The sequence below is a fragment of the Larimichthys crocea genome, chromosome XXII (genome assembly GCF_000972845.2).
Source record: "Larimichthys crocea isolate SSNF chromosome XXII, L_crocea_2.0, whole genome shotgun sequence".
In the NCBI taxonomy this organism is placed as follows: Eukaryota; Metazoa; Chordata; class Actinopteri; family Sciaenidae; genus Larimichthys; species Larimichthys crocea.
Genome location: NC_040032.1, coordinates 4,301,380 through 4,373,468, shown reverse-complemented (window position 1 = coordinate 4,373,468; position 72,089 = coordinate 4,301,380). Strand labels below are relative to the sequence as shown.

Genomic DNA, 72,089 nt, shown 5'->3' with positions numbered 1-72,089 from the left:
GGACAGGCTGGTCGCGTTATGTCCACAGTCAGGTTGTGTTAGCTTCATCAAAGATGGAGGCTCTGTTTGGCTGTGACGACGGTGCTTCAGGTGTGCTGCGTGGGGTCAAAACAGGTAATGGACGAGCCCAAAACACTAACGTTACACCACACACTTTATTAGACTATAACCACCAACATATCATTGTTTTAATCTTGTCAGTCGGGAAGGAGAACATATGAATTACTAAAGGACAGGTGAAGTTCAACAGAGGCCCGCATACCTGGGTTACATTCGAAATCTCGCGAGAATATGAAATATCGCTCAATGTACCGCAACAAAACAACTTTGACTCTCTAATCACGGCAGTTATTATTATTATTATTATTATTATTAGTAGTAGTAGTAGTAGTAGTAGTAGTAGTAGTCTGTTTTGGGTATAGTTACTTTGGAAAGTAGTTAATTAGGTTACAACTTAAAAGTAAAAGTAACGCGTTAGAGTACTCATGCGTTACCAAAAATGAGAAGCGGTCTGCAGCGCCTCGCACATGCTGCAACTTAACTGACACAGACACACAGCCTGCTTTAAATGCACCGAGACGTCCTGATAATTAATAACGTCAGTCATCCAACCAAACTAACTCTGCAGGATAACAACAACAGGAAAGATTGGATACAAGATGTTTTTTAAAATTGGAAGTGGAACTTTTTTGCGGGCGATTTGAAAATAATGTGCGTACTTCCACAATTCAAAAGCTGTCCTCTCTCTCACTCACACACACAGGTAACGTAGGTCAGCAGGGCACAGACGCATCATCACAGCTGCGCCTCCGCTGACACATCCGCAGGTGGCACAGATGACAAAAAGCTGCAAAGCAACTGAAAAAAAAAAAAAAGAAATAATGAAGTTACTGATTGCTTAACGCACGAAACTAACGCGTTACGTTACATGTCAAACGAAAAAAGTAATTAGAGTACCCACAACACTGGTAGTAGTATTGTTGTTTTTGTTAAACACTAACATGAGCTGGTGGATTGAGGTGAACTTCATCTAAGATGTGGCACTGAAACTTGATTAACTGAATTATAAAATAATTGTAACTCACTAATGTCACCATCATTTGTTCAGACGTGTTATGGTAATATTTCCAGTATGATGACCCTAGAAATATTAAATATATTACATTGGTGTCTAGAATACAAAGGGAGAAATGCTCACCAACAGTATATTTTCAGGCTGCTGTTGAAACAATAGTGGATGCATTTGCCCGGCCCTACCTCCAGGGCTATTAAAGCAAAAGATGATACTTGTTAAGGTCATCCTTGTTGCTTTGTTTTCATGGCAACCTCTCAACATGCCCTGCTTGTTGATTGGCCAAGCTCACATTAATGACATCAGAGGTCAAGGTGCAGCAATTGGTCACCAGATACCATCGGATTCTTCCAACAATGTGTGCATCATGAGCCAAGATTGTGGCAAAAAAGTTACCTCATACTGTCTATCTTCCTTATCAGAAACAAGTCGAAGCTGCAACCCTCGAGTTGGAACACAGTGGCTGTTGGTTTCTTCTTAGCTGGAAATAAGATAAAGGAGGGCCAAGGTCTGTGAGCACTGTAATTAATGTGGCATTATTCACGTTTGGAATGAGCAGCAGCCAGTTTGGTCTCAGTCAGGCTCTCAGGGTCACTTAGACAATGAAGGCTCTTATCTCCCAACAAAGGCTCCTTGGTCAGTGAAGTAGGTGAACACGCTAACACACCCAGCTAAGAGGCACTTAGAGGGGAAATGCCTGTAAGTACTCAATTTAATAAAGAAATAATGATAAAAACAGCCTTCAACTCACCAGTGCCTTTGAATGAAATTAACAGACATTTATCCCAAAACGAAACTAATTAATGTACCTTGTCAAAACACTGTTTTATAATGTAATTTACTTTTTAAATGTTTTGACAATGAAGCCTCAGAGCTTTGCAACCCATTATAACTTTTTATGGCCATTAACCCGACTGAATAGTAAATGAAAGAAATGGTCAAGTAAGCATTCATGTCAATATAGAACACAATAGGTCCAGTGTAGCCAGAAAGAGAATTACTTTGATGCATGAACAGATCCTGCCGGAATGTATCCTGTCATTGGGATTTCAGATTAACAAGCTAGTGAGTGAATTCACATCCTAAATGGTGTTGTGGTGCAGGAGAGGAATGAGACATTATGTAGTTCAGTAGGCCAAATGGGATAATCCTTTGCACAAGCCCACACAGGCTGGAAAAAGCATGCACACAGAAAAACATGCATGCACAAATGCACATACTTGAACATATGCATGACATGTTCATGTAAACGAATAGAAACACATGTATGCAGAAACACAGAGAGAACATGCTCTCTTTCATGCAGTCACTCTGTCACCCACGCACACAAAACTGCCCATGGAAACCATGGAAATACCAAGCAAACAAGTGCTCTCATCTGGCAAGCAGGCGGCTGACTGGCTTCCGTTTTTGGGAACTACTGTACCAAGCTGCTGTGTCAGATGGATGATGTGATACCATACAGGTCTGAGTCAACCATTAAACTACAGTAAGGGCGATGAGGTAACTGACAAGGATGTTTGCTCCAGATTTACTTACTTTATGTAGTTATTTGAAAAGGATTAATGCAGCAAATTACAGACAGCAGCCGTGTGTGTTTTGATTCATAAAACTGTTGTCATAGCTTACTTTCATGTGAGCTGCGGTGGTAAGCTGTTTTGGTCATGATAAGCCAATACAGTGGTTCCTCGTTTATCGCGGGGGATACGTTCTAAAAATAACCCGCAATAAACAAAAACCGTGAAGTAAGTTTTACAATTATTATACATGTTTTAAGGCCGTAAAACCCCTAACCACACACTTTTATACACCTTTTTACACGCATTATGTACAGTACTCCCTTAGTTAATCAGGATGCAGAACACATGTGGTTCTCCCTTAGCCAATTTAGGACGCAGAACACAATGTGCGTTCATACTGTACAGTACGCTGTAAAAAAAAAAAGCATGCAAAATTACACTAAAAAATCTGCGAAACAGCGAGTCCGCGAAAAGTGAACCGCGTTATAGCGAGGGACAACTGTAAATAAAGCCAAGTAGAATTTAAAGACTAACTTGGAGGACCATCATTGTCATTTTCTAGAAGCCATTAAATATACGGACTGGTGATGTTACATGGGAATTCCTGGGCTTAGCATTAAAGGCTAGTAAAATTTGTTCTGTTTTGGATGGATCTTCATCGCTGAAATCCACACACCACTGCATTGCCTTTAACAGCCTAAGGCTTTATATTGTGTTGTTTAACTTTAGCTAACTGTGCACTACATAATAGCAGAGAATACGATACTTTATTTGAAACATTTTTCTGCCCCATTATGGGCCTCAAGTTAATCCGATTGTTTGGTTTTGACTGTGGAAAATGTTATGCTTTTTGATAGCCAAACCAACACAGAGGACTGTTTTTATCTTCTAGTTTGACTTTCTCATAGTTGAGGCAGCTTAGCTTGATGACTGGGGATGAACAATTTGATGGTAAAACAATTACACTCTAATTTTCAGAAATAGAGCCAATATCAGTGGCTTTTAGTAAACTGCATGGCCTCACAGACAGTCTCAAGTTTGTTGCTTTTTGTACTTCTTTTGATTTGATGACCTTATGGCTATATATATGGAAATGAGGTTTCCATATATAGTGCCTTGGGGGAACTTAAAGCAATCAAGTCAAGTCCACACCTTTTTACATTCAGTAAAAGCCTCTTTTTTTAAGAACAAGTTTACATTTTTATTCTATACGCAGCTGACTATAAATGAGATATTTTCAAATATACCCCAAGAAGCATTCACTGGGTTTATTGAGGGGGGTTTCATTGTGGTAAGGCAGATGAATCTGTAAGAAACTGTTTATATTTTAACTATGAAACAGGACTATAATACTGTATTGGTTTTATACGGAATTGCAGTCTGCACATTAAAGTCCATAAATTTCACCCGAAAGTGTATGTTTGAGAATAGAGAGGAAGCAAGAGAGATGAATTGCTGTAATGTTACTGCTTTGTCAGCTTTCACATTCAGCTTTTTAAGTTTTGCAATTCAGATGTCTTGCAACACTACTCATCGACTAGCCTGGTCCCAGATCATTTGTCTTGTTCTGCTTGTTTAATGGATAATTCAGCTGATAAATTAATTTAAGAGATCCCATGCATATGATCTTCCCTTTGGTATTGTAAAATGCTGTAGTCCATCAATAAATCATCTTTTGAAGTAAATATGACTTCAGGGAAAAACAAAGGAATACACTCTGTTCTTCTTCTCCGGGGTATCAATCAGCAGCAGAGTGAGTCTGTGCATCTGGACCACAGATCCCACTCCCATTTATCTACAGTTTTTGCCAAGGATCTGACTAGCTAGCTGAGATTGAAAGTAAGTTCACACCAGTATGATGTGCATATTGTGTAAATATGTAAATATTATCATGTAAATTGTTTCAGTATGTCCATTGCACTACAGCTGAAACGAATGCAGAATCCTGAACTCTTGTCTTATCTTGTCTTTTGTCTATTGTTTTTGCAGTCTCTGCCCCTGCAAGGTTTGTTTTGTGTTTACATTTCTTGTAAGGTATTTCACATAAGGATAATGAAGATAACGCTGCATCGACTACTGATCACGTTACATGTGAGTTCTTGTCGCTGCACCTTAGTTAATACCTAACCTGTTGTACTGTTTTTTTAAAATATATCTGATCCTTCATCTTAGCCAAGTTTCGACATGACCTACAGTTTGACATTTGAAGTCATTTCTTATCATTAAGAACCCCTCTAAGCCTGATTTTAACTTTGAGTACATCAGTGCCTTTGAGAGATTTTACCAGAGAAACTAGAGACAACATTAAAATCAAATTTCAAGTGCTGCGCTTCCTTCCAGATATTATTCTTGGTGGGGTGGAGTGGCCTCTGAAATAACATTTATATGAGGTAACATTAAACCTCTGGCCTGAAAACAATCAGTATTAATGAAATTCTGTTGGCTGGGTGGCTGCCAGCTCCTCAGGGCAGGACCCACTGTGGCAACTCAATGATTGGTTGAAAAATTGGTGAGCTTTAGTGTTTCCCTCAGAAAACCTGTGGTTCTTTACCTAAAGGTAGAACACATACGTCAGCAACAATGTGGAAATAGCTCTTTGTATTTCTTTTAGATTATAACAGGATGAGAATGCTCATTAAAGATAATTTGAGACACTTGTGATATGTGTGATATTATCCGGGCCTTCATGGTGCAGTGAGCCTCACCTTGTTTTTACTCCAAGTAGGTTAACAGAACAGAAAAATGGCAACTGAATGTGTTGAACTGGAGGAAGAACATGACATCTTCACTCTTGTCTGCACATGAATCAGCGTTTAGGCTCCAAGTTTGAGTCATAAGTCTGAATGTGGAGATGAACTCATGTTTGCAAGTGACATCGTGTACATAACTGGTTTTATCTGGGCGGTCTGTAGAAAACCCCTACACATCTGTGGCTTAACTGAACATTATGTCATATTAACACAACTATAATTACACAATCCCTGTCATTTACACAGGGGTGGATTACTATAAACTCACTATGTGTGTGAGTGGATAGTTTCGATGTTCTCACTTTTATGAACTGTTCACACTGTGGTGTATTACTTTGCTGTTTATAAGGTTTTAAGTACTTATCTTGCACCTCTGCTGTAAATCCATCTGGAGAGGTCAGTTAAACTTTGTGAAGACAACACCAACTTATCATTTTTTAAGTTGTTATTGTGAACTTGTTAACAAAATACAAACTACCATCCCGCAGTTGCAAAATATTATCATTTCTTTAGAGCCATGCTTCAGGCTGTCTTATAAATGTGAGTCCACTCTATTTTAGCCATTTTTGGCCTTTACTGACTCCTAAGAAAAATATCTGTCTCTTTACCTGCTAAATGTTCCACTGTGGTCATCAAATATTTGCTAACTTTGCCTGTCTGCCATTTGGTGCTAGAAGGTAGCATACAGTGTTTTTTTTCCCCATTGAAAACAGCTGCCTAGCTGAAACTCACTATAAAGCTTTGTAAAGCAGAGCATGAAGATTCAGGTTTGTCACCACCTTTCACATTGTCACAATGGTATAATTTTGGGAAGCAACCTTTTTTTTAAGATTATTTTTTTGGCATTTATGCCTTTATTGATAGTACAGCTGAAGATGGACAGGAAGCAGAGAGAGAGGGAGTGACACACAGTAAATTAGCCGTCCGATGCGGGATTCGAACCGGGGCCAGCTGCAGCAAGGACTATAGCCTCTTACACACGGGGTGGCCGCTTAACCCACTACGCTACCGACCGCCCCAGGAAGCAACCTTTGAATTAAAAAAACAGAAAACACATCCTTTTGCATATAACAACAGATTAAAAAAACAGAAAACACATCCTTTTGCATATAACAACAGCAAAAATCTATTCGACAAATCGACATTTCACATTATTTAGTATCTGAATATGAAATAGAGGAGTTGATGCTTCTATTTTACTGTGTTGTAAGGGTAATTTAAAAGTAGAGTGAATGTAGAACCTCTGTGAGCCGGGCTAGATTATCATCCATCTACAATAGATAATGTTATATTTAGTTTAAATAAGACAGATCATGCTCTGAAATTATCTAAATATACATGATCCTCTCTTGATTTTGTATTCTTTCTAGTTTAATAATGGCTGTTCCTGTTTACATTGGCCTCTTTTTGACAGCAGTAGTCCAGCTCTCCAAAAGGGACTCTAAATCTTTGAGGTTGTCAACAGTGGTGTTACATTTTGTGAAGAAAAAAATATGACACATAAATTATGTGTTTATATGAAGGTCTGGTTTTGTGTTTGTTAGAAAACTTCTTCCACCCACTGAGTGTCTGGTCTTGAAATTTTAAGGTGGAACCAAAAAATACACATAACTGCCTCTGAAGCCTCAGGGAAAACTAAAGTAAAATGATAATGAACAAAACCATAAGATGTAGAGAAGACAGAAAAAAAAAGCCAAAGTACTACATGAGAAGTTTCAGTTATATTTAATGTGACACAGAACATTTGTTTTGATTTTGGCAGCATGTTATTTGGATACACTAATCCATAACCCAGTGGTCTCAGGCTTCTGGCTGCCCTAATGTTCTGACCTCTTACTGAAATCTGTTTATGTTTTTGTGCCCCTGAGGGACATGGAAGTGATCGAAATGTAGAAAACAGTTCCCTAAAGAACAATTAAGTAGGAGTTTTACTATTTGTTACTTTTAATTGTTCAAGTTAATAGATGAGCACTGTCCTAGCTGTCAGAATTTGTGTGATTCATGCTGTAGCCCAAGACAGCATTAGAAATAACCCCAGTAGACAGGCTGGACCCACCTCGCTGTCTCTCTGTTAGAATTATGACTCTCTTTGCTCTTTACTTAGACCCTTGGACAAATGTATCTCCATTCTGTCTGCTGCACGCTGTCCAGAATGAGTCATTTAGGGAAATAAAGGCCTTTTTTCACTCAGTTAAAGATGTCTGGGAAGGATGAAAGACACAAAGAGGAGAGAGAAAGGGACATAAAGAAAAAGCGAGAGAGAGCTGGCACTTGTACCTTGCAGTGTTTGTCCTATAGTGCCAACCGCTGTGGAACCTTTCATACTGTCACTATGGTATCTGCAGAAACACGTAGCTACTTCTTGTTAGGGTACTGAGAGAAGGGTATGTAAAGAAACAGTGTGTGGGAATGGGTGTGCTTCAGTTGTGTCATTAAAAAGAGCCTTAAAATGTGCAGACAGGAAGACAAAAAGAGAAGAAAAGCAAGTATGAAGGAGAATGTCCAATAGGTTGGGTGAAAGAGAAAAGACAGGCAGGGAAACAGTAGAAAGACAAGAGATTTCTTTAAAGTTGACGACATCTCTTTAGACTGTTTTGGTTGGCTCGTTGTGATTGGTTTCTTTTACAGTTTCCTGTCCTCTAACTTTGCCTAAATGCCCTAAATTAGGAGCCAGCACTGTGTTTCTTCTATTTGTCTTTGACTCACTGGAGGCATGCAGAGGCTAAGCTCATCCATAATTTAATTTGAGATACTGTTGAAGGTTTAAATCCCCACTATATTTGCAGTTTAGTATTTTATAATATTTATTGAAAAACTGCTAAGAAAATAGGTGTTGGGAAAGAGCAGCAGCTGTGCAGGTCAATTAGTGGAAACGGTGTAAAAGTTATCCATCGCCACCATGCATGGTAACAGTGTTGACTCCTCTGAGAGTATTGAGTTCTGATGCCTTTTAAATGTTTTCTCATCAAAGTAAAGCTGATGTTTTATTCAAATAAAACCAGCTACACAAGCAAAGTCTCCTTTGTGGAAGAAATGCTAATACTATCCATCCATTGCTTCAATCTGTCACCACTTTTGGTTTAATTTACCTCATCCAGAGCCAGAGCTTTTGAGAGAGCAGACATGCGTATAGAACACGAGTCATCTGTTTGGTTTTTAGATCCACTTTGACTTAAACAGACTTGAGAGGGCAGAGATGCGTTGCATATGTCTGAAAACCAAAAGATACCGTAGCAAGCTCTTCTTGGTGATTGGATGAGTGCCTATTATCCATTTATATTCTTTAGAGTAAACTTCCTTCCCTCTTTGGATTACATATAATGTATGTTCTCAACAGCTCTTCCAATGCCATCACAAATAAATCTTGACTGTAAAAACAGACTTTGCAACTCTCTTCCAACACAAAGTCATTTGTTGCTCGTACATCCTTAGGGGAATAGATTCCGTCACGGTTTGATCAAATTGGCATGAACTTTGAAACACAGATGACATGTTGTCGACATCATTTCCAAACACATTATATTTCTTCACAGCATAATGGGTTTGCCATTTTGTACTGTTTTCATGTTAAACTGTTAGCTCATAGTTCAGTGGTAGCACTTAAGTTCAGGATGAGGCAGCTAACCTAAAGTACTCAGAGTGCATACATATGTCAAGGCAGCACAAATAATATAATAATATGAAATATTTTGATGTTTAATCTAAGCATCAAAACAGTGATAGATGTGCCAGATTGTTTTTCCTTCAAGTTTGCTCATGAGAGAAAGTGAATTACTTGTTCTTTGGCTCATGGTCTCACATTCCACCACATTCTTTTATTGAAATATGTCAGCACAATTTGAAGATATCCTACTAAATCAGACAAACAATCAAGACTGAAAACACAACCTCCCCAGTGGACAGAAACAGCTAAAGTAACATCAGGTTCCACTTCATTTAAAAGAAAAACTGAATTACATAGTCACAGTTTGTTGGCATTGGGTGAAAAATCAGTAGGGATCACTTTTGAATAACCCTAAGCACAATAAAACCCTCATAATGGTGCATCAGTGGCATTTTCTTCTTTTTCTTCAACCAGTTCAGGAACACCCGATTTTCCTTACAAAACTCTACCTCAAAAATGTATTGCTCTTCTGAGAGCTGAGCATCTCTGAGATCGTCCAGTGGGTGTCCCAAGATCAGTGACTGTCTCTTTCTAAATCCCCTTTTAATGAGAATCAAAGCAGAACTGAGTCAAAGCTTCATGCCATCAACAGGCCAACCAAAACATTATGAGGACCAAGAGGCTTCCAGTGATACTGTATACACAAAAAACCTTGCAAACAAACCACGAGTGTACTATGTACATAAACTGTACATCTTCCATCATTCATGTGTACATCGTGTCTCTATTTAAGAAATACATGAATACACACGTGCATCCATGCCAATTTTTCAATGAAAGGATACTTTTTCTGCAAGTCTCTCTTGTAATCGGCCTATTTGTAATATAAGAGTAAAATCAGCTATATTCCATCAACCTCACAAGACTGTTAGCCATGTGCAATCATGCATACAGTCTGTGTCTTGTCATAGTTGGGGGTAAGATTCAGGCGGAGTCAGTGAGGGGAAAACAGTGCTTTACTGGAAAGCTGGAACTGCTTGGAATGTGTGCACTCACATAGTAATGTTAACAAGGTGTCATGTCTTACAAATGACACTACATTCAAAAATTAAACAGAATGAGATCAAATTGTTGTTCACATCTCATAAAAAATGGACAAATGATAAACTATATGAACTATAAACTGCCTATTTAAACTCTGGTAGGATACACTATACAGTTTCTATAGATATGATTTAATAAACTTGCACAAACATCATGCATAAACTCCATGCACATTTTCAAGACTAATGTAAAAAACAATAAAAGTCCTGGTGCGCCCTGGTAGTTCACCCTTTTTCACATGGAATAGATGTGACATTTTGTGGGCATTACCATAAATACCAATTGTATCGATGAGGGACAAGGGCATTAAGTTTTCAGTGCTTCATTTTCATCAAAAATAATGAATAACATATTTTTTGAAGCAGAATATTTTACTCTGGAAACTTCTGCAGGCTACACAAACACTGGTTAAAATGAAAAAAAACAAACATATTACCCCCTTTTACTAAATAACGTGCACATTGTTGTGAAAAAGTTGAATGTTACACACTCCATAGAGGAGCTCCTGAGAGAAGCTAACTCACAGGCCATACATGGTTCAAAACATACAGCTAGGTAATCATTCCACTCATATTTATAACTTTTTATAACATGTGAGGTCATAGAAACAAAATTGCTTGCATTAGTGCTCCAGTTTCAGCACAGCCATTAGAATGGAACTTGATTACAAAGCTGTCAGCCCTTTAATATACACTAAACTGCCGGTGTTATTATAAAGCAAAGCAGAAGATTATCTCCAGACTCTTTCATCACCGACCAAACACTCCTCCAACCGAGCTCCATAATATACCCTCTAAGAACCTACACTGTAGTTTTGTGTGTTGCTTATATACCACGTGTCTTTTGAGTTATGGTCTTCCATTTATATCTGAGGAGGAATGGCTAGAATGCTGCTCTGTTATATGTAAAGTCAGTATAGCTGGCGCTCATCCAGTAACAAATCATGGCTGTCACGGATAGCAGGTTGGTACCATACGAGCCCACAGATCAGGAATGATAGTACAAAGATAGGAGGTACACAGAAAACAGGGAGAAAACAGACAAATCAGGTATTGCTCAAATTAAACACAAAAGTATTTAGGTGTAATTGTATTGTTTTTGTTTTGATTGTGACATAAATTCATCGTTAAATGTGCTGAAAGGAAGTGGGGCAGGGGGCAGGAGTTGACAGATCAAAAAAAGTGGGAGAGAAGGCGATGAGAATGAAAACTTGGTGTACACAGCAGATCCCACATGATGGTTAGTTATATCAGTAGAAAAGAGCTGTCAGACATCCAAATCCAGTCCTGGAGCAGCAAACACAGTGTCAGCATTCTTACCAAAGAGAATGTAGAAAGAACCACAGCCTGTGCTGTCAGGTTGGGAACTTTCGTCTTACAGGCTTTTAAGATTGAAGCAGAACTCCACATGAAGACTGCAATAGTATAAAGTTAAATTGGATGAATCTGTCCTAATTAAATAAAGGGGAGAGCTAGTTCAGCTATTTTTACATAATATAAAGCCAGTGTCTGATCTAATATGTCTACAAACGTACATATCTGCATATTTATCGTGTTCTTTTAAATCCACTCTTTTAACTGGCAACTTCTAAGATCACACATGCATGAGAGATGTGGTTGTGTGTGTGTGTGTGTGTGTGTGTGTGTGTGTGTGTGTGGAGATAAGTCATAGACAGAGAAGGTGGTAACAGTTAACCTATTGATTTCTCCATACAGGCCAATGTGAAGAATTTGACCCTGCATAGCTTTGTTGTAGGTTGGGGGAAATTGCTTAGTTGGTGCTCAGAGATGTGATGGACACGTCACTGCAGTCTGCAGAGCAGAGCAGGCTCTAATGTTAATCAGTGTTTATCTTGACAGTGGACTCTTTCCATGTGGCTGTTTTACTTAGATGTCACTGAGTCAAAACCTTCCACAACAAAGTTTAGGGCATTTCAAATTTATTTCACAAACGTTCAACTGAAGTACAATGTGCCTCTTTCCCTTCTGTACGTAGACTGTAAATGAATCACTGATGTTACACAAATAAACCCATTTTTTAATCGTGATTAAACTTAATTCAGCTAATAAATGGATTTCTGGATTTTGCCTCTAGCATATAAATAAAGACATACAACCGCTGTACATCACGTTAAGTTTGGGCACTGAGCAAATAAAGGTGTCGTGCATATGGGAAACATTAGCAAATGTGAGTGATGCTGATTACACAACATACTTCAGAGGGGTAACTGTCGGACTGAACAGCAGCACTTTGTTTACTTCTCCCTCTCTCTTGCCCTCTTCTCTCGAGGCCCGTCTGAATCTCTCAGAGCTCGCTTAAAATCTGCACGCATTCACCGTGGCTGTTGAATGAGTTATTACTGAAGGTGCAAAGTCATTTAATGGGCTATGAGGTAGCCTGTTGCCTCCTGGTTTTGGTTACAAGAATTCCTTTGAATCCGTGCCATGCACTACAACTGTGTGGATTATAATATTTGACATTCTGCTCCGGTGCTGATGCACACACAGCAATAAGAGAAACCACAAAAGTGATGAAAATCAACACATTTACAATGCCATAAAGCATAACTACAAAGTGTGAGAATATTTTAGCACCATTGGACCATTTCCCAGACGGGCATTAAACTTACTTCTTGGTCAAAGTGCCCCTTTAAACCAGATACGCTAAAACTGAGCCTTATATGAATGAATGAATGAATGAATGAATGAACCAATTGACTGAAGAACAACTAGAGTTACAACAGGACTAAATGAGAGTTTATAAAACCTTCAATGATGCAGGTTTAACTTCAGATTAATTGTCTTAATAATTTAGATTAGAACTTATCTGTATGTTTTTTTTTACACATTGCCAGATCACTACAAGGATTTTCATGTTCTGCTCGTAAACATTCTCTTAATTCCACTTGTACTGTTTTGTCTGTTTTCACTCGTCTGATTCAATCATATCTTGGGCTTTTTATGATGACATCCAGATTTTCAGAGCTTCATTAGCTTCATTTATGCTCTCACAAAGTAGGACTAAAATAGATGGCTGAAAACAGTTTAATTTAACTGAGGCAAGAAGTCTCTTAAAACAATGTAACACATGTTCCTGAAAGCCACTTTTAAAACGAGGATTAACTAGATTAAGGTTTACTGGTTTGTTTTATATTCTATCCAGACACAGGCCCTGCTAGTTCTAGTTTAATGAACAGAGACAGACTTTGTGTGTATTACCTCACACCCTGAACTGTTGCTGCTGATAAAAAACGTAGGCAATAAAGCTGTATGAAAACATGAGACCAGGTTTCACGTCCCGACAATTTTATGTTCAGATTTAAAGCCTCTGTGAGGTGGATGTCTCAGGATTTAAGTCGCAAGACACGCATATTCCATCGTGGTGGTCTTACAGAAAAACGTCCACGTCAGAGCCGGGGTGTAAAACTAAGACAAATGAAATCCCTTGTGTTTTTCACAGTCCTGCTCTTGAAATTTTTATGGGAAATCCCGCAGTTAAGACCAGTGAAGAATGTGAACAATCATTTCATGGTAATGCATTTCTCATTTTATTGAGATCCTTGAAAAAAAAAAAAAAAAGCAAATAAGAAGCTCCAGAACAAAAACGTGAACAATAAGTTAAACAGAAGAAGAAGGATTTGTGTCAAAGAAATCACTTACAGACACGGAGTATGCAAAGGCACGTGAGTGACATGTTATACGCTGTATGCTGAATCCCGATAAAACAAATATGTACAATACCAAAGACACAATGTTGTAGCAATATAATTTCACATAATTTACAAGAAAACTAGTATAGATGGCATACCAGCAGCTACACATCACTGTTGATATCTAGAAAAAAAAAAAGACGGCTATCAGCTCTGCAATATTCATTTTCTTGTTTCAAATTTTTAAAAAAAGTAGTTTTGTTAGAAACATTTGTAAAACTAAGAATAAGAACACTCCTCTCCGTGCAGTTTACTTTACTATTCACAATAAGCCAACACAGATGGCCACATATTGCAGTCATTGACTATTTCTTCTTGCAGAAAGAATTACTGTCAAGAAAAGAGAATACATGCTGTCCTCTCGTTTCTTATTCCCATCTCCTCCCCTTTCGGTTTGCCCTCTCTCAGAGGAAATATTGAAGTATATTTAATTTGCTTCATGGATTTGGCTGTGACCAGAAATTTGAGTTCATAGTAGGAAGGGAATACAACTATGCATACTTCCAACTTCTGTCTTTTTCTCTTTTCCAAAGAGGAACTGTAGCATATCTGTGTTGTGGGTCCAAAAAACTAAACAAAGTGAATATTACTCCCACATGTTGGAGGCTGTGGAGTCCCAGTTTATGAGTTTCTAACAGTTTTTTGTGGTCCGTGTCTTCTAGTCTCAAATGCACATGACCATTTTTTAAAAAGTTGTCATGAGAGGCAGAGCATTTTGGTGTTTTTAATAAACAGACCCATTGAACTCCGTGCTCTTGTTTTTATGAACTGGAATTCTTTGGTGTTAACATGAGTGAGAGCTGAAATTCCTCTCCCAGTCAGGTGCTTGAGAGCGCTTTAGTTACAATCTTCTGTTCAAAATGTCATCATTGCATGCACGCAATGCCTCATGCTAAGCTACTCCATCATTAAAGTCACATTTCTTGCAATTTGTTGTTTATAAACTGAGTTTGTTGCTATCGCATCTGGGAGAAATTCATTTAAATGATTCTCACCAAGTTCGATAGTTTCTCACAGAAGTCTGAGGATGTCTCCTGCAGGATTTTTTGTTGTTTGCATTTCAGAAAGTGGTGCTTGCTTGGAGGCATTTACTACAGGTTATAGTTCGGTAAACCCATTCACCACCACACATTCCGGACAGTCACAATTGTTAGAGGTCGGCTTATAATGAAATATTGTGTACTGTGAGCGACCATCAAACAGAGATGTTTGCAACACAGAAAGTTTGAAAAGTAAACTGCATAGATGTAAATTACAAAATGGAAAAAGTCCAACCGCGACAGGAGTATAATGTGTAACATAGTTAAAACGACAATGAAACCTTCCACCCCCTTAACCAAAGCTTAAACAAAATATTATAACACCTTAAATGACTGCGAAACATAGACTGATATTTTCTAGTGTTCCGTGCTGCATGGGAAACCATCGCTATAAAGCTAAATGCAAAATTAGTCCAAAGGCAGAAAAAGCACCAACTCCTCCACACAGCCTATCACAGCCAGACACACCATACCACTAAAACTCTTTTGTGATAACCCACATCAAACACACACACTAGTGTTTTAAAAGTATTTTAAGGCTTGAGTGAGGGTTGTCGTGAGACTGAATATTTTGCTGCTGATAAACCTGTGCTGATAGAAAAGCAGATAGCTGAAGTTTACTGGTGTAGTGAATTCAAACTGCATAAACGTCTCGTTCTGTGCAGTTTCTTTCTTTTTATTACGTGGAATATTCTTGCAATATGTTGTGCTCGTGATGTGGATATGAACACCTTAACTGGTTCAGTATTTTCCTTGGATCTAGAATTCAATGTAAACACACTGATTGAGAGATGAAGGCTGTCAGGCTGGGATTTTTTTTTTTTTTTTTTTTAAACGGGTTTTGGAATTTTGGGGATACTCATCAGATCTCAGATCTCAGACTAGCTCAACCTTGGAGTTGGGGTAAACGGCAACGACGTCATAGCCCTCTGGGGGCTGGACGCGTGCCTTGGCGTGGGTCTCACAGTAAAGATTGTCCTCGATGAAGAAGTAACCTTTCTGCTTGAGGTTGACGCCACAGTCGTCGCACATGAAGCACTCTGGGTGGTAGAGTTTGTCTCTGGCCTTCACAATAGTGCCACTGGAGGAAGAGATGAAGAGAAAGAGAGACAGTTAGACACATTTAGAAAACACGGACATACTTAAAATGGCGCTTCATGCCTTATATGACGTTTAAGTGATGCTAAGCTGTCTTTTATGAAAACTGTATAATAGTTTCACTTGAAATTAATTCATTTTAAGCCACACAGGGTTTTCATTCATCCTTTTAAGACTCATTGTGAGATTTCCCGTCCTTAATGCCTTTCCTAAGAACACTGTACGAGCATAGTGATGACAGATTTCTATTTCTTCTTATTTATCTTGTGGTTTTTGGTAAGTTCTCTACTGCGTGCTGAGTCTGACTATGAATCCTATTTCTCTTAACAGTTTACAGGAGGAGCACAGCCTTATATGCAGGGTAAGAGAAAAGTGGAATAAAGCCTTTCATTGGAACATAACAGATGCTCCTTAAATGGCACTGCGGGATGATTTTAGGGAGGTGTCATCATCACAGAGGATAAAGCATTAAGCAGAACACTTAAAAAGGAAGTCTGGTGAGCTCATGACTGACTCAGTTGTTTGAACCTGCCATTATCTATGCAAATCAGCAATTATCTTTATAGCGGCTGTAACCGCGCAAGCATTTGAATATGTTTCATCATGTGACATATTTATGAGATGTTTTCAAAAACCACATCCTTAAATGAGTTTCACATTCATACGTCACACCTGGGAGCTGAATAGTACATGTTTATTCTGCCTGGCTGGCTCCTGATCAGCACTGATGTATTTGAAAGTTCATTGCTTCACTCACACAGTGACAGCAGTTATTAAGGGCGTTGTTCATTCACTGCTCCCAATAAGATTTTCCTTTCTGGATTGGGGTTTCAGGGCAGCGACCATTCAGTCATAAGCCTTCTTCTTTTTTTAAACTGCTCTCCCCGTCTAACCACACACTCACAGGGTAAACTCTTGACACAGTATACTCTATATTTGTTTAAAAAGTGGTAAAATGCTCCCAGGTCACAAGAGCCTTATTGTGCCCTGCTAACTCCTACAATGCACTCTTGTTAACAAGTAAAGTAAGCCGATGACATCACTGCTTACCTGCAGCTGCTTTTATAGAGGGGGGGATTACCAGGTGCATGTGGTTGCATTTGCTCACGCTCAGTGTTTAGTGTAAGTTTGTGTATATGTACCTCTGTGTACGTGTGCAGGTAAGTATGTATGCGTGGGAAAGGGTGTGGCGGCTTGGTTTAATCATTAAAATAATAAATGGGAATAGTTGGGGTTTTTTTTCTGTGTGAAAGGCCTGTCGGTGCAGGTCTACCCATGTGAGTTAACCTCTTTGTTCCAATGTTAAGGAACAACCTTGACTTCACCTCGCATAAAACAAAAACATCAACAAAAAAACTACTGTATGACCACATGACGAGTGATAATACCAGACAGAGATATATCATTTCCAGATGGTGATTAAAATAGTTCCAACATCAAATCTGAGAATAAATCATTGATATTTTCAGTGTCATGTTTACTGTATCTTTAGTAGTCTGTAATTGTGGACCACAGTAACCATTATTTTTATACCATTAAGTTCCATGCTGTGGTAGTTCAAAAAGAAGTTAGCCTCTCGTGTTCAAAGTGAAACTTTTAAATATATATTTTTATGTATAAAACAAACATTTTGGAGTGGCCTTTAGACTTCAAAACTAAAAAAGGAATCACAGCCTTTTTTAAAGGAGTCTCTGACCAATAAGACACAGTTCCATACTTCTACTTCTACTCTATGAGATATTCTGTGATGGTAAATGGACTGTGCTTAACTTTTACACTACATATCTCATTCACCCAATCACCCACATTCACACACTGATGGCATTAGCTGCCATGCAAAGTGCCAACTGCTCCTCAGTTTGAGGAGCTAACCATTTATATGCATTCACACACCGATGGCAGAGCCTTCAGGAGCAATTTGGGGTTCAGTATCTTGCCCAAGGACACTTCGACATGCCTGGAGGAGCCAGGGATCGAACTGTCGATAATCTGATTGGCGGTTGAGCCACAGCCGAAGGTATACAGTGTTATACAGTCCATATTAAAATCAATACTTACACAATGCCATTACAGCAGCGTGTGCACTGGGGTAGCTTCTGAAGACCAGGCATGGGGCTGGGGATTGGGCTTCCAAGTTTGGGAATTGGAGACCTGACAGGAGACTTTAAGTTTCTCATTCTCTCTGTCGGGGACACACCTAAAAATAACACAAAAATGACCACAGAATAAATACAGGAACGTTGGAAACTACACCATAAACCATTCAGAGGCCAGACCTTACAAATAAGTATGCATGCTATAAATGTTCAACATGCTCCCAGAATGCCAGGTTCTAATACAATAACAGCTTCTATCTCGGCCTCTAGTAACCCAGGTAGGTGGGTGTGTTTAGGTATGTGTGATTGTGTTTGTGTATGTGTTCTAGTAGGTAGTTTCTATTTTGTAATTCTAGGGAAAAACCGCCATGAGAGTGTGGTATTTGTGCGCGTTTGTGTTTGCACTCTGCAGGGAATTCCCCTTGAGTTCCAGGTAGTAAGACTAGAACGTTACGGTTGCCAAGTCTGTAGGAGGATGGAAAGTGATACAAAAATGGATTAATATTTCCCACAATACACTCAAGGAGGCACCAAGGGTCAATTTCTGCTACCTACTGAGCTATTTTTCACTATTTCTGGCCCTCCTCACAGATGTGCGTTACCTTGTTGACATATGATCATCAAACAGGTATCTAATTTAATTCTAATTAGTGTGCTCATTACTATTATATTGCATATTTTTCTTAGTCTTCTGCCACTTTTCTGATTTTTGCAACAAAAGCATGCTCACATAAATGTATTGCATCGCAGGTGTTTCTATTATTTTGTCCACCCCATTTATATAAATATGGATTGAGCAATTAGAAATACTCAAACCAACTTCACAAAACTTTAAACATTATGAGACTTTTCTTTAGATGTATTTTGTATGGCAACTGCCAAGCAACACCCTTTCAACTACACAGAGCACAGTACCAACTATCAATATGATGATAAATACAAAGATAGTCATCACCTAACAAAAACCTAGTAACGCCATAGCAACCACCTACTAATGCAACTACCTGGAACACCCTGGCAATGATCATACCAAGCACACTAGCAACAATCAATATGATTACAAACACCCTGATCACCATAGTCACCATCTAGCCTAGCAACCCACATGAACAGCCACCCAGAAATCACGATGTGATCAGAAAACTCCAACCTGGTTACAACTAAAGTTCAGTTTTTTTTCACCCTGACATGTGAATCTTCCTGTACTGACCCTGGAATCTGACCCTTATCGTTAGCTTTGAACGTTATCACAAGAACTCCTCATACATAGTTTGTTGCCCAATTCTCCACAGACACTTGTATCAAGTCAAAGCTGACAGATAGAAAAGTTGCAACTGCAGTCACATTCCTAAAAATACACAGAGCATAGCAAAATATAATTCAGTTAAAGGTTAACAGTGTAATGGATACATTTTGTCACCACATTCTACTGTGGGGCAATACAACAACCTGGTTCAAGCAAGTTTTGCACAAGCAGTAAACACAGTACTATCAGTTTCAGTGTTGTGTTATGCTGAAATGATAGCCTTCATCTCTTGGGTGAAGATAAAGGCATGGATAATGTTAGTGTTTCTGTAAATTAATATATTTTCATTAACCTTGTTGCTTGTCAGGACAAACAGGATGTTTCTCCTTCTTCATTGTGTTTGTCTGCATGTGGTTATTTTGAAAAGATTTATGCTTCGCGTTACGATTCCATCAAATACAACCTAGTGATACACAATGTAAAATCCCCTGAATAAAATGTTATGTGTTAACTCACGAGGAGATACTCTTTCCTTTCCTGTCCTTTCGCTTTCACTTTATCACAATTACTGAATTTCTTTTTCACCACCTCCTCTCCCTCTGACCTCTCTGTGCCTCAGCTGGAGTGACACTTCTTTGTAGGAATTCAGTCAATCTGGCTAGACACCCGGCATGGAAAAAAATCTCATGTTACGGAGTCAAGGGTTAACATTTACACCAATCACACCACCACAATCACACAAAATCTGCGAATAGCACAGAACAAAGATTTTTTTAACTACTTGAGAAAACAGTTTTTTACCAAAATGCATCAACACAATCACCTACTACAACAATGTTTTCAGTATATAATGTTAATTTATGCTGTTACAGTCCCTACAAGAAAGGCTGTTTCTAAAAAAGCTAATGCATGAACAGTTGAGGCTGGTACTTCTGGTAGTCGACAGTCGCGGTCTTCTCACGGATGACATTTTGTATTAAGAACGATCGACACCAACCATCAAGCGTTTAGTTCTGCCTGACTGGAATGCATGAAAGAGACATACTTAACACTGGATTTTTGGAGCCACTCCAAATGCCAAGTGCATGAGGGTAGATCAGCGGGGCACAGCTGTGAACTGCAGTATTTGACTTCCTTTTACTGATGATGTGCCAGCAGAGACTATATAGGCCAACAGGCCACCTATCACTGCCACTGACCACAGTCTAATTACTTTGCATCTGGCACCTGACTCAAAGGACTTTCCATCCCTCAGTAACAGTTAGCCTCTGACTGCTCCATGGTGTTTAAGAGCTGACATTAGCTGAAATGTTATTTCTGGGACTGATATATTAACTAATGATGCACTCTAATGGAAAACGTTTTATGTGCAGCACTCATGTAACTTTCTCACAGAGGGGAAGGTTGACTAATACAAGTTTTTAGACCGCAAGCAGGAATAGATACAAATGGCAGAATGAATAAGTGCTTGTTTAGTCTTGCTTCTACATTTTGAAATAGCCAGGCCCTGTGTATTTTGTTGCCAAGTGCAGACAGACACCATATTTTATTTGACAGACGGTGACAAGTTGGTCAGTTACAACACACATCTCACCACATGCAACATTCAAAGCACAATGTGCATCCTACACTGTGACTAATATCAACCAGATATACTGTAAGACAGTCACACACACAATTAGCCCTGGTGCTAACTCAAGTCTGTCAAGAGCAGCACGTGAAGCCTCGGGGACTTTAAAACAAAGAGAATCACAGTGTCGAAAGATAAATAAGCAGCTGTACAAATATAAGTTTAGACAGTCATTGTGGGATATCACATCAACTTCTCAAGGCCTGATGCTGTTCCTGAGCCCACTGCACATATTTTAGGATTGTATTTTTTGTAGGGTGTTAAAAAGATTATGTGACAAGAGAGATAATTGAAATATGGACACCGTTACCACCAGAAATGTTTTGGAAAGACACATTTTTAATCTCTTGGGAGCCACACATGCAGTCAGAGAGGATAAAATGTTCAAGAGAGCAAAAAATATTGTGAAAAGTGCTGACATGATAGATGATTAACAGAAAATGAACCAATGAGGATTAATAAATCATTATGTAGTAAAACAAATTTAAATTCTTTTTGCTTTTGTTTGTTTAATATCACTTTAAACTAAGTATTTTAATGTTTTTCCACAAATGTTGCTCAGAGAAATAAAGCAATAACTTCAATTCTGAGCATTTGCCGAGAACACAAATAAAATGAAATAAAATAAAAACTATAATGTGAATACTATTTGGTTGCTGACCTATAGCCACATCAAAAGAACATTACTCCTGTGCCAACAGACAGCTGAAGGGTTAAGCCCCTCACCACTGGTCTCACATGTTTACCCCCACGGGAATGGAAATCTTGCTAGGGCTTTAAATCTTGTATCTTTTCAGCTCTGTCTTGATCCCTGCGGAGTAACAATCTGAATGGAATGCTCCCACTGCTTTTCCTCAGAACCAAAATTGAATTACTCTGCAGTGCATTTGAAGGATGTGATGTTTATCTACATCCTGTTACCTATCTTGAGTTGTGGTCACGGACACAGATACTGGTAATTTTCAGATCACAATGTTCCATTCAAATCCAAGTCCAGGTCTTAATCTGAGAGAGGACACAAATTGATTCCCTCCTAAGCACTTACAAAAAAAAATACCCCCTGCATGCTGATGGAATGTCACTTCATTGGAAATGTATTTATTTAAACAAATAATGGAGTTCAGGGAATGGGCAAGCTTTCAGAGAGGTCACTAGAATTTTGTTTATTTCTTTTTCCAACTATTGAAGAAACATGTATCCTCAAATTCCCATCAAAGATTCTCACTGGCAACAGATCAAATCCTAATACTATTATACTACAATACTACAATAGGTACAACTTTCTATTATCTATCAACCTGCCTCAAACAGCCTTACTTAACACCAGTATTTACTCCACCCTTGTTCCATACACATTGCTCTACAATTATGGGAGAGTCTGTGGAATTCTGGGTAAACTGACACTCTTGTTTGCTTTAACTTTAAAAGCCCCTGAAAGTCAACATGGCCTCTGCGGGGGCTTTCACCTTCAAAAGAGGACCAACTACAGTGATTTAAAAGCCTGACAGCAAGGTATGCTTTGCAAAACAGGATGATTTGACTTTAAGCTGACTGTCGAATGTGTTCAGTTGTTAATTTGACTTGTTTCTGCCTTATCGAGCTATTCAAAACAAAAACTGAGTGACAGACTTTAGCAACATTTGTGGCAGGTTTTCACTCTCCCACACAGATTAAATGACACCAAACATCAACAAAGAGACAAGTAGCTTTTAAAATGATCCCAGGGTAAACCTGAGGTGTCTCCCGGTTACATGGAGGGCTTAGCCTGTCAATCAACCTGCCAGTCTCCCGGGCTAAAAGACCACTGACAGCACACAAAAAGAGTCCCCTTTAAACCTCTTCAATCCATCAGCAGTGTCTCTCTCCCTCCGACCTCTGTCATTAGCACCCGTCTCTTTCTTGCTATCTTTTTGCTTTAAGTGTAATGATAAGTGCTAAATTAAAAGAAACTGTATGGTCTGACTTTGCTCCAGGTCTCACTGCAGAAGCAGCCGGCGTTGTTCTGCTCTCACATCAAAGTTAGACCCAGAGATGTGATAACCGAGCAGGAAGCCTGGGATAATAATATTCCACAGGGAAATAAAATCACTCATGGATTTATTCTGAAACCTGAGAAAATTAGGCTTTTGAATCTGAATATGTTTGGGCCAAAGATACCAATTTAAATTATTTCTTCCATGTAAATAGATTCACAATTCATTATTCCCAATAAACATTATCTATTGACCTTTGATTAAAAAGCGAACAGTGATATTATTCTGGGTTCCAGAGGAGAGGTTTAGGTTTATTTTCTTAATCATGTCTCAAACTACCACATTGGCTGGATTATAAGACAATATTTTCTTCTGGAAATTGAGTTTCAAAAGAGTTCATTTGCAAAACAGATAGAAGCTTACCAGATGTTGCAAGCATCTGGGATCCAGATCAGGTGATAGGATGAACCATGTCAGTCACTGTCTACGGGCAAACTTCAAACAATAGATCAATGAACCATGACACTCAGTCAGAAGAGCGAAAACATCTTTTCCATCAAAAGCCTTCACTGCAATTCTTTGCTGTTCTTTCGATGAAGAAATACCAACCAGTTCTGATAATACTAGCAGCTGACGCTAGCAGTATCTATGCTAATCTCTTTACCTAGCCGTAACTGTAGCTGCCAGTAGTTCATCATAGGATATGATTGGCCAATAACCAATATGTTTTGCATACAAGCGCATAGTTTGAAGTCTGACAAGATGTCATTCTTGTGGGATCTCATGATTCCAGCTGCCTCGCAAGGATAAATAACAGCCTTAAAATGAATAAAAAAACATAAGTTGACGATAAAATAATGACGATAATAATTTCCACAATTAAAAAGCACGACATAGGAAAGTAAATAGAAATGGATAAAGATATCTGTTTTTTTCTAATGCACCCTTTAAGCCTGCTCCTACAGTGAGGGTTGCATTATGGACCACCTTACTTTTGCCAGGCTCGCAAGTTACTTCAAGTCTGTGTTAAAGTGTATGTTTATAGTTCGAGTTAGTCAGCCCTACAAGTGTTTAGTTAGCCAGCTGTAATCTACAGTAGCTTCTAACAGCTGTGTGTATAAATCCTTGATTTATGAAAACAAGCTGAAATCATCTCCTGAACTCTTAACCGCAGAAACAAGCCCGGGTAACGAATGATCTGTCACGATGCCCAGAACTGCCAGCCTTGTGTCAGAGCCTGTTCCTGTCTCTTATAGTGTTTCCCTGGTTGGAGGTAGGGTATTTTGGGCTCAGGTTAAGGTAAGAGGAAACACAAATCGATGGGACAAATGACTTTGACACAGGAGCAATGATGAGGACCTCAACCGCAAATGTGGGATTTATGTTCTGCTGAAGGATTTTATGTTTCACTTTTATGAGAGAAAAGGCCGTCTGTTAATGCAGATCATCGTGTAATTGGGTGTTGTCTATATTTTCTCCACTGACAAACCAGAGTATGTAAACTCTTTGGATTGGTGATCTTTAATTTAAGTCATAATTAAGATGATCATCATAATAGATGACTGGATGACAAATAACATATATTAAAACCTTTATTTACCTACGGTATGGAAAGATTACTGAGCACACATGCTGACTTTGACGCCACAGACTCATACATTCACAGCTGGTAACACTCCACTAACAGCAACAAAGGTTAAAAGACATAAAGGACGACTCAGTGTTTTTCACTGAAGCTGAGAAATACATTAGTCATAGTCAATTCCCTGCAAACAGGTCAACATAAGTCCACTTCTATGAGGTCAGGATTATTTCCCCTTTAACATACCAACACTTGGCTTATAATTACAGCTTTCACAACTTTTGCACTGCTTTAGTGGTGAACATGGAACCTGAAAAGAATGTTTTAGTTCAGCGGATTAGCTCTCCTCTGCTGCTGTCAGCATCACATGACTCCTCCTCAAAGGCCGGAATGCCTAGCGGTCAAAAGGCAGAGAGGAAAGCCATATTTCTCACTTTATCGTCCTATGTGAAGTTGTTTTTGCAGTAAATTGCTAAACCAAAACTTCCCTCCCCTGTATGAGCTATTTAAAGCACTTCATCTTCGTCCTGCTCCCTCCATCTCTTGTTTTCTCTCTTGCTCTTCCTCTTTATGCCGTAACCTCACTGTCTGTGTCCTTCTATAAAAGGAAAACTATGCCAGTTAGACAGGGGAGCTCAAAACAGTGAGACAGAAGCTGGCTGAGTGAGGCTCGATGTTCCTTTGGCTGGGATCAAGTCTCATTTGGATTTCTTATGTTTCCACCTTATTCATACACATTACTGTTATAATACAGAGTACTATAGTTTTATATGCTGGCAGTGGAGCATGTGGATTAAAGATATAATAGCTGATATTACATCACTGCAGAATAACCAATAATCCAGCTTTCTGGCTTTCCAAGTTTTTTCTGGCTTAGTTGACTGACTTTTTGAGCCAATCAGGGGCAAGATGCAGACTTGCTCAGGCCTCGAAAGGATATGTTGGTATTGTACCGATATGGAGCAGATAGGATTAGTCAATCAACAGAACTTTATTGTGAAAAACTTCAATTTTGATTGAAATGATTAACTCATTTTAAAGTAATTTTCTTTCAGCTTCTAAAGTGTACATATTTATGATGGTTATGAAGTCATCAATTAAATGCAATATCTTTCTGTTTCTGTTGATTGGACAAAAAAGCTTTATGAATCTTTCAACTTGGGAAATTGCATTGGACATTTATTATCACTTTCTGACAGTTATAACATGGCATCCACCTCCAAACTACAGTAATGCAGTTTTTGCAATACATGAGAATCACACAGATTTGTAGCCACTATATGAATTCTAATCTTTGCCCCTCAGTTACATTACTCCTGTTCTTTGGAAAATGGCCCTTTCCTCTTCACCATCACACACCCACACAAGAAAATCCCTACCTCCGTCCTCAGCCTCCAGTATTCCCTGGAGGTATTTGAAGGAGCCGGACTGTTTGGGTTCAGAGACGGGCTCCACGTAGTCCTGCAGCATCTTGTAGACATCTGACTGCGGGTCGAAACCATTACGGCCCCCAGGGGAGTGTATGGGAGGCTCTGGGCTGAAGGAGGCAAAGGGGGGCAGGATATGGTATTATTGCAATGTTCTCTGATTAATCATGTATAGATGTATTGTGACGAAGGTTCTGATTATAGAGCCACTTTGTATAGCCAATGTGTTTTTCTCTTTTATCAGGTGGTGTCATGATGTTTAACCAAGGAAGGAATGGAAGAAACTGAAGTAGCCTAAACAACAAGATAAAAGAAAAGACAACTGCCAGACCCCAAAATAGGACTTTACAGAAAAGCAGCTGAAGAAACAAAGAACACATTTCTTTTGTTTAAGCAGACTACGTTGAGCACATCTCAGCGCACAGAGACACACAGGGGGAAAGCAGAAATGTACACTTCACACTCGACATGCGATTCTACAGGCATGAAGTCTTAATCACAACAGCTCTGCGCTACGGTTCTGCATTTGCATCCATCCATCCAGTTATTCCTGAACCTAACAGGATGGATCCTGTTCATCTGATGCATGCACACCTCTGGGAGATGAGCAGGACTGCTGACAGAAAATCATGATACACATAGCTGCATATTTGTCTCTATACTCCCCTGCAGGAGTCTGAGGAAAGCGCTTCACTGCAGCCATGGTGAGGGTGTGCGTGAGAAAATGAGACAGAAACAAAGAAAGAAAGAAGATGGTGAAACTCTGTAATGCACGACTGGGAGAAAGTGATTGACCATGGGAAGTGAGCAGTGTTAAGATGTAACTGTGTCCTTGTCTCTGTTTGTGTGTGTGTGTGGGCCTGGTCAGGATTAACAGTCCAATCTTGGGGAAGTCTGGGAGGGGAGGAGATGTTCACCGGGAGACTAAACACACATATTTATTGCCAGCTTGAGGGGATGCACAACAGCAAATGGCTTTTCCAGCCCAAGCGGCCATCTGTGCAGGTGTGTCAAGAGACATCCAAAGTGTGTCTATGTGTCTGTTTCTGTGTTTTCATCTGTTAGAGTGATTTTGTGGGAGTCAGCATTTGAATAGAAGGATCTGTGAAGTCTTAAAATACACCATGCATGTATCTTAACATAAAATCTCACCTGGTGACAAGTTTAAGAGTGGAAGCTTGAGTCACACTACTATTTCCTTGTGTATTTTTCTCACAAAATTGGTTTGCAATGACACCGACTCATTCCTCAAAACTCTAATTTGAATGATTCTACTGCAGTTTGCAGCACACACTTTGATAACCTCACCTATGTGTGGCGCTGAGGCTAAGGCCTCCCATCTTGCTTGGCAGAGATCTGTCTCCATTGCTGCCATTGTGAGAATAAAGTCCCGCTGGGTTGTTGTACTGAGCGTGCCCAGTTCCGTTCCCGTATCCGTAGCTGTGGCCGTTGTTGGGTCTGGAGTGTCCGTTATTCAGGTGAGTGGGCTGGGAAGCCTGCGGGGACTGGAGTACGTGCGGGGACTGGATTGGCTGCGGAGACTGAGGTTCGGAGGTGTACGAAGGTTTCCGGCTGTAGCCGCCATATCCGCTGGTGATGGGTCGGAAATTCTGAAAAGGAAAGACAAAGAAAAACAGGGGCACATTTAAAAAACTGAAAGAAGAAGAAGTTAAAAACAGATAAACATGGATGCAGTGGTAAAAGAGAGACAGCAGGGAACATCAAAAGAAAGAATTACTCATGTTAAGAGGAAGGGAAAAAAAAGGATAATGGACCAATTACAGAATAGCTCATTACGTTTTGGTTGAAGAAACGAGAGTAAAAAGACAAGAGGGACGTGAAAACAAGCCCATTGGTGCCCCGAGTAGAAAACCACAATTCTTCAGGGGCGAAAATGTGGTTGCTCCTAAATGAGGCTTTGCAGCAGTGAGGCTCGAGAGAAAAGCTTTTTCCACTTCATTTCTGCTTTTCCCTCTTTAATAGTAAGGCTTATTAAGAAGGAGCTTGCATTAGATTTCCTGCAGATGTTTCTGTCAAAACAAATTAACTTCTGTCATGTAAATATTTAAAAAAAAAAAAAAAAATCGTGTGTTTTTTTTTCCTGGCTTCTTCTTCTACGGATGGAGGAGTTTATATAAGCTGACAGAGCTTCGATATTGTAAAAGATGAAATTATTATCTTCTTCTGACGTGCCGCAGCAGACTTTCCAAATCCTTGCCGCATAGTTGCTCTGCTGGAGATGTTTGGGAAAATCTGCTTGTCTAACGCAGGACAGATGCACGGACACCTACACTTACGCCACTGTATATTCAGAGAGTGTGTTTATGCCGAGGTCAACGCCCTCCTCGTCCGCAGTGACATCACCGGGCCTCTCAGTGTTTACCACAGCTATCAGCACACTTCAGTGATAACGCTTGCTGCCAGCCTGGCTTGTCCGTCTCACAGACTGAACTTTACAGATAAAGTTTTATTGCACAGCTTGCAATGATGTCACCACCTCTGATAGTGTTTTAGTGCTTTGAATTTCAGATACCGCACGGCACTTTTGACTAAACAGGGCTGCACGTTATCATAGCGTTACACTATAAACATTTCAGCTGAAGGCGAAGTGACTTGTTTACAAGTTAAGCAATGCAGTAGGATGTGAGATGGTCGGACTGTTGTAACTATGAGCCACTGGAATGAGTGTGCGTGCGTGCGTGTGGGGAGATTGTGTGTTGCTGTGTGTGTTTTGGGTGAGTTTTAAAGTGCCTCAGCCGCAGGAGGTGGAGGTTCACAGCTTCTACAGACAGGACCCCTGTCATTTCAACAGACGGGTCTGTTGGATGCCATCCTGTCCTTGGACCTCGCCTGGACCACACATGCACACACGCAGGTCTTCTGTAATCAGCAAATCTGAGAGACCTCCTCTCCTCCACATCAACAAGCCCACATCTTGAACTTGGAAAAGCGCGCTGTCATTGCCCTGCCTCCTGCAGTTAAGACAGATGACTTTCAAGAAATTCAAAACCACCTCTTCCTACTCGCCCCCAAAAAACCCTGGACGGCAAAGATGGATGAATCCAGAAACCCTCTGAACAAAATGCTGATAGCCAGTCATGGTTAGAGTTCGGAGAAGCGGGCAGGAGAGTCAGCGCTCAATGCAGCTTTTCTTCCAGAGCCAAACCCTGTTTTAGGCAGGATGTCAGAAACACCCAGCTCTCTGTGGCTCCTCGACCAAGTTCACCAGACACTCTGAAGCCTGGTTCTCACCACAAGGCCACACGGGCGAAACCAGATCATACTCTTTATCTTTAGCCTTATTTTTGACAGATGGTGGACCTCATGAGATTATACAGATTTATGACTTTTGATAAAAATCACTGATGCCCTTGATATATTTGGATTGAGTTTAGTTGATGTTACTGAACTGACATTTTACAGTTTTACATAATTGATCATCCACACTGTTTGGCTGGGCTTGTGATGGATTTTAATTTCAGGAGGGATGGTTTGCTGCCTGCTTTCTTTTAAGTGAACTTTCGAACCTACTTCTTTTATTTCACCGCTTGTTTAATCTTCTGCCTTTCATATTCTGAGAGTGACAAAAGAGTGAACTTCTTCAAATCAAAATTGCTGTCCCTACATGTCTTTTTAGTTTTAAGGAGAATCCATTACTCACTGTCACTACGACAACTGAATGACTGTCAGGCGAGCTTATTCATGCCTGTGTTCAGAGAATAAAAGAGGCAAGTGGAAGAAAATCCCTGAGAGCGTATTTTGTTACACGCTCCTGCACTGGCATGACAGTAAAGACATTTATAACTCTTGATCTGAACAAACATGACATGCAACGGAGGACAGGTAATCACATGCTAACGGATATGGTGATATATACAATGAACAAATGTACTAATTCAGTTAATGTAGAAGAGCTCCACAATCTGAGCAACTCATGACATGGTCTATCCTTACAGCCTTGATTCAGATAAGGAAAAAAATGAGAACCCAAAGGACAAAGCAAGAGATTTTACAAGAGATTTTACACAACAAAGTCTGTTTACAGGTCTTGGGGAGTTCCACTGCATACCCGTAATAGGCTTTTGTGGCTTCAGCGGGAGCTGCTTAAAGTGATGTCACTTGAGGCAGTGTTGGGTGGCGCTGAAGAAGTTTTGAAAGGAAAGAAATCTGGAGTTCTGGAGTTAGTAGAAGTTAGAAATAAGTTAGCTTACCTCTAGACCTTTGTGGGCGAACAGCTTTAAGCAACATTAGCTGATACTAGAATAACAACGAATCTCTGACCAAGCTGTCAGCTGTCAAGTTCCACTGTGGGCATTGCAGGCGCCAAGTTTGGACAAGGAAGAGGAATACATGGACTTCTATCAAGTGCTACATCAGTAAAGTACTACAATTATCATCAATTATATCAATTACTGTTTTGGAGAATGGCCTATTTCAGAATAATATATATTATATAACTGGATTATAGTTAATGATACTAACTTCAAATCATAATGTCAGATTTAATGTGATGAGACTTGATATTGAGAATGATTTAGAAAATGTATAACAGATGTAAATTCCATTATAAATCCCTTCACTCAACCAACTCCAGTTCAGTCCAGCTAGACAAATAAATAAATAAAAAGAAACATATTTCACTGTTGTCAGCAGCAAGTATGTGTTCACCCATTTTCACCCTGCCCGACATGGTGTGACTCCTTCTGTTTCAGCTGAAACCGAACCCCCTCTCCTTCACCATTCCTCTTCCCTTTCTCACTCATAGCAGTCTTTCCTCTTTGGCCTCACACGTCTGTTGAACAGATATTTGCTTTGGGTGGATGGCAGATTTATAAGGCAGCACATCTGGTGCTTGCCTTATAAAAATGCCAGTTTGGTAACATTCTGGACCAGTAAGTGCTTTCAAGTTGTTCTAAAGGTAACGTGGCTTAGTTTCTTTTTTATCGCAAATACTCAGTTTAAGGTGACAGTCGCTTTTATCTGGTGAATGCCTTATCCCCACCCCCAATTCCCCTGGTAACCTTATCTTGTTTTCCCAGTGTAGTCAAAACAGTTTATTAGTTTATATGAGCAGGTTCAGTCTATCTCAACAAAAATTGTTGAAAAAGGCCATCTGTGAGATCATCCATTTCCTAATTTCTCTCTCTTGAGATGGGTTTACTCTTTCATTTTCTCCCAAATCTTGACTGCATTCCTTCTGGCTCAGAAGAGGAGAAACTTTGAAAGGGAAAGAATAAAGAGGTAGAATGAAAAAGAGAACCAAAAGCAATTACTATTTATGAAAACCAGCATTGCCTACTGCTGTATGCACATAAATTCAGCCTGCCATGTGATTTCACGGATCTGTTTTACAACGGTAACCGAGCATGGCTAATGGTTCAGGATGACTGACCATGTATGAACGTGCCAAAGAAGCGAGACACAAAGAAAGACAGAACAAAAAAGCAAAGGAAGGAAATAAAGTTTGCATGTATGTGCATTCCCTCTGTTTAAGATCTTAGGCTGTATACTGCATTATGTTTAACTGGGGTGCATTCAGCCAAGAGGCACCAAGTTCCTCCATTCATCAACCTGACTAAAAGTTACCCTGATTAATAAGAGCTTCAATGGGAAAGGACTGAAGTTTCAGCTCTGGCACCTCAGTCCACAATTTGGTCCGAGAGGGGTAGACAGGCAAGAGGAGGAGGGGTGGAGGAGGAGAAAAAGGTGGAGGACCTTAATTGGAAGCATATGTCTGTCTTTAACTGAGGGACCAAGACCTGCTTGCGTCTCACGTACACAAATTCATGATAACACACACATGGACATGCACACCACCTCCTCCTTCTTCTTTTCTGCCTCCTGCATGGTTTAATCCCCCTGGACCTCCAAAATTAAGCTTCTCACATGGCGCTCTGCACCACTAACCAAACACAAACCAGCCCCTTATGGGTCTCTGGGACTGGCCGTGGGTGCCTTGCTGGGAGGACAGACAGACTGGAGAAGCGTAGAGAGGAGTACCAGGGAGCTGAGGGAGGGGGGATTGAGTTTTGGTTGAGTTTTTCGTTCCATGAGCCCGTCTGACATGGAACACATTTGGAGAAGATGGATGTAGCATTAAAAATCATTGAACATGTGATGTATTTTATCAATTTCCTCTAATTAAATCAAGCTATTAAGGCACTTTTTCTTCTGTATTCATTGTGCCAAGGCACCACTGGGTTGAGTTAAGTTCTTTGTGATGTGGACAATTATAGCATTATAATACAGCCTGGATGTTTCAGGTGAAAGCAATTTAATTTCATGTGAACAATAAATAGAGGGAAACCAAATTATTCAGTTTTGACCAAATGTTGTTGTAGAGAGGACCACAGATCCAGCTTGGGTTAAAGTGAGCTAACAACCTTCATACTGTGAAATAGAGCAAAGGACAAACTACAATTGCTAACAGTGCATGATTTAGCTAGTTAATGATAACATTTTTGATGATAACACAACTACAGAAATTGTCTTTATAGCTGTAGAGGCTGTTTGACAAGGGTCTTTTTTTTATGTTTTTTAAATTTTTCAGTAAGCCAGCAGTTAGTGTGGTTGCTTGGGCCAACAATTTTATATGGTATATTCAAAATACATTTGTACAACTGACAGATTGACTGTTTATTCTCTACAGAGGAGGGATACATAAAACAAAGCAAGATGTCAAGATGGTTTGGTGCTCGTCAAGGGTGCAAATTTGCAAATTCACCAAGTTTAACTCAACATAAAAGCGGAAATTCCATTGAAAATACTATGACTATGAGTACAATGCAGAAGAATTGAACAAGGAAGCATCTCTGCAAAATAACTAAAGATATAGTGGGCAGTTTGGGGAATTATACACAGTTGTTTTCACCTCAAGATAAATCTTTTATGTCACATATTTAATGTGGATGGACATGGACTCGTAGTTGCCCTGTGCATTGTTCTTAATAAATCCAATTCTGAATTCATACAGAGGACTAAAAATATAAAAATATAACTCAGTTTATCTGTGTCACTTATCCCACTGTGACCCAAGCCCAGGAAAGCATTAGAAAATGGATGGACCTAAGAAAACAGTTATTCTAAATCTTCTAAATCTGAATGAGCCCGGACCTCTGCACTTTCTGTGGACCTTCTTACTCCAGCAGAGTGCATTGAGAGTGCTCTCAATGACCCTGTCAACTCCCTAGCACACTGACAGCCAAGCAGAGCAGGGAGGGCTCCATTAGAAAAACCCAAAGACTGATTTGGACATTTCTGGGGATTACTGGCTGATTAGTGGACACAAACAACTAAATAAGTGGGGTCACAGGTCTGTGGTCTTAAAAACCTGCCGTGTGAATGAAGGTGGAGCTGCTAAAAAGACTGCGTTTGAGATTCCTTGGCAGGGGATTAAATAGCCGTGGACCTAGAAAAACCCTTTAATGGCTGCATATTATAAAAACATAGTCATTGCTTTATCATGTAAATGTTTATCCAGTTTTTCAACAAAATCTATCATTCTATTTGGCCAAGTTCACTTTTTATCATACCCTAGTGTAAATATGCATCTGACAAATTTAAACTTTAATACTCCTGAACTCTACTACTATCTTGTGTTTTTAAAAGGTAAATTATTCTTAGTGACAGTTATTGGGAAGCAAATGCCTTGTTCCATTCATAAAACAAATCTGTATCATACAGACTTTTTTTTTGTCTGAAGTAAAATTCACTACCACGCACTGAAGGAATTACGGTTTGCAAGCCATGCAAGGACTTTGTCTGTCAGCTCCTGTTAATGTTTGCTTGGAGAATTCGCCTTCAGCTGCCAGATCCTGGGCTTGAGACTGGAAGCCTCTGTGACGTGTAATCCAGACATCTCAGCTTCCGCATTGCAAAGCCTCATTCTTTCCACAAAGCTAGTGCTCGGCCACAATAGCTATCACTTTAATAACAGGGTAGTTGGCATGAATGGCATTCTGATATTGCTTGCCAAAAAATACAGTTTGGCTTGAACATTAACCAATAGGCCATTCCCACCTACTTCGAATTGCCACTGTAATTTCAGGGAAGGCATTTTAAAAACCTGAAATGTCAGTAACTGGTGGTATTGCTTTACTTCTGAATATAAAACTGCTCCAAAAGCGGGGCCGACAGATGGATGACGAGATAACCATTTATGAGGCAGAGAAACATTTTCTGTCAACTGTCTGTATTTCTCTTTGGAAAAAAGTTCTGATTTAAGATGTGATGTGATGAAGTTGGTAGCAGTATTTATGCCACTAGACATTATTTCATCCTATATGAATGTTCACACTTTGAATTTGATGAATTTATGAGATAAACAATCACTATCAGATGAGGTCATGCACAAAATAAAACTGCTAAATGAGGTCATGACAAACCACTCACAGCAAAGGGAGTTTGCAGCTCTGTCATGACTTTCCTGAAGTGAAATTCTCTAAACTTTATTTTGGCAGAAACATCCTGTCATCTAGTGGGTGTTTGGATTTTTTCCCCCCCAAAGAGTAGAGGTGGATCACATTGGAGATTCATCTTTTTTATTTAGTGCAAAGATTTGTTGTCAGCAACTACGCAGTCTCCATTTTGAAGCATTACATCACTGTGTGATCACATCACAGTAGGGTTTATACTTGGCACAAAGGGCTAATTGTAACCTCACTGTGGGTACCTAGGATGTAGGGATGACAGGTGGGAACAATGTGGAGTACATTTAAGGTTGAATTTAATGGAACCAAACAGGGGTGCTCTCATGCTCGGGACACAAATGCCTTGCAGGGTTTTGTTACTAGTTTCCCAAATATTGTTGATGAAAAACAAATCAGTATACGCAAGAGGGAATTAATATCTTTCAGCTTCCAAAGTTGGGTATTATTCTCTCAGGTCTGACAACCAATGCTGTAGGTATCTAGATTGCTAAAAACTACTGATTTCCTCCTGGTGGAACAAACTAAAACATGGTTGTCAAACCTACAAATGAATTTCATGTTTTACATGTCACACCTCATCATTATCTCATTCCTGCTACCTCTCTTTAATAAACTGTTTCTATTTTAGGAAGTTGTGTCATCCGGTAGTTGCCAAGACATGAGCACAGTTCTTTGGAAACACATCATACAGACATTGAATTCCCTAAAAACTGATAATGAGAAACACTCAACCGCAAAAGCACGGTCACGTCAACAGTATCGAGTCATACACTTACTTATATCCAACAATACAGAATTTTCTCATCGACTTTTATTAGAGTCTACCGTGTTCCCAAGGTGAAAGGAAACACCTCATAGCTTCCATGTGTCACTTCCTGCTCAGTAGCTAATTCCCACCAGTGAGACTGGAATTTTTCAACATAGCCAGTTGGTCAGAAACAAGGCACGAATAAAAATAGAAATGATGAATACAGATTGTCCTGAAGAATGTCGTCATTGGATTTGTAATTATTCGGGAGCTGTTTGTTGGCCTCAAGAGGCAGCATTTCAGAAACCAAAAAAGCAGACAAAAGAAAAAGCTATGCCTTCTGATGTTTCTTTTGCAATACTCTTATGCCAATGAATTCCTGTGTAAGCTGGAAAAATGTGTGGTAATTTTCCAGAGGGATTGTTTTGTTTATACATAACAATCCCTAAGAAGTGTCCTGGTTTGCCTTTTTGGTTTCGGTTCTCAACCTGCTGGCCAAAATGTACCGTTTCAGCATGAGTCCTAATGTTACACATTATATCACATAGCTGCAGGTAAGTTGTGGACACATCAAATATTTACCAGCACAATCAGAAATGGTGCTGTCATGCTTTTCCAGGGATAAGACTCTTGTTTTTCCTCAAGCTGTCAGAACTGGTGCAATTTGGATTTGGTTCAGTCAGTGTAAGAGAAGCCCCACTGGATATATTGTTTCCAACTTGTCTACAGAACAATCACCATTGTTGTGTGTCAGCATAGCCCTTTAAGCCACATCTCAATACAGCAGGAAACAAAAAAAAAAAGACAGACCTGGTCTTTTATGTGAACCCAGGGAACGGATGTTTCCTCTTTTCATGCTCAGAAGAATCCACCTGAGCATGACGATAAAAGTGGCCCTGACTTGGCAGTTTCCAGCCGTCTAGGTTCACTTCATTAAATGAGACACCAGGGAACATTTTTAGACTTTAGTGAGAGACAGAGGAAGGACTGGATAAGATGTTACAGAGATACAGAGAGAGGCCTGAGAGAGACAGATTTGCTACTCTCGTATTACCCACACGCAAAGCCCCGCTGTCATGCATGTCCGTGTTTCTATAAACAGTTGTAACTGATGGTTCTTCTCACTCAGGTCTGGTATTTCCTCATGTTAATCAAACCAAGACCAGCTGAGATTGTGAAATGTAGGCTATTGCAGTTCAGACCACTTGTTGGTAAGAGAAGGCTCTTAACTTACATGATATGACAAAACATTAATATTTGTTTAGAGGTCACATAGCTGTTGAGCTCTCCTCGAGGGATCTGTGGCTTTCCTCACACTCCAGGTGCTTCTGCTTGAAGTGGTAAAATTAGTTTGTTGCATTTCCCCCTTTTGTTGTTGTCTACTGCACGACACACATACTACCATGGTTTGTTGTAGATCTGATCTTTTGTAAGTCCTCCATTGTGGAGCTGGTAGCAGTGATACTTTCAATGTCCACCCATTCTTATTGTTGTCATGTCTATGTCATTAATTCAACAAACTGGAATATTGAAACTATCACAACGTATCCCGATCTATGACAGCTGGAACAGAGGTGAAGAACAGCAGTGCCAAGCGGAGGGGAATTTCTTCTTTGTTCTTTCTGTCTGTTCGAGTCAATTCCTTTTATGCTTATACATGGTCACGTACCCAAAGAAGACATGGTATGCTGTGTTCAAATATTTTGGAGAGAGTTATTCATGGGGAGAGAATTTCTGGTAACTCAGCATCAGTCAGCATTGTAGCATTTAAGCAAAAGATAGAAAAAATGTGCATGTGTATAAACAGCCAAACTAGCCCCTCTGTGAGACTGGGCTGCATGTTTACCGTCTTCACCAATCGAGTACAGACTGACATTGTCACCCATTGAGAAAAAAGTGAGAGCAAATACAAGCGGTTTCACCAGCAAATAAATGAGGTTTTCCGACAGTTAAACCTTGTTCACTGAGTTAGAAAAGTGGTTTAACTGTTGACTGAATCTATGATCCCTTGTCACCTGACAGCAAGTCAGAAAGGAGTCATTTCTGTGGCCATGATATGAAATACACTAAAATTCCACTTCACTTAATTTGATCATTTCAGAATAAAAGTCCCCTGGGAAGCTGCTAATCTTCTTAATGTGAGACAGGGAAATCATCTGAAAAGAATTCTGATCCCACAACCACAAACCACCCTGATGAATTACATACGCTGCAGCCTCTTTCACTTTTGCCTCTGAAAACAATACTTTCCTGTAAGGTGTGAAACTCCCACTGATGAGTGGACAGATAGATTTCACTTCTTCCTCTCCTCCACCCTTTTTAGACAAAGAGACCCTGCCACAGTGATGGCCGAGAGACACACAGATCAGTCCAGACTCCACAACTACCACAGTACAATAATGGACACTCACATGTCTGAGCCACAATATGCTCATTGTCTTTCACATAGTCTCCATATTCACAGCATATGGCACACACACAACACACACACCTCCTATTCTCTCTGTGCTCAGAAACCTGCTCTCTTGCCAGCACTGGAAAACTTGGAAAAGATCATCTGCTAGAATTCATCATGCCTTGAATATCTGTTTGGCAGCTCGTACGATTGGAGAACAATCAAGATACTATTTCAAAATCATTCCAGCGAACAGTGGGACACATTATCTCATTTATAATCATGTGAATGATAAGTGTACATGCAATTTACGGATCAAGTGTTGTGCCTGTTACCATGGATTCTGTATATGACATAAACAGATGGAGAAGACTTGGGTCTCACACCCAACTGAACTGTACTTTTAAGTTACGACCCCAGATGTGAAAGATCCTCTCTTGTGGCTCATGTGGTGAGTAGCAAAGCAAAGGACCATAATCCAAAGCAGTAGATTTCAAAGTACAAACCGAGCGCTGAGTGCAGCTGAAGCACCACCAACAGCCACCTTGTTCATTGAGGTGGCTGATAGAAGTGCATATCTATAGCATTAAACAGTTAAGTCAAAGAACTGTACTTAAATTTGAGAACTTGCTGTTGCCGAAGTCTCATCCCGAGTAACTGAACAGAGGATGAGCTGATTCGGTTTAAAGGTTCAGTTCATCCAAATCACAAAAACCACATTTCTCTTTCCCCAAGTGGTTTCTAGTCATGCAGATAGTTTCTTTTTTATGTTGAGGTTTTGAGAGGACTCTCAAAGCTCCTTTTATCGCTAGATACCACAAGGGGTGAGAGGTAGGAGAAAGACGGTTTCTTTTCTTTGGATTAACTAATCCTTTAAATGTTGTATGTTGGATGTTGTTGTCGTTAATGGTAGGACCGATGGACCGATATCAAACAGCCTTCTCTACAGTAGTTTCATAGATATAGTGCCACAAAACCACTTGAGATTGAAGCCTATAGAGTTGTGAGGTGGGAGGAGATATTTCAGATGCCCCTGGCTCTGGACGTAAAAGTCACATTTATTTTCCCAAAGAGTATGTTACATGACAGCGGGAATACTTTCCATGGCTTGGAACTTGGAAGTCAATCGTACAAGCTTGTCTACATAAAAGGGGATCAGTTAACTACGACTCCCAAGGTGCATTTTTGCAAGAATCACAATCTTAAGATTCTACCACGTTCACTGTTCACAAATCCAACAATGAAGTGTTTTGAATATGCTATCTGGGCTCATCTCCATAGCAATGGCAGCTGAGGCTCATGGGTAGTGTAACTCTAAAAATATCATTTATAGAAACATTCTTAATTAAAAAAATATTTAAAAAACATTTCTCGAACCAACTTCACAACCATATTTAATGAAAACGCATGCACATGTAAATCCAGTGTTGTTGTCTTATTATAATATATGAGACCTCACCACTAGGCCAAAGACAAACAATCATATAAAATGGACGTCCAAGAGCTAACCAAAGACTTCACTAATTAGTTTGTTCTCTCATTTGTGGGCTGCTGACTAATTTTAAGACTATTTTCCAGCGAAGGCCTGACCAAAATCTGTGCAGTGAAACTGACGTTTGTGTTGGCACAAATAAGAAATTCAGGCAGATCAGTGCTGACAAGCATCCCTGTGGGTGTGAATTTGAATCTTAAGACACCTTTGTGACTTGTGCTACAGTAAATCCAGAGTAAACAGTGGTTACCTGTGAGTCAGGCTCCGTGTAAGGGCTTGTCTTGCCATCTTCGCTAACTGTTGGCGACCACACTCTGTCTCCTGATCCCGACCTGAAAGACAACACCCATGAGAGAAAGAGAGAGATAAATCCTGTGCCATCTAACACCCAAGCATTGGAGCATGCAGTCGTTTCAGCTGAGAAGTATGCATTTTTCTGTGCAGATAGCTTTTCCACCCGAAGATCCTGTGTATAAAGTGTAATTATTTCAGAGATTTCAAGAAACTGAAAAAGTCAGACACTATTTACTTTTAATCCTCTTAGAATGACTTTAAGTTGGGAAAGATGACGACTTTAGCGTCACATGATATCCCACTAACTGCTGTCCTCTTCATGTGCCAAAACACTCACATAGCTGCAGTTAACAAATCATATACTGTACTGGTAGCTTTGTAGGAGTCAGTGCATGCATGTATGTGTCTGTGTATGAGGATGCAGATTTGTATTTGGCAGCTTTTCACATTAGGAATGGGATAAAGCTACGTTTTGGCCTCCTCCCACCAGTACAAAGATAAAGTCATCATCACATCATAAATCTTAAGAAAGTCACTCTATGAACTATCCAGTTTTTTTTTTGTTTTTTGCTTTTTTCAGAAAAACCCATTGCATTTTGGACCATGGATTTCTCAAAAGTACTGATAACTGAATTACTGGTATCCCCTCCTGTTTAGATGATAAGTAATTGACTCCAGTTGCATTTACTTACAAAAAAGTACGATTTACCGACTGGCAGCAATGATATAACATATTATTTACAGCACTGCTGAAAGGGCCTACTGTGCATGCATAAGCAGGGGCCCGTATCATTTATTTATTTCATTAAAAGGCAGAGAATCACATGCTTTAGTGAAACTAAACCTATTTCTGAGCCTGATAAAAAAGTGCGATTAATCTCCAATGGCATTGTTAATGGTTCGCTTGCATTCTTCTTTTACTTTCAAGTTCGTGGCAGTTCACATGTCATATTCAAGAAAAAAAAAGATCAGAGGAAAACTCTTTGGTTCTTCGGGTTGGCAGGTTTTTGTTGCCATGGTGTTGGTTGTTAAGTGGGAAAGCATCCAACTCCCAAAAGGGTAACACAAGGACATCACGCAGTAGAACTGGAGGACAGCGTGTGTCTTTGTGTGTGCTTCTCTTCGCCCACCTACCCATCTATTCTTTCACACTTTGATCCAGTCACATAAAAACTATTAACTGCAAGTGTGTGTGTGTGTGTGTGTGTGTGTGTGTGTGTGTGTGCATGTGCATGTGCATGGATTTGTCAACCGCACAGTGGGAGAGTTGACGTCTAAAGAGGTGAGGTCATCGGTCTGCAGCTGGCACGGCGTTGGCTGAGCTGAGGCAATCTTTCAGATATGAACCATGGAGGTGTTGCCATCAAGGGAGCTCTTATGAGGCGGCGAGTGTCTGGTGGACGAGCAACAGCTACTGCGTGGGATGACCCCCCTCCCCACAACCCCTCCACTCAGCCAAATCCTCGACAATTCTGGCCCAGACAGCCTTCATGCTTTCAGATTGTTTGGTTTCAATGGTTACTGCACAAACAGCCTATTGAAAGGAGCTAAAGTTCAGACAGAAGTGGCCTATTTGAATTGACATTTTGGAAGTGCAAGACAGGAACAGAATTTACCGTTCATCCATAATAATGGAGATGTGAACACTGAGGCGTGAGTGGAAACTGTGAGAGATGGACCAGCTTGGGATTTACAGTGTTACACTAATGCGCTCATTATATTGTAGGTCAGTCTGAAGAGGGATGTCAGTTACGCACTTGAAATTGAATAAAATATTCCACTTGAAATACGACTGTTAGGACATTTGGCTGTTATTTGAGTTTTGAGCCTTCATGCTCACAACTGGACGCAATCTCACACTTCAAATACTGAGCGACAGACATAATCTAGGTTTTTTTTTAAATGCCCTCCAGGATGGAAACTGTTTTGGAGTATCTCAAATGTAACGTAACATAAATAACCACAGCGCACAGCTGCGCACGCGTTTGATCGGGGACAATGAACAGTAATGTTATTTTCTGTTTGCCACTTTAGCGTGTCCTCCAGTATTGAGTCACTGTGTGAAGGATCAGAAGCATCTGGGAAGGATCAGGATGGAGCTGTCCACATCAGACAAACAGACATTTATCAACCTGCTGATCATCTTCTTTCTCTTTGACTTCTCTATTTTTCCTCTGGCTGTTTTTCTGTTATTCAAGATTGAACCCAGCCTGAGTAGTCAAACCCCCTTCCTAGCCTGGAAATTTAATGATAGATTAACCAGATCACCGTGATCTGTGAGGCTATAGGAAACTTGATGTTTTTGATTAGAATCCAGTTGCAAACCAAGTAGCTTTATCTCATCTTTACCACTACCTCCCCTGTCTAGCGGTAATGCAGAGGAGTGCTCTGAGAGGATAGATGCAAGTACTCTGTTTCTTAATACAGATTCACAATGATAAATACGACAGGGATGACTATTCCCAGGCTCATTCGTTAAGTGTCGTATTTGATTTTCACCAGCTCCCTTTCTGCTCTAAACTGGACACAGACGAATGGAAAGAAAAGTGAAAGAAAAAAAAGCTAATTTCTAAAATATAGAGGATCCACATGCTCTTATTTTCCTATCGATTTGTTAAGATAATTGTTTTTTTTTTTGTTTTGAGTCTTTTTTGAATAATCTTCATTCATAAGGGGCAAAAGCAAGAGAATTATACTAATAATGTATATAATAATAAAATACAAAAGGAAAGAACAAGAGACAACCCATTCAAGACTAAATATGGATGAGCGATAAAAGTTAAAAAGACAACACTTTCAGAAACAGAAGACAAAAAAGAAAGTCTCAGGTCATCCCATCGACTTTCCAATTCTTTCCTTTGGTCATATTTTCCCCTCGCCTGACCTCCCCCTGCCAGGTTTCATTTCCTGATTGAGAAGATCTGGGTTTTGGAGCGGTGGATGAGTTTACTTTGGCTGCACAGGATCACCATGTTCGAGGAGAACGGCTGAATAGAAAGTGCCCTCAAATTAAGATGTGGCTGATCACTGAACTTTTCAGGGTTCACTTAAGAGTCTTGCCTGTTGTCTCACTCAGTCAAACTCATCTGAAAAAGGACTTCTTTTTTTTTTTTCTTTCATACATCAGACACCACTGGAGAGGTTCCTGTGTTATTTTGTAATGTGAGAAGAGTTTAAATGCATGCTGCTCGGGGAGTAAAGGGAGACAATCACCTTTAAAAGAAGAGTTATGGCTGTCTCATCAGTGTACCTAAGGGGATCACTTGGAAAAATCTGCATCTGGGTGATGAAGATCAATGCAAGAAGGGATAAAGGGAGGGAGGTTCATGGTCCCTCTCCTCCTCCCTTTCTGCATCGCAGCCACTCAAACACCATTGATGTGTATAAAACAACCACAAAAAAGAGACCTTGAGAGAGCGTGAGAGGAAGGATGCGATGAAGGGATGAAGGAGGAGAGGGCAGCGTGGTTTAGTAGTGTAAGAGCGTGTGTGTGTGCGAGTGTGAGTCGGGTCCTTTGGAGGTTTCTTTTTGTATTTGTCCCAGCTGGAGTCCTGTGTTCCTTTGGTCCCATGCAGCCTTGTGCATAATTCCTCAGCTGTGAGTCACAGGTCTGTGAGTCAAAGTGAGACAGCAGGGGCAAAATTCTCCACAGGAGCGACTTGACTGTGTCCTTTCTCTGCCTGTTTTCTCGGATTCCTCCTGATTTCTCTGCCTTGTGTTTTGTTTTGATTTTATTTTCTGAATCATGACCAAATTTGTCTTTCTTCGTCTGCAGCGCTCAGATCTTCCCTCACATTACACATCAGCCAAACACCTAAAATCAATCCTAACTAAGACCTTGATCAATATCCTAACCTATTCTACAAATAGTCCTGATTGTCCAATAGCTGATTGTTTTGTTACGACATTCATTCAAGACCATCTTTGAACTGAGACAGGACTTACAATCTCATCCAACACCTGTTATCACATGGCCAACCTTTGCTTCTGGATGTGGTTAAAATACTTTAAATAATTAATGCTTTTACATTCAACTTAACCTGAACTTATTAATTACTTTCCTTTGCAAATCTTCCACTGAAATTATTCATTCCAATCAGGGCACCGCTAGGAATTTTGGGCCCCATGACAAAAAAATCTAATTAATCAAAATCAATACTTTTTGGGGCCCCTGTCATTCATGGGCCCCTGGAATTGTCCTAACTTTTGCCCCCTATACGTCGTCCCGCTTTCAATCATTTAAAGCTTCATTTCACCAAAATCACAAAAAGTTATGGTTAATGTCAGATTGTTTTTTTTTTGTTTTTTTTAGCAGTTTCTGAGAATATCTTTTACTTCATCTGTGGCCCCTATAAAATGAACATGAGTGGGTATTATTTATGATGCTCTATTTCTTCAGCAGAAAGTATAGTTCCAATAAAAACTCTTCATAGTGAGTTCAGTGGATTATTCTGCCGTTTGTCATCGTTCTGAGTGGCACAAATGATTCACTCCCATTGCACTGGAGTAGAACCAAAAACCCCAGAGATGACAAAAATGAAAGTAGATGTATGTTTAGATACTGTATATCTTCTTCGGGTGACGTGGCCCTTTAAGCTCTAAACCCTCTGAAGTATAACCTTCATTCCAGCCAGGACCTGATCCTAAATTTTCTTTTCAACAGTAAGTAGAAATTGAAACAAGAACAGCAGGGTGCCCTGACTTCACAAGATTTTTTTTTTTCAAGTGCAAGAACAAGACACACACAGTCAGAGTAACACACAGCTCAGACATCATGACTCATTTCTCAGCACATTTAACTTGCCACCCCAGCAGGACTCTTTCCGAACTGCCTGACCAGCGGTGGAAACACACATCCCAACCGCCATCATCTGTTTCTCAGGCCTCTGCAACCACATGTCTTTCTCCAATGAGCTCTGGCAGAAGGGGAGAACTGCAGAGTGGAAGAGAAAAGAGGAGATATAAAAAGATGAAATAGTGCATGAGTGGAATTAGGTTTGGAGAGGGAGATGACAGAATGGTACTTGGAGGTCTGGGACGCGGGAGGTAAAGGATGAAGAGGTCAAAGGAAGAGGATGAAAAGAAGAGCAAGCAGGAGAAAATGGAGAAGAGAAGGGAAGGTTTCCTCCACAGCTGGTTCATGTATTCAAAGACTCTGTTTAGGTATGAGGATATACAGGCTGATCCAAGCAGACATGACAAATTTCAAAATGGGCTTCGTACGTCTGTCCAGGTCCTCTGACACTGCATGAACTTGGACAGTGTGTGTGTATGCGTGGCGTGAGTGGCAGCCATTTTCCTTTCCCACACAGCTCCATCTGATCGCCGATGCCAGGAACTAACAGAAACTAGGAAGGGTGTTTCACCTCACAGTGAAGCGCTGACAGGCCTGCATCGGTAGGGAAAATGGAAAGCTGTGGTAAAGTGGTGACCTAAGAACACTTTTTTTTTTCTGTTTACTTGTCCTTGTCTAGCCTTCTTTTCTTCTTAATTTTCTTTTTCGTTCCTTTCTTTTTTCACCTATAAAGCCCTTTCCTTTATTCTCTCATCTTTCTCCCCACTTAACTGGCATGAAACCAAAAAAAAATAAATAAATCAAAGCAAACTTACATTTCTGCATTCATTTCCTTCTATCAATGGGTGAAAAATGAATGTAAAATCTGACAGTAGAAACATAACGAAGAATACTTTTTTTTTTTGGCACACTGAATAGTGTGGTGCATGGATCATTTGCTATGGTCCACATCACTGAACACCAATGACAAATTAGTTTTAAACTGAAGTGCTTTATGTGGCCCAGCACATTACTCAGATACTTCGTGTTGGTTTGTCTTCGTTGTTTTACGTTACCCAGACATGGTTAATGGAGTTCTATATAAGAAAGCTCTGTGAGGCTGGATTTACGTGGTGGTTTTAGTTAATGCTAATGTCAGCATGCTAACACACTCACATTGACACAGGTATGGTGTTTAAAGTGTTCGCCATGTCTCTTAGCATGCTACCATTCGTTAATGTCACAAAGCATACAGCTGAAGTTTCGCAGTTATTTGGTCAAAAGTACTGACGCATTTGAATTTTGACCTGACACTGGCACCAATCCACCAAGAGGATTTATAGTCTGGAAATCATTTACATTATGTCTGTACAAAATTTGGTGTTATTTCAGTCTCGATTAAACTGATCAAACTGACGAATGACATTGCCAACCCTAGATCCACGTCACTAGGACAGCTTATGTTGTAGCATCTTTGCAAAATCCCAAAAGAGAAATATCTGTATAGAAAGAATATCATATTAAAAAGATAATGTACTGTTCTATCCTTGGCTGGTTTTGATGATGAAGTGTATGGCGTAAAACTCTGAGCTGATTGTAGGCAGTTTCCTGGAGTTACTCAAAGATATATTTGGAAAATGTAAGAAATAACTGTGTGTAGTAAAAGTAGACAAGACAAAGCAGTTAATCACAATAAAAATCAATGTTTAAAGGTTGAAAACATCTTTTAGTGACAGAAAAAAACCCTACACAAATAGCTGTCAGCCCAATTTTCATAAAGCCTCTTTATTTCTTTTTCAGCTTTCATGAGCTTCCAGGGCCACCTTATGAGAAACCCCCTGACGCAGAGCTCTCTTAAACATGCTCCATAATGGGAATTATGAAAAATGGTGGCTATGAAAGTAATAAATGAGGAGACATTACAAAGAAACATTCTTGTGTTACACAAGACCACATGCTCAGATGCATCCAGTGTACTGTAATTTTGGTTCACAGCAGACGTGTAGACTCATATATTTGTCCATCGCCAGCAACACAAAATTACAGGTCTCCTGTTTCTCCCTCTGTGACTCTGTGACTGTTTGGAGTATTTTATGGTGTAGTCTTTTAATGAGGGCTAAGAAGAACTGTTGTCCTCTAAAATATTATTTTCTAGTGAGTCAGCATGGGTTCTTTGAGTCACTCCCATTTCGTTTTGGACTCCAGAATCAATGGTTGCACTTAAATAATCTTGTTATTCCTGCAGCCCACAACTGAGGAGCATTTCTAACAAACCCTAAATCCCATCTTTCACATCGGTAAATACTCGTCTTTTACACGAACATGACATCCCCATTGTCTGGATAATTAATAACACATGGCTTGGACCGTATTCACTGACCAGACTACAGACTACCATGTGGACTTCACAGCCCATTGAATTTCTGAGAGAACACAGTTGCTTTGCGTTGTATTTTACTATTTTCATAAATTCATTAGTAGCAGCCAAAAGTCTGACCTCTTTTATCCCACTCACGTGGGTGGCTTTACTTTGTTTGTCTGCTCAGTCATAGTGACCGTTGCTGTTTATTAGCACGACTTCCTGCGCAGCACTTTTCCTGGGAAAAAGCTACCTAACGTGAGGTTTTTTTGGGACACCGCATGTAATGCTTTCATCACCCGGTTATACATTAAAAAAGAACCGCTTTGGAAAACAAGCATATTATCCATAACCAGCCTTGATTTATATTTAACTTGGGAGAGTGTGTGAAAAAAGGTCACGTGCGCTCATCTCCTTTTTCCACAACATTCTGCAGGAATATTCTTGGATTATTTCAGAACTCGTGCGTACGTTCTTTAGAGAAACTCTGAGCTTCACTGTGTTGTCTGCGTAATTGAATTTCCAGCAATGCACCCAGCAGAAGACGTTGGCTGTAAAACAGCATTTGAAGCAGAGAAAAGCCCCATGTGGATTTCTCACTTGGTCTTTCTGATTCACTACTTCTCTACTTGGCTTCACTCTCTTTGTATTTCACTGTCTACCATTATTATCTGTTTTCTATTTCTCATATTTCAGCCACCCCTTTTTGCCATCTTGTCTTTTTCAATCCATTTTTGAAAAGTATCTTTTCTTCGGCTTGAACCCCTGTTGCTCTCTATCTTCCCTCCCCTTCACCAGTAGATCATTTCAGCTCTGTGCTCTGGAGCCAAAGGCGCATGCCTATCTCTCAGACATGCCATACCCTCCTCCTGTCCAGCAGCAGGGCAGTTCAGACTGTAATTATTCAACCAATATATTGCAGAAAGGTCACATACCAGCGGCTAGCCCTGCTCTGCCTCTGTTGTGCCGCTATCTTGTCAGTTTAAATGAGAAATTAAGAAAGATTGATGAGGAGCACTGGTTGTTTACTTGCGGTCATAATTTAGTGGAATCATTTTTAACTAAATAAGATGATTCAAAAACCCTAATGACCCTAAAAGCATCATATATCTATGGTGACATCATGGAAAAGTATTTACAGTTAACCTAAAGGCAATGAATTTGAGCATTATAAATTTGTTTTGGGGGACAAAAACATCATGAATGAGGCACTTTACACAAACACAAAGTCATTTTAACCTCTCGGTTCCCACCCATTACAGAGACTTGTTGACAAACATTGCTCAAACCCACTGAAATTACAGTCAAGCTATCTATGGATTGCCAAAAAAGCAAATGTGTGGAAAAATTATACACAACAATTCTTACATTTTTCCACTTGGGTGTAAGCATAAAATCTGAGATTAGAATATGACAGTCAGAATTCATGTGAAGCAAAATGTCTGCTAATGGAATCAATTATACGCTTGCATATCCATCACTCCTGCTCTTTGTCACACTAAATTACTTCTTACATTCTCTAATGTGTTTGACAACGTTGGCTAGAAATTTAAGATGAATTCGGGTACATTAGAGCTGGGGTGCAAGTGGTTAAGTGTGGGAGTGCCCTTTTTTGTGTGTTCCTTGAGCTGTAGAGGAGCTCCCCACAGTCTTTGCGATGAATACTACTTTATGTATCCTTAAATAAATTTACTATCCCTATGTGGACAAACCACTTAACGCTCAGCCGCTCAGCTTGATATATGGATGGTTGGTTTCTACGACAGGCTGGGGGGGAAGGGAGGGCTGTTGCATGCTAGAGTGCATACTATAAAACACAAATACAGAGCAGAAGAAGAGAGAGAGAGAAAAAAAGTTCTTCTCTGACTGAATTTCGAAGGCCCTGCATGTGAGAAATGTTGCTTATCAGACGGGTCATCTGCATCCGCAAGTCAACTTCATGCACCATCCATTACAGGAGAGAGACTGTGTTGTCTGCTGCCCTAAAAGGAGAGAGCTGAAGCACCAGTTGGCAGTTGTCACTTGTAACTGAGGATGAAACCACACAGTGTTCTTCATCTGAGAGGACAGGATTCAGAGGTTGCCAGATTCGCTCTACACTTTCCAGAACTCTGGCAACCCAAAGTAACCATCTAATAGAAATGTGGGAAGCAACTGACATTTAATTTTTTTCCTTGGTTATCCCTCTCTTTCTCTCCCTCTCTGTCATTAACTGTTTAGACAGATGATTTCCGCTCTGCTATGTTGATAGAAATGTGTTGCTCCTGTCCTCCACCAAAGGCCAAGTCATCCATCCATCACATACCGGCTCTAGAAATGATGCTAGACAAATGGCAGATTATTTTCCACCCCATGAACTGGTAAAATGCACAATATCGACCAGCAAAGTCCATTTCATAAGGTCACCGTCTGACTCACTGTATGTACAAGGCTCATTGACTTTGACGGCGCTCTATAGGAGCAGAGAGTGGATTATTTAAACTGTCGTAAACCTGTCATCCGTCCCTATGACTCGATCGTACCAAGCTGAACAGACCCGCCAGAAATAGAAACAATATGTGTTCCTGGACAAGAGGCAGTAAATGAAAGCAAAAACCATAAGCAGCCTCTGCTGAGGGTCAGGGCAGTGACGACTGATTAGCAAGTAACTAATGTTGAACATTTCCTGATATCCAATTATTCTTAGAATTCCCATCAGTCATCCCGAATGGAAAATAAGCTGAGTATACAGGGCGTATGCCTCTAATAAACAGGTGCTCATAAATCATAAGTCTGTAAGTGATTACAGTAAATATACACTATATTCTAATGATGTAATAAACTAAATAAATCCTGCAACGTAGCGACATCTCATATGCATGGCGTATAGGATTTTGAGTACAAACATATGCAGGACGTTTCCCTGTGTCTATGCATTCTTCTTCCTTATTAAAAACCCGGTGCCTACATTACCCACAATACAACTCCTGACAGTTCAGTCAGGGATTGGTATGCCAGTAGCTGTAGTAGTAGCCTCAAGCAGAGATAAGGAGCAGGCTGCAGAGGTCTGGTAACCTTCGAGCAGGTTTCCTTCATTCTGAAACCTGTAGTCTTTAACCAACACTGACTCGAGTGACATCACCTGAGGCCATTTATCAGTTTTCATGCAGCTTATTCTGGAGCCACCCCCATTAAGGCAACTACAACTATTTGGTTGACGTTACGGAAAGAACTTAATCATAATTTAAAAAACACTGGCCGATGTCTCGGGTGTAAAAGGCAGACCTCATCCATGCTACTTGAGGTTGTTGTAAGGGTTTGATCATATGACCGGTTGTTTTTCTCGTCTTGTGTTTCCATACCTGCTGATGTTGAGTGTGAGCTGCTGAGTGCAGGTTTTGATCCTGTTCTGAGCCTCCATGTGTGTCATGAGCTCTGTGCTGTCGCCGTTGATAGCCAGGATGGTATCGCCAGGACAGAGGTCACCCTGGGCCGCCTTGCTGCCTGGTGTTACCTGAAGATAACATTCACACATGCACGCACACACAGCACAACAAGAAAAAAAAAAAAGAAAGAAAGAAAAGAGTTGTTACAGGTGATGTCAGTGAGCCAACAGACAAAAAGAGAAAAAAAAGAGTATTAGTGTGGGAGTGACAACACGCAGGCCAAATTCAACAAAAGCAGTTCTCTTTTGATTTATGCAATATTGCCTTGGGCAGCACTTTGGGTTTACATTTACAAAAGCCAGTAACAACGACACTGGGAAGTGAGAGGCCGCTCAGAGTTTTGGAGGAGTTAAAATATTTGGAAAAGACTGGAACATTTTTATATGCCTGGGCTTTTGAATTTCAGTAAAAAAAAAACATGCAATTTTATGATCACTCAGCAGTTGCATCAGACTAAACCCTCTGCGAATGACTTCAAGTCAAAAGCTACTTTGACCAGAGTTTGCATATGAACTTTAAACCTGAGCAACAGTCTCTGTGCAGCGTCAGATTCATTTGCAAACATCTGCTCAATAAGTCTGTCCTTGTAGCTTTTTCTGATTTGTCACTTTGGCCATTTTTCACTTGTAAATCACATGTCCACATTGCTTTTATTTGGAAGATTAGCGTTGAGCTGCTGGACAGTGAGCAGGTTCCTTTCTGCGATCCTTCATTCCAGAAACATTGGACATTTGAGCCCCACAGGGAGGCAGAGGGGTGAAGAGGGGAGGAAAGAGGGTGTCCCAGTGGGTACGTTTCACCTTCACAGAAACACTAAGTAACACATGATAACAATTTTCCATTATTACACATGCACACATACAACGTCCCAGCTATTTCCAGGCTTGCTCTGACTGGTTGTATGGTTTTGCAGTCGTAAATAAGACGAAAACTAGCAATCAAATCCTTCATCATCAAACCAAGACATCCACAGTAAAACAGACACTGTCATATGGCAGCAAGCTGCAGAGGAAAATACCCTTTACTAGCAATGAAACAAAAATGTAATGAAATGCGAACAATTGTCATCATGTCTCCGGTCTTCTTTGCGAGCTCCATGTGCTGTCAAGCTATGACACGTATGAGTATTAGCTTGACTGTATTTTTCCAGCCATTAAATGTGAGGAGACTTTTGGCAGCTGGATGCTACAGTCACAATGTTTTTTTCAGGAGCTCTAAGCAATAATTTGTGACATTTTTATATTATTTAAATAAGACTTTACTCTACCTCTGTTGCAGATTTGAAAAAGCACAATAGTGACTTGACATTCCTAGTCTTGAGTAAGGTTTACATATCTAGCAGCAGCTATTTCTTATGTCCAAACAGAAGCATGAAGCAGAGGTAGCAACTATAGCTATACGTACAAAGGAGGGAGGACCACTAAGTTTGCGACATTATTTTAACACTTAATTATTTAGCCTATTAAATGAATTTTCAGACATATAAAACTAAGAAAGACAGCAGATCATCACATTTAAAGAGGCTTAAAACATTACAGTTTTCTTATCTTGACATATTATCTTTTATTGACTCCATGTTTAATTTATTGGCAAGATATATCACCAAATAAAACATAAACAGAAAATGATCTGATTTTTTTTCTTTTTGCCTGAACCAGGCAGGTGTTCAGATTCCAGCATTTTGTAACATGTCTGAGAGCTAAGGGTAATAAGTACCTGTATATCTATAAATACACCGGGAGCAGAAGATTTAGGATGATTCTCTGCTAATAAACCCCTTCTACGTCAAGTGTTGGTGATTAATCTCTGTCCTGCCATCCAAAATGTTTAAGTGGATACCTTTCTTTCAGCCTCAACATCTTGTAATGCCTCATACCTTGACATCTGCACATTAAGATGTATTATGTTTGGAAAAATGAAACCACCAGTGATCTGTTCTGTTCTCTGTAATTTAAAATATGATCGTCTAAAAGTCCGGCACAATGAACAGAACCGAGGCAGAGAGAGAGAGGATCTGTTTGTGCAAGAGAAGCAGCCTCGCTAACTGGGAGGAGCACTCTAAGAGCAAAGGCACACAAGTTCACGCTCCATGAAGCACTAATAGCTGAGTCGTGTGGTTCAGATGTGGAATTCCTAATTTACAGCCTCTGACCGCCCCAGTGTTCCTGACTCAGTTCCGGGAAGCTGAGAGGTCAGCAGCATTGTGGGAAATGTGTGTAAATGTGTGAGTGTGAATCTTGAAGAAAACAAGCGCACCTAAACTGACAAACAACACAACTGAGCAAGTTAAAGTCTGAGAAGCAAAAGCAAGAATAAAGTTCTGTTCTGTGTGGGCAACATAACAGATTATTTGTCAGTGCAGACAGACAAGTAGCAGGTTATAGTTTACCCACGTCACTTATAGCATGACACATTTGAAATGTTTGTGTGTGTGTCTTGGGTTTGTGAGTATGTGTCATTATGGACAGAAGTTCTTGCACACATAGTGAGTTATATCACCCCAGGGCCAGGCCATGAGTATCGCATGAGTCGTGCGCACAAAACCACAGTGGTATGCAAAGTGCCACCGTGACTAAGGTCATTACTGGAAGGACCAACATTTACGTCTGTAAGGAAATGTAAGGATGGTGTCGAGTTATGTGCTTCAGACATAATCATAATCTGCTATATACTGCAGATCTAGTGTGACGTAATCAGTTAAAGCTTTGAAGAGATGAATGTAATTACCTAATTAAGTTTTTACTCCTAAAAAGGCCTGTGCAAGTGGCTTTGAAAAGCATCCCAACATTTTACGTTTTATTTTTGTCTTCTTACTCACATGAAACCACTTTGAGCGGTTAAGGTCCACTGGCTTGGCCAAAATAAGAATGAAATTATCTAAATCTCCCCCAAAAAATAAGAGATGACAGTCGTCTGAAAACAAACAGGGTTTGTGAATGCACCTAATAAAGAGTTATCTTGGCCGTTGATGGAACCAAACTTGTTGAGAACGACGAAAAGTGGTTTCTAGACCACTGTGGAAGGGGAGAAAAGGACAATAAATTCAACAAAATCATACCACTTTTATAAAAATAGTCACTTTAGATCATGCGGCATGAATTCATTCCCATTTTCAACCAGTAAACCTACTGTGAGCAGCGGCAGACATTTGTGGAATTTGTTAAAAACAGCCTAAAAAGGATTTGTTGGGTTACTCTGACAAAACAAGCTTAAATTGTATGAAGTTAATATATGAGTTAATTTACTACAATGTAACCAGAGTTATAACTTTTGATATACTATATATGACAGATGATAACTATATGGACTTTCCTACAAGGACTATGGTGGATTTTGATGGTGATGGTGCAGAAAGCAACTTTACTGCTTGTTGAGAAATCTAAACAGTCACATAATTTCCGTAAGAGGCTGCTCTGCAAACAGTGACATAGTTAATTGCTAACAGATAGAGCGGTTAAGCAAATGACAGCCTCATGTCACACAGAGCCATCATGGCCTCATCGGGTCTGATGAGCGTGTGGTTTCACCGTTGGCATTTGTGATTTTATGTGCGTTTCAGAGTGAAGCAGAGCGTGGCGAGGGAAAGAATAAATGTGTGCGAATGTTTGCGTAAGTCTACGTATGTGTACAGTATGGGTTTGACGTCAGCCTCAGGGGAAAGTTTTATGTCTTGTCATCATTGTTTTTCTCTGCACGTTGAGCCCTTCTGTTTTATCTCAGATCTAATCCATAATATTAAAAGTGCCTTACTTCCTTGCTGAGAAATTGACCTTTAATCTTTAACGGTGGTATGTAAAGAACATTTTGATCCAGGGTGATTATCTAATACTCCCTCTTGGAGAACAGTTTCTGGTCTATAGACATTTCTTGTAGGCCACGTTGATTTAGTACAGTGCCTATTAGACTTGTAAAAATTCTTGCAATTGCAGAATAAGTCAGGATTAATTTAAGTCAAGGGAGTTTAAATGTTCTTCCTGCTTGGCCTCGGTGAGTAAGCCATAGAGAGAGCAAGTTAGCAGGTCAAAACCCAAGCTCTACAACAGTAGATGTCTGGGTTAAAATGGCCAAATATGATTTAAATCTGAAAAATACTTTGGCTTTAAGAACATTTCAGTGACTACATTATAAAAACGTAGTTAGCACATGCCTCACATTCAAATTTAGCCAATTTAAACTACAGTGATGACTAACCAACAGACTGCTACTCCCACCATGTAAGAAGGAGTGCTACCACAGGTCGTTCATTCCGACAGCTGTCAGACACAGCATGACTTAATGACTTTCTTCAGCATGACTTTTTTTTTATATATAGTTTATATTTATGAGTAATTTTTTATCCACCTTGTGTATACAAGCTGCTGTGACAAATTAATTTCCCCGGTGTCTGATCATTAAAGTCTATCTTCTCTTAATTCTTCCTTGTTGTCTATTTATTAGTTTAATGCAAGAAGAATCTGCCATTTTCATTATGCTCTTCCACAAAGACGCTTTCTCCTGTCTGCTGGGTGGGAGCTCTGAGTCTGACCAACAGAGAGGATAATTCTTGGCAGCGTGTCCGACGCCTTTGTTTGCTTGTTGGACCTGCGATAGGAACCATGGTTATGACCTTCGTGACGGAAAGCCGTTATATAGCGTGGGGTGTGAGATTCTGACTGTTGTGTGATTATCACACTGAAACAAAGAGACTCAACCTGCCAAGAGCAATAAGCAATACTGCAGTTCATGATTAAATATGTGAGGTTTAATGAGAACACAAGGCAGTGGGAGAGTCACAAAAAATGAATTGCAGTCTGTAATGCATTTGTGTACGTCTAGAATAAGTAATTATATTACTCATCAATATTAGTCATACCTTTAAATCTGATTTGTAATCAGATTAGGACTGGTTCAGCTTTCCCTGATGAGTTCCCCACGTGTCATGCCTCAATATGTTGTGCTTATGATCATAAGAGCATCACAAGAATCACATTTTAGATACTTGGCAGCACATACACTGAAAAAAAAAGTGTTTGTGGAAATACAAGACATCATGAGAGCTTACAGGGGAAAACACATGACTGAAAACTCTCTTGAAGATGCAGGGTGCATTATGAGATGTAATAAATATACAGCAAAGCATAAGAACTGTTTTCCTTCATATAAGATCATCTGTAAATTTGTCTTTATTCTTGGCTTTTTGGTGTCAGAAATCTGCTTGTCAATCCTACAGTGTCAGTTTCAGGCATCAGATAAACCAGGCGAGCAGGAAAAGTTCAGCAACAACCCAAGGACGTGCATTGTTCCCCTGCCCTTGTGTTTCAGAAACCCCACAGCTTCTGTGACAACAGGAAATTCTTCGAGAGCGCCATCTGTTATCTTTCGCTCAGTTTGTTGTGGAGATGCAGCTCAGAGCATCGTTAATTCTAGCCTGGAGAAAAAGAGCAGCCAGAGAGCAGCCTAAAGCTGACTATTATAACCAGCAGCACCACAGAAACAGTGGCTTTAGGTCACATGTTCAGACTCTGGTATGTGGCAGACAGACGTACACTGAGAGATTAAAGGGTACAAAGGACACTCAGTTCATTGGATATATAACTGCAAACGCAATCTAAGTTCTATTTGCTCTTAATTGATGCATGTGATTCTAATGCCCTTGCAAGATCAGCGTAACACACATGAAACGATATGTACTTGATATGTTTGTTAGGGTTATCTCAACTTTTTTAAAGAGTTTTTGGTTTCCATAATCGTTCTACCTGTCCATACGCACCGGATCAGGATCTCTTTGCAGCCTGTATGGACAGGATGATGATTACAATGACAAATTCCCCCTTAAATGTACATATGGAAATGTCAGCATTGTTAAAATAGAAAAATATGACCTTATTCTTTAAATGCATGCTTTAAACACCATTTGACCTCACAGATAGAAACTGACAAGTTACAGTCATCTTATACTGTTATATATAGTCTAAGGTTAGACTTTGATCCCATCCAGATGGACACAAAAGGGGCCGTAAAGAAAACAGTAAGATAATGTAACTTTCTTACTGTATGTACAATGAGCTACAGATGGAGCAATAAACAGTTACAACGTGGATGTTTATGTAGAATAAGCCTTCGAGTAAGTCCTGCTGAGTCGATTATGTGGCGGTTTTTGGGGTATGTAGTTACTTGAATTCATGCATGAAGAAATCAAGAGTTGAAACAATTAATCAAACCTCAACTATTTAGATAATTGATGAATCCTTCAGAGTCATTTTGCCTAGTTCCAGATAGCTAATAGAGGGGATTTTTTTCTTTTCTTTGTCTAATGTGATAAACTGAATAACAAGCAACTTGAAGACATAAATTGGGCTTTGGGTAATCATGATCTGTATTTTTTGTTTTCTTATTCTTTTCTTTTCATAGAGCCAATGCTTTTTAGCTGCAACTATACTGAACTAAACATTTTATGTCGAAGAGTTTCTGATTTGTGCAAAAATTTAGTGTTACTAAAAACTAAAACTGCATTAGAGATGTCAAATGTGGTCCAACAAGTTCTTGCTTTTCTCAATTTAAAGAATGTGGACTGTGCAAAACAAAACGTCTAAACGCTGTCTAAACCATTTCCCATCATGCATCGACAAGACAGGGCACACAGCAGGATGCACAGTAAAGAGGTGTCAGAAGGGAAGCTGGACAGTGATTCCCTGCGCTTCTCAGGTCATTATTTACCCAACACTTAGTTGTGAATTCCTATTCAAGAAAAAGACTGTTTGCTTGTCGGGACGACTGACAAGCGTCCTGCGTCACGTTCCGCCTGCACGTCGGTTTGACATCGATTTACAAAAAGGGCTTAAGCCACACCTGCCATATTAAACAGATCCTCTCGAAATGCTTCGGCTGCTTGTGGTTTTATTAGTTTTCTGTTTCATGCAAACAAAGCAATCGACCTACAAACAAACTATCACTGCACGCACAGACACACTATCAGGGGTTGCCAGAGTTAAGCAGACGCATCATGATTGTGTCCAAAAGCAGGTGTTTCATGGCACCCACTTTTATATGTGCAGAAAGACTTGAAAGAGCAGAGGATCTGTCAATCATGCAAAACAGAGGTATAATTTGAAGGATTGCATGGAATACTGTATTCAAAACAACTCTGAGGTCTGGCATTAAGGTCTTCTTTTAAACCCAGTTCTACAGAGCCAGCAGACACTGTTACAGCAGTCAGAAAGTTCTGGCTTGTATGAGTGTTTACATGATCCTGAAATGCCCCCCCACCCCCAAAGAGACATTTCGGATACTTTAAGACATAAACTATCCTCTCTTTCTCTCCCGTTCTCTCCCTCCATGCATCTCTTTCGGCGTCACCACTCAACACATTGTAATTGCTGTCTTGGGCATGCACTGTACTTCAAGAATGCAGCAAGCATGTGATGAATGGCCAGTTTAGGAGATACTCCAGTTTATCAGCAGCAATGAATCACATCATGTCTCAAACTCAACATGAAACCAGCTCTCATGAGGTGAAGCGAGAGGATTCCTTTCCCCACAGTTTCGAGTTCCCCACAGTTTTTATTACCTCTCCTCGAATTTTTATTTTGAGTTATTTGCTCACGTAAACCAGCATATTAGACACCAGGACAAAACAATTATCGAGTTCGGGGCCAATAAAACACATTCTGCGTTGTCAGAAAAGCATGTGACGTCAATTCGACATTGAGCTGCTTTGTAATGGCTGGTAGAAAGTCTTCAAGAGGCAGTGTAATGGGTCTTGCTGCCAAGAAACTGTGTGTATTTATGCCTCTGACATTACATATTTTGATAAATATGCTTGCATCTCACCAGCTGCTTCCTTCTCTAATTTTCAAGCCAAGATTTAGGAATTAGCCAAAACTCCCCTATTTACTCTTGCAAAGCAGTGAATCAGTGTGAGCGCTGGTTTTATATTGCCATCTGCGCTGTAACTGTCTCTAAATTGCAACCTGCAGTCAATTTCACCAATGCCATCATCACTGAGTTACACAATGTTCAGCATGCAAAAGATTTCCCCATGCATGCCATGGTTTTTAGATTGGCAGTGATACAAGTATGCACTGCTTGAATTGGCAAATTCAGAAATTGTTAAATCTCTGATATTGGAACCTGCTGTACAAATTAAAAGAAATAAGGAAGGTGTGAATCACAAAACCTGAGATGAACTGAAGCTGTACTAGGCAACATTTAGACTTTAAACTTAAAAACATATGAGTGCTGCAATAGGCTGTCGTGCAGGATTTTCCTTTTTCCAAATGAATTCTGGTCTTTGGTCATGGTGGAAAGTGCGTGCACGTAGAGACAAACTCAATCTGTCCGCAGAAAGCTGGAATAATATTTCTGCCTCCACCAAAAGAAGACATTTAAGCATGAGGAGTGTTGAGTTTACTGATGCCATGTTTATTTCTGGATATCTAAACTTGCTATATTCAGTTGCCTTTCACTGTGATTTGGTGAAGCAAAGTTGCCAAGTAAGCTAGTGGGAGTCTTCAATGTTTAAACCACAAACCTACGGACGGCACAAATGTCAACATTCACACTGTGAATCAAAGTAAGCCTCACCGTTGCGTCACATCTCTTTTTTTGTGGGGAGGCAGGGTATACTGGTAGGTTTAAAAGCAGAGAGCACTTCAGGTGACCTTCGGGGGGTTTGTCTGCTTCTCTCAAATTCGTTAATCGCCCGCCGTAAATCTAAAAATTACACCTCTAGTTTGAAGTGCTAGGGCCCTGTAGTTAAAGGGTCGGTTTGGGGCTGGTGATACAGCTGAGCACAACACCTGGAATCCCTCAGCAGCACCAATGAGCTCTGATGAAAAACAAATGTCAACCCCCTCCTTCCTCCCTTCCCTTCCCTTCCCCTCCTTCTGAAAGCCCTGCAGCAGGACCAGGCTGTGTTTACCCTGGCCAGGATGAACTACTGGCTACTGCCAGATGCACTGCCAGCACACTGACTCCTGACCCATATTCCGAGGGTCAGGAAAGTTCACGCAGCTTTGGACCACTACTTTCACCACTACTACTGCCACCGTAATATTAACAACAATTAAATATCACCATACATAGCTTTAAAAGATTAACGTCACATACTGACATGTAGTCAAAATTTGGTAAAAAAAATAACTTTTTAATAATAAAATGATTATAGATTATGAATGCGTGCAATTTATTGGTTTCAAAATGAAGGAGAATCTTTGAGGAGATATTTAGGTATTCATGAATCAAAATTATGAAACAAATTAGGTTTTTTTTGCTCTCTTTTATCGAAAGCTCACAGGATAATTGATGGTAGGCCAACTGCAGTGACTCACTCACTTGTACTGGCAACTTTAGCTGCCAGGAATTAGACGGCACCGTCTGTCAGCTTTTAGAGTAAAGCCCCTTCTCGTGCACCTACCGTATAATTACTGCTGTTACGGGTAATAGACCTTGGCGACTTTAATCTCAAATTGATTAATTAATTGGTATTGCCACTTTTCCCTACATCCTTTGCGGCTACCAATTACGGTCAGTGAGCATGGTTGGACATGGTTGGGATTATCACGGTGTCTTAGATAGAAAAACAACTTGTCAGGTTCCACTTTGCGCGCGGTTCAATGAATGGATACACGTCGAAGCGACAGACAGACAGACAGGCAGACAGGCAGACAGACAGACACTACCTACCCTGGAGATGGTTAACGGTGTGCTGAAATCCCGTCCTCCCACCAGTCGAAACCCCCAAGGAGAGGGTCCCTTTAGTGTCACGGTCTGGGGCATGTTTGGCATATAGACTGCGAGAGGGAAGCAGACAGATGAGAGAGAGTCCGCGGTTCCTCGATATACGAGTGAAAAACACACACACACACACACAGACACACACAGACACAGGCGGCGTGAAGTAGCGAGAGTCCTTTGCCTAGCTGCTAGGCAACGCTGTCCCGTCTGAGGAAATTTTCCTCCCCTCTTGATTCAAGTTTAAATAACGAAGCCGCCTGTGACGTCAGATGACGGGCTGTCCTGCCCGCCTTCAGCCGCTCTGTGCGGACGGAGTGGGAGGGGACGGAGCTGCTCCGGGGGGCAGACCTGCAGGGCTCTGACATGTCAACTGTGAGCTTACTGATACTACACTGTAAAAAAAAAAAAACACACAACACAAGTGAAAGTCCAGCATTGAATAATATGAAAAGTATGTTTAATCAGACAAATGTACTGAAGCACATTCACTCAAGTACTGCAGGTCCTTTAGTGTACTTTTACTTTTATACTTTTACTCCACTACATTTATTTTAACGCTTTGGTTACCAATTACTTTGCAGATTCAGATTCATACATAATGGAATCAATCAATACATCATTAATCAATACAGTTAATAAAGACACCCCATCTGCAGCTGCAACATAAAAAGAATTAGAATAATTAGAATTTGAAATGAATTGTGTTTGGATTGTCGGAGGATCTGAGACTGGTTGAATGACACCTGAGTGCTTGAACAAGCCACCTGTAACGGTACCCACCTGTCAGTCAAAGCGGCCATGCTGTTAATTATGCATAACTTCAAGGCTTAATATAATTTGAACAGGTGAGTTATTTACAAATTTAAAAAATCATCCTCTGTACAGTTGTCATGAATGTCAAAATTAGCTACAGCAACCTGCAACCTGTTTTTTGTGCCAGGCCGTACACATATTTATTTCTGCTGTGAGGTTAGATATTTTTAATAGAGGGGCTTATGAAGAACATTTAATTTCAGTTGTTTGTTAGTTTCTGTACTAAATCATTAAGGTCAAAATGGCATATACATATGCATACTAGTCAACATTTCAGTTCTCTCTTGAACAAGCCGTGTGTCCAGAGAAAGTTATAGGTTAAAATTTATAAACTACTCTTACATTTGGATGAAAAATTGTACCTGTAACACACATGGGAGACGTTTGCCTTCAGGGCTTCTTGGCAGGAAGGCTTTCTGCCTTTCTTTATTCCTAAACCAAAAACCAAATCATTAAGACAAACTTCTCCCATGTGCACCTTTAAAGAAAGAAAAAAACAAGACTAGACTGAGAATATACAACCAATGCTAGTCTGTGAGGCTGTGCTTGCCTGCGAATAATAATATAACATCAGGATGCTAACATGCTCTCAGGGCTACTGTTAACATGCTGATGTTTAGTAGGTTCATCGTGTTTACTATCTTAGAGTCTTGTCATGCTAACATTAGTACAGTTAATTGGCATCAAAACATTTGTGAAATTATGATTTTGATCTGATGATGCTGAAAGAAAAGTCTGCTGTCATCAAGTACACCCTGTGGAGGACATGAATACCACATTTCACGGTAGTCCATCCAACAGTTGTCAAGGCATTTCACCAAAAGAAAAAAGAAAAAAAACTCCCAACAGACTGACAGACTGACACTGCCATTCACAGAGCCACACTGCTAGCGTGACTAAAAATAAATGAAAACACAGAAGGAGGCTCACAGAAATGCTGGCCTTTGAGGCTTGTAGGATAATCTGGTCAATAACTCACTGGTCAGGGTCTTAAGCAAAAAGCCTTAAATCCTGAGTATCATCCTCAACAGTGAAGATGTAATTTGGACGCCTCACTGGCAGAAAAGATCTCTCCCATTTGTCAGTGGATATCCTAGTATCCTCTCTGCCCCACTTCTTGGTTCTTTCATTTCCCCAGCCAATTACAGAGTGAGTCACTGAGCTGGAGTATGAGTTTTCTACTGCAGAGGGAATGATCTCATAGACATTCCTGGGAATGTGTCTTTGAGACAACTGCAGGCATGTGGAGCTCTGTCTGAAGGTCTGACTAAATTTTAGTCAGAATCTAACCTATCCCAGTTACTGTGTAAAAACAATGGCACTGATGTCAAATCATTTGGATCTCAACATCAGGTGTCATCATTAGTGCATTATGAGTGTTTTCCAGTTCTTGTATAAACTTTGCACAATGAGCTGCTGTGACGCAATGCCGAGAAGGTAAGCTGTGGTAGTGATGAAAGATGTGTGATTGCTTTGACTAAAGAAAACAAACAAGAAGCCAATTCAGTATCGCAAACTCCCTCTATGAACTTTGGATTCAGACAATTAACCCAGAGTCACATGCTGAAATTATTAACTTTTGATCATTTAAATCCTAGAGGAAAATAAGAACTTTCCTTGCAACATAATGTTTCTCTTCTGTGCATCAAACTTTAAGTCACATTTCTGAGTTAAAAACAAACAAACAAAACAGAAAACATAATATGTATGGATGAGTAAACATAGCCAATAATCATGTCTCAGCAGGTGTTAGCAAACAGTATTTACAGACTGACCCTTTCCTTCTAACCCAGGGTACATCAAAGGATGACTAACCAAAGACCAAGGAAGGATGAGAGGGCTGCAGTCTGCACTGGAGATTTATTGAGCAGATGAACAGGCTGACATTTCGGATATGTGTCTTCTTCAAAGCCTGTTCCCAATATGAGTCAAACTACAGAAAGCTCCAATCTCTCTGTTCTTTTCTTCCCTCACAGTCATGGTTTGACATACCCTCAGCTATGAGGTCCTTTTAAATCCCTGCAAATCTATTTACTGTCATTTTGCCTCCATGTTACATAGCCAAGAAGAACCTGTGGGGAAGCAGGTAAGACAAGCAGTGTAATTATGAGCTGTCTGCCTCTGTCTGGATTATCTCCGCTGTCTGGGAGAATGATGTCATCTAAACTATTGCACAAATGTTGGCTCCTCCTGCTCTTTCACTGGTCATAAATAGAGATATCATTAGTAATAGTCAGATTATGAGAGAGTAATCTCCAATAAATGTAATATCAGGAACTGAGCAAGACATTTATTGGGAGAAATTTATTTTTAATGGAATACTATGAGTGTTTTGATTGGCCCATAAATGATTAATTTGAAAATGGTCCAGTATGGAGTGAAAGAGCTGTCACTGGCAGCAACAAAGGTGGTAGAAATATAATGCATTGCACTCCACTCAAAGCCACCAGACTCCATTGACACAAACAGTACTGCTTGGATCAACACGGTTTCCAGCTGCAACAGGCAGCTGTTTTTAGTGAAAAAGTTCTTATAATCCCACTGTGAACTACCTGCACATCACCAAGTGCCTGGTTGGTAAAGAAAGTGGGACAGCAAGTAGATAATGAGCCAGGAGTTGGTGGAGACCAAAACAGAGCTGACATGAGAGCAAATATTGGGCTGAGGTTCATGAGGTGGTAAGAAGCATGACTCAAAATAAATGACTACTAATAAGTTACTTCATGTCTGACGGGTGATGTGTCACAACAAGCTAATACAGTAATATGTCAGTGTTAAAGATAAATTAAGTTTGTCAGTATAGATCCACAAACCAAAATCTCAGAATCACTCCTACAATTCTGAGTGAGGCCCAGATGTCAGCTGCAGGCAGCTCCCGTTTGGTAACATCTTTGCTGCATTAACAAAAAAAACTAACCTCTTTACCCTTTTTTTCCCAGCAGCTCACACAACATTTGGTAGCCTTACATCCCCTGCGTTGAAAATGGTTAGTTGTTTGTAATGACACAGGCTGGAAACAATGGTGCCACTTAAAGCACTGTGCCTGCAGCACCCCATGGGGAAGCAAATAGTTGTAGGGAAATCATCTTTGATTTATGTGGTTGCAATATTGTCAGAAATGAAAAACAGATGATTTCATTGTATAAGACCACCACTTGCCCAAAGCTATCTCATAAGAATGCTGCAGATGCTACAGTTACCATCAGCAAGTTGATTTGATTAGAAGTAATTGATAGAGAAGAACAACTGATACCGAAGGAAACATTATCTGAAGAGTATGTGGCCGCTTTTTTTTTTTTTCTTAAAACAGAACTTTAATCCCCAAATCTTTCAATCAAACTGCTAAATGGCAACCAGTTTAAAGTGTTGGGACTGAGCAGCTCCTGCATATGAACCCTAGTCAGTTCATGAATACATATGTGGATACAAATCAGCCATTTTCATACCTTTTAGTTTAGTTTTAGTTCACCAGGCTGGTGAGAAAATTGTTAAATGCATAAAAAAACATCATTTTCACAGTTATCTATCATCAGACTTGTAATTGAATGACCATGTTTCCTGGCCACACACAGAGACACACATGCACACTGACCAGATGCTAGCAATGAATATTTAATGTGTTGCTGAAGCATTACTGTTGTTGGAATAACAGACAGATGTGAATGGATCTTCAAGTGCACTTCAATGATATGAGATACAATCTGAGAAGAATAATGTGTTCATTCACTGTTGAGTCATGGGGCTGACAACTGTCTTGAGTTAGGATAAGAATTTATTTCATTATTCTTTTTTGAAATATAACTAGGATATGCTCTGGTGGTTTATTCTTGTAGTATGGTTGTACTTTAAGGTAGTCCTGAGGCAATGCAATGATTTTGATCACCAGTCCACACTGGTCATGCATGGGTCAGATGGCTCCAACAGTAAACTGTATAAAACATAGATGTTATTATGTGACATCACACAATAATGTAAAATTGGGCAAAGACATGGATTATCAGTGGAGCTCAGGCGGGCTGAATGAAGCCTGGGTGCTCAAACAGGACTGTAGTTTTTTGCCAATTTTGAATTGGCTTCACTTCACAGACACAGAGGTTACTGCTTGGCTCCAGCCAACCAGCAACCAGCCACCCAAGCAGATAGGAGAGAATTCAAAAATACAACAGAACAACTAGCGAGTTCAAAACAAAGAAAATAGGATTCATTTGTATTAGAAGTGCATATTTCTATATAAAACCTGACCTCTTGTTATTATAATTCCCATCCTGCTTGCTCCTGGATAGTGAAACTGACAACCATCCCACAGGAATCCCACAGGGAACCTGAAAAAAGTCAGCCTCTCACACATTCCCATAGTTTAACTGTCAGTATGAACTTTTCTTATTCGGCATCTGACAACTGACTGAAAAATGATCAGAGTATTAACCTGACACAGTGACCACAGTAGAGAGCCATAAAAAGTTTGACATCACTTGAAACTGTAAAAAACAATCACATACTGATCTCTCAGTGTTTGGCTGAAGAACACAAACTGGTTCTGCTCATTAACTCTGAATAACAGATTTTTCCTGTAACACTGCTAAAGAAACATTTTCCAGGCACATGCTTGTCATACAGAAAGCATGAAGAGGTACAGTACAGTTGATGGTATGTGGACACATGTTCTCAGGGTGTCTTAAACATACCATTATGGATTTTTTGCTATATGTCACATTTGATCACATTCCTGTTTGGAAATGTGTCAAACATTATGTATATATTTAACATTTCAGATGTGTAGGTGACACACCAGAGTGACTTACAGTGAGAGAAAGATACTTGAATTTCTTGAATGAGGGGCTGGATTATGACCTAGACCAGGTAACAGTGTCTTGGCAGCTTGCTGACAAGTGCTGAAAGACATGTTGCAGCATGCCTATTAGACAAATTATATGTGACAATAAAACTTAACTTGATGTTAACCTAACTTGAACACCTACATATTTTCTGTTGTGTTGGCTCTATGTTCCATCATGTTGCTTTAACAATGAAAAAATGACTGAGGTGTGAGTGCTGGTCTAGCCCTTTTTATGAGACAGTCTTGTAGCAAAAGAGAACATAGTGTGACGTCACACAACAACAATGAAAGGTTTAAAAAAAGACCAAAACACAGAAGACCGCTGTTAGTTTGTTGTTTACTACTGACAGTCATATTGGTTTCTTCAAACCACGTAGTTCCCCTAACTTAACCAAGTGGTTATCATGTAACCGTGACAATGAAGGCCACTTAGTACTAATTTTAACCTAAACCACCATCTTTCCCCTAAATCTGAAGTCATGTTTGTGTCTAAACCCAACCAAACCTTAAACATTTGGTTGCAAACTATTACACAGAACACTGATCTGTAACAGTTTTGACAAATGATATGAGCCAATAGGAACATCGGATCAGAAATCACTGTATGTTGCTCCAGATGGCATGGACAAACAATGTATTTTGGGCACTTCTCGGTTTTCATACATAGTCCTTAAGACTAACCCAGTACTTACAGACTGTTGTGCAGTCTGCAGGTCACATTATACTTTTAATGCATCTTAAGTGGCACTTTTGTTTTTTATCTGTGACTTCTTCTTTATTTTCTCACACTGTCTGTCCCTCCTCTTTACTTTAACTTCTCACACAGAGTTTCTAATTAAGCTCTCCAGGATGAATCATGAAACCATTTTAACCAAATTCTCCACTGAAATCTAAACTTAAAACCGTACAGATGGACATGGAGCATAAACTGGAATACAGGTCTGGACTATAACCTGGAGGTATAGCTCATGCAGCTTTTTGACAAGTGCTGTACTGAAAAACATCCCCCACATTTCACCTCATTACATGTATGAACTTTTAAAGGCAGTGTTAGGTCAATATCATGTTGTATAATAAACCTAATGTCACAATCAACTGTTCACTTGTTATTTTATTTCAGGACTTCTTATATTTGATTATATTTGTAGGGATGCTGTGACTTCTTCCTTCTTTTCTCACGCTTATCCTCCCTCCTCTATTTCTAATTTCTCTCACAGTGTGTAATTAAGCTGACCATGATGTATCATCAAACCATTTCCACCAAACCACCCACTGAAACCTAAACACGCTGTAGATAACTTCGCTCCAGTGTCACAAACAAAAACCCCAATTGACACCAAGCCCCCTCATTACACCAGAGAGGGCCAATCTTGTACTGTAACTAAAGTCTAAATCAGCACTCTGCCAACTCTGTACTCTTGTAAACAACGTTTTAAACAAGGGTCATCATTGGATAGGCCCACAGAAACAGGAGAGGCACGTGGAATTTATGTGGACAGATAAAATCAAACAGCTAGACGCTGGTTTATGACAGTATGTTAGACCTAAGAATGTTTTTTTTTTGTTTGAGACATACACAATGAACTCTTCTTACAATAATACATGATGGAGGTAGTTGAGGTGAGCATGAATTGATTAAAACATTGGAAAACTGTCCTGTCCACACTAAGTTTTAGCTACTAAACTTCACTTCATATTTACCTGAATGGTTTGAATTTGTCCTACATCTGGCCTAAATATAAGATGTACTGTGGGCACAACCTCATTGCTTGACAACAAAAGGTTGAACTCTAACACAGAAGACCACTGTTTGTTCCCCCTGTTTCCTTCCGTGAGTCAATATTGGTTTCTTTTAACCATGACCACATTTGTTTTCTAACCCTAACCACATGGGTATTGCTGTAACCATGATTATGAAGGTCCCCTAACCTTAACAAAGTCATTGTAACCCAAACCATGATTTTTGATTTCCTAAACCTAACCAAGATGTTTTTGTGCCTAAACCTAATCAAAACTTAACCTTAGTGGTGTCACATCATAAAGCTGATGATAACAATGATCTGAAACAGTTTTGGAAGGTATAGGCTTTCCAATCCTGATCTTCCTGTCGATAGGGGCATCAGATCGGATCAGGTGTCATTCTACAGGACATTGAAAACTTATATGGGCATATTTCGTGGCTTAAGTTGGACAGGCAATTACTGTATCTTAAGTTTGTTCTGAACAGTAATAGTCTGTGCCTCTGCAATCAGCCCCAGGTTTCTATAGATGTTTCCAACCCATCTGATTTGCTTTCTGGTAACAAACTAGCCTCACTAAGAATAACATTTTACAAATGTGAGATTTTATGTGCCAGACAAATAATTGATAACAATTGTTGTTCCATGTGGAAGATGCCTTCCTCATGAACAAACAATTTGATAGCACTGATCTTTGTTTGCTTTACAGATTAAAATCAGAAACCAATAAATGAATACCAGGAATTGAACCCTGCTTGTGCAGATGAAGAGAACTTAAATGAAAGGAACTGATGGTTCAGACCTCTAGTTCGGCTTTGAAATCATCTGATCTAGATTCAGTTATAATTAAATCAATGATCCACACTGCGATATTACAAATCAACACTGTAACAGTGGGTTCTTTGTCCTGATGTGCTGGACCTGGGAAATTCACACAATTGTTTCCCACATGTCCACATGCCAGCTGCTGACAACTGAGTTCAGCACATTCATTACTTTGTTTGTGTTTACACTTGATGTACCAGAGTTGAAGGCCACCACCATTCATGCCAGCTGGCAGGCTTACGTCTCTGACTGTGTGTCTGTCTGTATCAATATATGGCAAGCCTTCTGATGCTGATACATATAGTATACATACACATATATGGTAAATATAACTTAGCCATCTACAGCAAAAACGCGAATAAATCTTTGATCCAACTGTGTAATAAACAAGATAGAAGATCACAACATAAGATTGTATGTTTTGTTTCAAGCAGTTTGATAGAAAGTTAATATGTTAATACAGCCAAGCACATAACATGTTGATTTCTTCACTTTACTTACTGAGAATCAAATTTTGGTAGAGTATGTATAACAAATCATGCAATAAGATAACCATGCAACTCTACTTGAAATGAAAATGTGAAAATGAAAATGAAAAAATTTGAGGGACCTGTACTTGACTTGAATATTTATTCATTTTGTGCAATTGTACAATTCTACATCACAATATTTCAATGGGAAACATTGTCCTTTGCATTGTTGAACATTTAACAGTCCGATAGTGTGAACAACAACATTGATTTATCTTACATATGAATGAATCAGTGCTGCTGGTACTTTCATACTTAGTTTACTTTAGATACGACTTGCTAGGACTTGTTCACACCCAAAAGACAATTCAAAATGTGGAAACGAGCCAAGCAGATAGTTAATGTTTTATTTGTCCAGTTTTCAGGATATCAGTCTCTGAGATTCCTGCTTCCACCCAAGTACAATAGATCATCTGGATAATCAATAGGATATTTTGTGTTAATTTGGTATAAAATTACCATTTTCAAAGCTGGGAGCACCACAAATGCAGTCCAACACAAACTAGACCACATGGCTAAATACCACTGGGGGGCAAATAAGATAAAATGTCTTAGACATTTATTTTTGGTGACATAAAACCTTAAGTAAACTTATAAATGCAGGACTTTTACTTACAATTGTATTGTAAGTTTCACTTAAACACTTTTTCCATCACTGCATACTATAGTAGTGTCACTGCATATAGTATTTTACAGTAGCTGTGTGCTCACAATCCTTAGTAATAAATGTGCCTTAGGGATTTAACAGACCAAATGCTCTGTGAACCCTCTGTCTGATAATTGTGGTAAGTAATTGTAAACTTCTTTGTTGGTTACAAAACTCACTCTAGCTTTGTACTGTATGCCGGTGATTCTCATTTGCGAGCTGAATTAGTCTTGTAACATACAGAGCGACTTCTAAATAAGTACACAGTGTTCTGCAGTGTTTACCTCAGAATAATCAAAAAGAGTTGGGTTTGTTTTTACTGAGAAAAATGTCTGTTCCCTGTAGTATTTTCCTTCAAAGGATGAGCACCAAAAATCACTATCATTGACTTTGAAGCCTCACACGAGGAAGGAACAGGTGTGGTGAAGCAGAGCTAAAAGATTACACACATCATAAACTGAAGGGGAAGTCCCTCATAGGCGAGTCCATCTGAGTTCATTTTAGCCATACAAGGCAGTCACTGCTGGAGAGACATAAATGGATTCAAGCTGGAGGATAAAAATGCCATATAAAAGAATTTATTTTACCAGACACAAAATTGTAGCCAAAAGCTAAATGAACGTGCAAATTCCTCAGAATGGAGCATTTTGGCATTTGAAATCCTCTCCTATTTAAAACTTGTGTTTAATGTGCATTTAAATGTGTCTCTGTGTGTGTGTCAACTTTATTCAATTAAAAAAGGAGAAGGAGACATACTGAGAGTACAAACTATACAGAGTATATGATGTGTCCTTGGAGATGTAGGAGTCCCAGCAGACTCTTGAGAATTTTATTTTCAAGTCTTTTAAGTTTTTCACCCCTTTCCAAATCCAGGAAGTCAGCTGAGCTGGACCAGTTAAAGCTAAGAGGATGTCCACACTAAGCTGCTTAAATACTTAAACCTTTTTTTTCTCAGTTTCAGCTCTGACTGCTTGTTAATGTGTCCTCATTCATTTATCTTGCAACAGAAACAGACAAACTTTGCTTATGATTTCTAATTTCTGTTTATTTCTTTTAGTTGTGTTGGATTATTTCTTCCCTCTTCCTATATAAAATGTTCAAAGGCACTGATGAGGCAGATCATAGGACCACCTAAAGCCATGATTTCTGGTGGCCAAGGAGAGGGGATCAATATTTATGTTTCTCTAAATGATCTGGCCTATACTTTATTGTATGAATTTGGAGAATCACTGGTTGTTTTTCTTCTCCTTTGTCTAAGCAGCCCATAAAACAACTACATCATGAATTTGGCTGTATTAAAACACAGTAGAGGTGACCACAGAGAGCAGGACCTCTATCTGGTATATCATTTATCTTGAGCGTGATGTGTGTTCAGCTACCTGAGACCTCCAAAAAATCCTGCATCTTTTAAAGTAATTTGAGCCAAGCTTCTTCTTTAATTCACATTTCATGACTGATTTTGATGTTTATAGTTTAGTGGCCCATTAAAACTAGTACTTTAGAGCACTTTACCTCAATTTAACTACCAGGAGAATCCAGTTTCAACACAACACTGCTACAGCTCAACCACCTGTAGACACACGGCCACCCACAACACAAATGCAAACACATACACACATAATCCAGCGCATCAGCATCAAGGGTTTTGCTGGAGCGGTCTGGTCTTGAATTTGAGACAAACAATATGGTAGACTGAAGCAGAAGGGAGGAACTTTCAAGACTTTCAAAGGGACAGGTTTGCTACAACTTCAATGTCAAAGTTTGAATCTCTTAATTGAAACAAGCTATTCACCAATTGGAAATGAAAATATTTGGGAATGTTATATATGGCTTAAACTGTATCTCTATCCTTGATCTGCAAAAAATAATATTATGGTAATTGCATGGTTATAGTACTTTTCCCCATGAATGCTCACAATACATTCATGTACTTATTCCTAGATACAATGTATTCCTGAGATGGTCACTGTCCTTGAGTTGTTGCCGGTAGTTATGAGCGTGCATGTCTGTCGGTTCCACGGTCTCAAGCTCTAGCTTAACCTTTTTTGGGCCTGTAGTGGAAACCAGTCTGAAGTACAAGCATTTCTCAAGGGACTCCTAAATCACTGATTTTTACCATACAGTTCCACACTAGTACGTTTAGCAGAGGCAGCGGCCATATCGTAGGGTCACAGTGTTCCTCCAAGAGAAGGACTGGAACATGGGATGAATTACAGCAAGTGGTCAACAGCTGCACACACATCCACACTAAATAAAACAGAAAAGAAGGCAACATACACGGACGAGCAGACCAATTAAAATACTTAACTGGAGTTGAGTCCCAGTTAAGAAATTTTGGGCTCCTGTGAAAATAATCAAAAAAATAACATGAAAGAGAAATGAGGTTTTGGAACTAAAATGTTAAAATATAAATATGATTCTTTTTCTATCCTCTGTCTCTCCTGTTGCCACCCTCCCTTCATCCTTGATATGTTGGTCTAGCCCTGTACAGGAATGTCAAACAACACTTGTGAGAAGGAAACATAAAAGGGACTACCAAACAGTACACACTCACACACATGCACCCCCACCTACTCACACAAACCTCTATAGCCACCCACTCACACACTCTCAGGAAATTACCCCGTGTCTGGCTTTTGTTTCATTTCATTTCTTGAAAGCTTGTTTACCTGCCCTCCTCTCTTTGGACCAGAAGCATTAGCTGAACTAAACCAGGCCACAGTATGCACAGTTAACCCCTCAAATGGGTTCACCAAACAATGTGAAAAATGTCATACACACTTTGCAGTGGAATCTTTGGTTCTTTGGTTGGTTTTCTTCGAAAATATCAGTCTGCTTTTTACAGGGGTGACAAATTATTTTTTCCAGTCATTTGGCATTCCTTCTGCACGGCCACTCTTTCATTTTACTTTTAGGTAGCATAGTGTCATCATTAGAAGTGCATAAGCATATGATGCGCTCTTACCTGAGAACTTTTGTTCACAGGCACTACTCCAGCTATTGTTTCTCTACTTTAAAATTGCTTTGGAATGAATCCATTTTAGAAAATTCATTGTGTAGATCTTTCCTTTCATTATGCAGAAAAATGTGTTTTTAAGCCGCAATCATTGTGTGACGAACACAATTAAAGTCATCAACGTCATTGACACAAAAGCATCCAAATACAATGAAAAACAGGCTTCATCGTCTTATCTTTTCACGATTACCAGCTGTGAGTT

The 72,089-nt window shown here is 39.7% G+C and overlaps 1 protein-coding gene and 1 long non-coding RNA gene across 3 annotated transcripts in view; both read right to left on the bottom strand.

The window, feature by feature from the left end:
* Positions 1–254, bottom strand: part of LOC113744325 (uncharacterized) — a 24,666-nt gene extending 24,412 nt beyond the window's left edge. The window contains exon 1 of one of the 2 annotated variants that reach the window (XR_003461441.1): positions 1–254. This exon is cut by the window's left edge and continues 39 nt beyond it. This is a non-coding gene — a long non-coding RNA (uncharacterized LOC113744325). The other variant, XR_003461442.1, reaches the window with a different exon arrangement.
* A 13,319-nt stretch (positions 255–13,573) lies between these two features.
* Positions 13,574–59,730, bottom strand: pdlim4 (PDZ and LIM domain 4). The gene is made up of 7 exons (XM_010746804.3): positions 59,431–59,730; positions 49,684–49,835; positions 39,166–39,247; positions 27,160–27,461; positions 25,804–25,961; positions 17,956–18,094; positions 13,574–15,880 (listed from the first exon to the last, which is right to left on the bottom strand). The coding sequence occupies exons 1-7, from the start codon at positions 59,530–59,532 to the stop codon at positions 15,676–15,678; spliced, it is 1,140 nt and encodes a 379-aa protein (XP_010745106.1). The 5' UTR covers positions 59,533–59,730; the 3' UTR covers positions 13,574–15,675.
* Positions 59,731–72,089: the final 12,359 nt, after the last annotated feature.

Coding starts and splice junctions, on each gene's coding strand:
- pdlim4 (XM_010746804.3), bottom strand. CDS start 59,532: ATGCCAAACATGCCCCAGACCGTGACACTAAAGGGACCCTCTCCTTGG. Junction 18,095..25,803: donor ACTGGAGGCTGAGGACGGAG/GTAGGGATTTTC, acceptor TGTTATTTTTAG/GTGTGTCCCCGACAGAGAGA. Junction 15,881..17,955: donor CGCTGCTGTAATGGCATTGT/GTAAGTATTGAT, acceptor CTCTTCCTCCAG/TGGCACTATTGTGAAGGCCA.